The 72089-nt window shown below is 39.8% G+C and overlaps 1 protein-coding gene across 1 annotated transcript; it reads right to left on the bottom strand.

The window, feature by feature from the left end:
• Positions 1 to 19633: 19633 nt before the first annotated feature.
• Positions 19634 to 58607, bottom strand: PPEF2 (protein phosphatase, EF-hand calcium binding domain 2). Its single transcript, XM_008567297.1, has 16 exons — positions 58553 to 58607; positions 49465 to 49592; positions 49255 to 49312; positions 47969 to 48144; positions 46535 to 46649; positions 45347 to 45393; positions 44382 to 44548; positions 43570 to 43606; positions 43330 to 43479; positions 31573 to 31965; positions 29814 to 29999; positions 28114 to 28256; positions 24348 to 24454; positions 23233 to 23396; positions 22412 to 22499; positions 19634 to 20147 (listed from the first exon to the last, which is right to left on the bottom strand). The coding sequence occupies exons 1-16, from the start codon at positions 58605 to 58607 to the stop codon at positions 19927 to 19929; spliced, it is 2235 nt and encodes a 744-aa protein (XP_008565519.1). The 3' UTR covers positions 19634 to 19926.
• Positions 58608 to 72089: the final 13482 nt, after the last annotated feature.

Here is a 72089-nt window from a genome sequence, read left to right as displayed (position 1 = left end):
GGTTCTAGTTACCTCACAGAGTTGTGTGAAGATTGACTGACATTATGTAAAAGTGACTTGAAAACTGTAAAATGTTACAGAAAAGTAGGAGATACAATAAATAATGTAATGTCTGGTTCAAATTATGAGCCAAAGAAATATTTTACTGTAGTAAATATTGTAATTGGGTTTTAAAAGAGAGAAATAAGGATTGAAAGACAACTTACTTCTTTGTATTGCACAGCCCTAGAGGTTCTCAGAGGAACATAGAAAGTGAAGATTTTCAGATGCTTTTCTGGTAAGTGGAGGATAAGCCACAGAGGTAAGAAAACAAGGTAGAAACCACCGAGTGGGCCCTTGCTTTTACTGTCGGCCTTCTTTCCTTCCACCCTCCCCCCCACCCTCCCTTCCGTCCTTTCCTCCTTGCTTCTTTTCTTCTCTCCTTCCTTTAACAAACATTTATTTCAAGCCTACTACATATATGGCCCTAGGAATACAAAAATGGATAAAATATATTTCCTGCCTCTGAGGAAATCAAGAACTAACAGGGGAGACAGACTCATGAATCATTAAAATAAAATGTGGTTAGTGCAATACTACAGATGTACACAGGGCATTGTGGGATGTAGAAGAGAAACGCCTACCTCAGAAGGCTGCCTGGACCATGTGACGACTCCACTGAATCTCGAGTGCGAAGCAGTGATGATCTAGGTTTAGTGGGAAGGACAGTAAAGGCATTCCAGGCAGAGGAAACAGTATGAACAAATACATGGAGTGAGAAATAATCTGGTGGGTTTGTGAAACCACAAATAGTTTGGTCCTATTGAAGGATGGTGAGGCAGGAAGTGGCAGGAAAGTCTGCCCATCAGTGGTGTTCTAGGAATCCTGAGTAGGTGGTGATTTTGAAGCCAGAACATGTAAACAAAAACATCCAAGTAGTAGTTCTCACGACTACCTTAGGGAAGAGGTAACTTCAATAGTTAACAAAGTCACAAGAAAAATGTCAAAATGGGAGGGATCTCAATGTCTATGTCAAATGTCTAATTCACATATAAAAGATTTTTTTAAAATAAGAAAAATATTAATAATAATAGAAAAATAGACAAAGAACATGAATAACCAGTTGGCTAAAGAAGAAATATAAACAGATTGCAAATTGACAACTTTAAAATGCACACACCCTTTGACCCAGCAATTTCACTTCTAGAAATTTGACTTGCCAGTATAATCATACAATGGAGAAAAGACAAATGGACAAGAATGTTTATTGCATGGTCTTTACAATTGCAAAAAATTGGTCTTCTTAATGTCCATCAGTTGGGGAACAAGTTAAATAAATTATGGTAATCCATATAATGAAATATAATAAGCTAGCCATTAAAAAAATGAAATATACTTATGTATAAGAATATTTTAAAAATCACCAAAATTAAAGAAAGCAAGGAAAAGATCATATAAGTTCACATGTGCTTCAAAAAAGATATATACTGATATGCTTATGCATATCTTTAAACAATTCTGGAAGAAAGCACAAACTGTTGACAATGGTTTATTTATGTTGGTAGTGGCCAATGAATTTAGTGGATTTTAAAAGACTATGTTTACCCCCAAATAAGGATAATTTTCTGAGTAATATTAAGGAGACTGCTTCAGAGTGAAGATCTAGAACATTCTGCTGTTACTATTCTATGGATGACTTTGATCCTGAAATATGCCTTTTCTCCCCAGTTCCAAGGTAAGTAATGCCAAACAATTACAATTTCTGTTCTTCAATTCCAGCTCCCTTACTGCCTTTATCTGTGTCTTTATAAAAAATCTGCCTACCTTACATGAGTTAACAAGACTTAGTTCCTTTTAATCAAGACTCAAGTTAAAAAAGATATTTTTTTAAACTGGTAATTTAACTTATTTAGGTTCTTAAACATGTGAACTACTGATATGTTTTCTGAGACTATAGGGCATATACTATTGTATTAATTAGTCTCCAACTGAAATATATCTAAGGAGACATTTATTAATTAGTAAGGAGTTATAACCAATTATTCTCCAAGTAAAATGAGGCAAGTAAAAATAGAGACCCTAAGTAAATGTTTGTGAGAGAATAAATAAAAATCATCTGAAGGTCTTTCTCTTCAATGAGGAGGAGGTGGGGGTAGAAATGACAATGACCATGAAAACAGAGCCAGGAGAGTTTTATTAGAAGGAAATCTAGGCTGGGATTGAGAGATAAAGGATACAGGAGAGAGCCTTTCACATCCCACAATGGTCCCTAAATGAGTTTGTGGACAAGTGCCTCAGATTTATACAGGGAGCTTTAACCATCTATGGAGGGCAGAATAATGGACCTTCCCAAAGGTGTCCAGGCCCTGAATCCTATAACCTGTGACTGTGGCCTTAAATGGCAATATGGACTTTGCAGATGTGATTAAGAACTTTGAGATGGTAAGAGTTCCCTGGATTATCCAGGTGGGCCCAGTGTCATCACAAAGGTCCTAAAAAGTGGAAGAGGGAGGCAGAGGAGGAGATATAAGAAATCAGCTAGGCTTTGCTGGCTTTGAAGGTGGAGGAAGGACAGGACCACAAGCCAAGGAACATGGGGAGCCCAGAAGCTGGAAAGGCAAAGAGATTCTCCCCAGAGCCTGCAGGAGGGAACACTGCCTGCTGACACGTTGATTTAAGCCCAGTGAGACCTGTGTTGGGCTTTTAACCTCCAGAGCTGTAAGATAATAAATTTGTGTTGTTTTAAGCCACTAAGTTTGCGGCAATTTGTTACAGCAGCGATAGTAAATGAACACACCCTATAGAAGTTCTGAGACCTCGTCGTAGGTGATTCTAATTCAGCTGATATTTTTAAAAACCTGATATTTGTCTGGGTTTGGGGAATCCTGCTTAGAATATGGCTTTAAATCTGTTCAGGAGAATAGATTTAAAGAATATAAGTCCTGTAAGAAAACTCTTCATGTTTAGAGATCTCATTTTTCTAAAGCATGTCAAACAAATAATCCCTGTGATGGAGGGGGAGTATAAGTGTGACAAAGTGACCAGGAATTCCAGAAATCCAGTTTTAATCTTTACTCATATTAAGTAAATTTGGCAAATGTGTCATCACTTTGCCAAGTTCTGTTATGCTTTCTCTCTGTTTCATGGAAGAATTAATTCCAAACCTCTTCTCAAGTAAAGAGATTAGCTTATGAAATTCTCTTTTAGAGTTAAAATCCTTTTTATTTCAAAATTCAGTGCATCCATCCAGCATTTGTGAGTGAGGCACACCAAACCCCCTTTCTCTCCAGGTGCTTCCCAGAACCAGTCAGCATTGAGGGATTCCCAACATGGCAGTTGGCCCTCGTTTCTGTCTCTGACATAGGAGTACATTATCCTCTTTCTTGGGGTGAACATGCAACATAATTATAGTGGTTAAAACTGAGGCTTAGCTCAGAAACAAGTGTTTTCATTTTGTAATGAAAACCCTGGAGTCTTATGATGTTATGTGATGATTATACCTACAGCCTCTTGTCTCCAACTATAATTTTTGCTATGATTAAGCAAAAAAAAAAAAACTTTTAAGTAAAGGTTTTTTTAACATGGCCACACATTAGACTTACTTTCAAAAGTAATTGTTGATGCCCAGGTCTCATCCCAGACATTCTGGTTCAGTCGATCTGGGATGGGACCCAGGCATCAACATTTTTAAAAACACTTGCCTCCCCTGACGATTCTAATGTGAACCACTGTCCTACTGGACGTGAATCCTGGAATGCCTTGTCCCGTCTCTTCCATCTTGGAGGCCTGAGACGGCTGAGAACTCCTGCTGCTCGTGGTTGGTAGGTATCCTGTTATTTGTAGGGACCAGCAGCAGGCACTGTGGTCCCAGCAATGGGGTTCCTTCTAAGAACAGGAAAGCTGACAGCACGTCCTATTCTTCTGAGTGGAGTTAAGGATGACCCAGTGATCTTGTACTTGTTGCCCAAAAGCTCTGGGAACTACTCTGAGATGTACAATAATGACAGCCCAAAGTCTAAACTTGCATGAACGTCCAGTACAGGAAACAGCTGTTGGCAGATGCACTAATTAGGGTCCCATATGAAGCTCTCTTGGGAAGGATAATCACTTGCTGGCATAAGGAGGACACAGTCTGAGAACTGTAGTTTTGGGGTGAAGTTAGCCATGCAGCTCACACAGTGCAGTCGGGAGCTCCCAGCTCTGTTTTCTCTTGCCGACAGGTAGCAGTGACATCTACACAAGGAAGATTACTGTCTGCTCCCCACTCACCAGACATGACAGTTAGTTTTTGATGTGCCAGATCAATAAAGATGCTAAATACACAGAAAAATGTTTGAAATAGGTACCCAACCCCCTCCCAAATTGTAAAGGCAAGCATCCAACGGGCAAAGCAAAAACTCCCTATTCTGGCTGAAGAGCTTATTTTTAGCCAGAACCGTAAACATAAAGAAGGAAAGGACTAACTTGATGTGAGAAGCATTTTCTCGGGAGACTTGGCCTAGAAAAAAAGAGCACTCAAAACAGGAAAAGTGAGGGAGCCCTCAACGTCCTATTTGACTATATAAAGAGATGGCCCTGATTTGATGTAAAGGGCTGCTACCCGAGATCAAGGTGTTGATTGCAGGTGAGTAAAATCTGCATTTGGTCTAGACAGAGTACCATGTACTGTTACTATGGGGATCACAGAGACAAGGGATATGGAAACACCTTATGTACACTGTAAAGTGTGATACAAATTTGATGGTGGTGGTTCATAACCTAGAACCTTTAACTTTCCACTTAAAGTGTTGTCTTCTGGCTGGCTGGATAGCTCAGTTGATTAGAGCATGGTGTTATAGCACTGTAGGGAAAATATAGGAAAATGGTCAGGGCCCCTCAGATGTTCAGAATTTGCCAAGCATTTGATGTAAACAGGCATGTGCACCCAGGTGTTCCTTGGTTACTATCTAATATAATTGCGTATAGGCACCCGGGTGTCCTGGGTTATGGACCTAAGTATAAAAGGACAAGTAGCTCTGATCCACACAGCCCCCCCACCCCTGGGATGCCCCTGGGGGGTCACAGGGAGGCCACCACTACCACTGCTCTGCTGAAAGCTGTTGCTGCCAATGCCCCTGGAATGCCCCGAGAGGCCACCGCTGCTGATACTGCTTCTGCTGCTACTGTTGAGTACTGAACTCCTGTCATCTGCCAATGGCTCCTGGAATCTTTCCCAATTACCTAGTGTGGACCTGCGTGTGAGGGGTCTGGTGACCCAGTCTGTACAATGGGTTTGAAAGGTCTGAGCCCTAGCCCTAGCAATACAAACACCAAGGTCAAGGGTTCAGATCCCCATACCCACCAGCCACCAAAAAAAAAAATAAAGTGTGGTCTTTTAACAATATTATTGCTAGAAATATTAAGCTAGGAGCTTGCTAGAAATGCTACTGAATATGCTTTAAAATTTTTCCTATTGTGGTAAAATATACACAATATAAAACTAACCACTTTAACCATTTTTAAGTGTACAGTTCAGTGGCATTAACTCCATTCACATTATTGTGCAACCTCACCACTCCATCTCCAGAACTTTATCATCTTCCCTAAATGTGCTTTTAAACAAGAACTTCAGGTGATCCAATATGCTCATTAAAGTTTGGGAAGCACTGGTCTAGGGGGCTCCTGGCCACGATAAACATAACCACAGCTTACCATGTGGCAGACACTATGGTAAGTATTCTGCATGTCTTATCCTCCCAGCAACCTTGTCAAGTAGGTACTATCATGAACTCTACTGTACAGAAGTGGAGGCATTTAAGCATTTTACTCAAGGCTGCACAGCTGGTAAGGGGTGAAATTGGGATATCACGTGGAGTTTGTGATTCCAAAGTAAATACTTTATTTCTTCCTGACTTCCTCTGAGCCCAGAAAGATCCCATCCAGGTGTCTTGCATTTGAGAATGTACATTGAAGAAGAAAGATTTCTGGATATGCAGAAGGAAGAAATCAATCCCCACTGCAAATAAATCTTTATCTTTGTGGCTTTACACAACTCATGCTTCTAGTAAAGAGATTTGGAGAATCTGGAACTCTGCTTTCACTGTGTTATTTTATTTTGTCTCTCTAAAACTTTACTCTCCTCCCCAAGACTTTTTTCCCTTTCTTAGGCATTTCAACTGATCCTATTTCTCTCTTTTAAGACCCCCTGGAACAAACAGGGAGACCAAACAGCAAGCTACTATGTGGAGTTCTATGCTGGATGGAGTGGTGTGGCCAGGTTCACTCCCATCCTGCGTCAAATCTCAAGGTTTCAGGACTCAGCATGATTCAGGGGTGCAAACTCCGGAAGATCTGACTTGGACTGTGACTCAGGAATTCTTGCCAGTCTTCCTTGCACATATCTGAAACTGGGAAGTTTACAAAACCCACAATCAGAAAAGATAAATCCCCTATAAGGAAGAGAAACACAATGGAAAATTCCACTAGAGATATCTGAAACTGCCTGACTCTTGTGTCAGCAATTGGGAGGTCGGATGTGACCAGATGGCCACAAAGGGTATACAGCTGAACAAGGCCTTCTAGGGAATGAGCACCTAGAAGGTACCTGTGGTCATTTAAAAAGTTGCTTGAACTACATAAACCAAGACCCGGTCTTCTTAATGATTGTTGCAGAACTTCTCATTGATCAAAGGTCAGTTAGATGAATGGTTCTCAACCCTGGCTACACAATAAAATCAGTCACCTGTGCAGATTTATTTAAAACCCCCCATGCTGAGAATCCATGCCCAGAGATTCTGATTTAATAGGTCTGGAGTGACACCAAGACCCTGGTATTTTTCAATGTGTATCCAAGGTAGAGAAATGCTGAATTAGACAAGGTAGGGCCAAAGTCCTATTTATCTTTGTATTTGCACTGCCTAACACAGCATCTGGCACTTAAGTACTCTATAAATATTTATTGGATGTATGTGTGAATGAACTACTGTCATCATATAAACAACTGTTAGCACTTTATAGGTTTCAAAATAGTTTTGCATGTGCTTCTCTCATTTAAGTCTACTAAAAAGGTAAACTGAGGCACAATACAATTGTTTTTTAAAGAGTTTTTGAGCAAATAATGATTCATAAATTGGACAGCTCGAAACCAGAAGTGGTTCAGGGGCTCCATTAAAGAATCATAAGGGACAGGCTTTTATAGAGTGAATATGTAAGTAATACAAAGAAAATATTTCATTGGTTGGGGTTATAAAGTTGCATTTGGTCTATACCATTGGAACATCCCTAGTTATATAATTATAAGTTCATTGGCTGCTTCTGATTGGTTGAGCTTAAGTTCTGTTTTTCTTTAGTATAGACATTTACAAGATATACAAGATATTTATATCTTGTATAAGATAAGTTTTGCTTATGTTTGAAAATCAAACAAGGTTAAGGACTAACTGGCTTTGTTTGCTCAGGCATTTCTTTGGCCTGGTTTCAATTTCAATTTACTTTAACAAGTCTCACGACTTCCCTGGAAAATATCATTGTATGATGCCTGTCTTATGGATGAGGAATCTGAGGCTTAATGAGATTAGATGACTTTCCCTCCAAATCCAATAAAACTAATAAATGGACTCTGTTTAACTCTTGTCCACGCGCAAGTTTAATGACTGGTATGGTTCTCTTCTGACTCTAATTGTGACCTGAAAAGGTTTGCTTGATTGTTTGCTTTGGCAAATACGTCATTTTTCCCCCCACCGTAACACTGAGGTCTAATTTTTTCAAATGCTTATTATAGAAAAATTCAAACAAAAAATGTAAGAGAATAGTATAATTAACCCTCATGTAATTATTGCCCAGCTCCAATAATGATCGTCTCAGGCCAGCCTAGTTTCGTTCATATCCCCCACTGGCCCTTGCTATAAAACACATCCCAGTAAATATTTCAGTATGTATGTCTAGGGACTTAAAAAACCTCAGTATCATTACCATACCTAAAAAATTAACAATAATTCCTTAATATCATCAAATACTTGATATCCATAAATCACTGACTGTCTTTTTTGAAAGTTTCTTTGATTAGGGGTTCAAAGTTTCTTTACATTGCAATTGGCTGATATGTCTCTTAAGCCTCTTTTATTTATATTTATTTTTTATTGTGGTAAAACATAAGAATTTCCATTTTAAGCATTTTTAAACATACAATTTCATGGAATTAATTATATTCACAATGCTGTGTACCCACAACCTTTATTAATTTCTAAAACTTTTTCGTCATCCTAGGCATAAATTCTGTAGCCATTAAGCAATAACTTCTCATTATCTCCCCAAACCCCGCCACGCAGCCTCCCTCCCCTCACTTCCTTATAACCTTAATCTACTTCTATCTTTGAAATTTTTTTCCTTTTATTTTTCTCTTAATAGACCCATGATAATTGTATATATTTATGGAGTACAATATAACTGGGTACATTTATACAGTGTGCAATGATATCAGGGTGTTTAGTATATCCATCATCTCAACATTTGTCACCTTTGTGTTAGGAACATTCGACATCCTCTAGCTACTTGAAATTATAAGCCTCTTTTAATCTATAGGTTTCTTTTTCACTTCCCTTTGTTTATCTTCTTGTAATTTATTTGTTGAAGAAAACAGGTCATTTGTCCTGTAGAGTCCCCATAGTTTTCTTTTTCCACTTCCTTTTGTTTATCTTCTTGCAATTTATTTGTTGAAGAAAACAGGTCATTCGTCCTATAGAGTCCCCACAGTCTGGATTTTGCAGACTGCAGCCTCTCTGGTCATTTGACACATTCCTCTGGGCTATGTAGCTTCTATAATTTAATAATTAGATTCCGAAGCTTAGATCTCGATAATTATATTTTTTTCCAAAACTCCTTTCTAGGTGCTAGAAATGTTAAATATAAAGGTAGAAATTTTAGAAACAAAACCAATTGTTAAGACTAGGCACCTAATATGCATTAATTTATGGCCCAGAATTAAGGAGGTGCCTATGTGACTATGGCCACTATGTGCCCACTTTCTGCTGGGAGGGTCTCTTTTCTGACTCCGGGTCCAGTTTCGGCCCTGTCCCCAGTCAGATGTCCCTGCCTCCACCTCTGTGCATTCCTGCCTCTCCTTTCCTGACTCACACCACCTGGTGCCAGCACAGGCAGGCCTTCTAGGGGGACTCTTCTCCCGAAGTCAGCATTTCCTTGCAACCCGATAACATCGCTATTTCTAGCAGCCAGTTGGTGCTGAGAAATCAGCATTTTCCAGCAGCTACTGTTACAACACAGATCATTTGTTCAGAGCGACATCTAGTGGCTCTTAAAAAATAATTTATTGAGGTGTAGTGGCCCTTTTTTAAAGGGTCATCAAAGTAGTTTCATTTTATAATATGTATTTTATCGTTTTTTTAATTACAAAAGAAACTCACGATCATAAAAACCTCAAAAGACACTGAATAACGATAGCCTTGGTAATTTAGATTTGTTTCCAAAATTTCACTCAAATCTTTCCTGGTGCACCATTTGAATAGAAAATGAAAGTCCCATGTGAACCTGAACCCCAAGAGTAACCACAGCTAAGGTAGATCATTCTCTTTAGTGGCTTCATAGTATTTCATAGAATGGGTGGGGATAATTTAATTCACCCCACCCACCTAATTAATAGACTTTGGGGTAGATTCCAGTTTTTTGCTTTTACAAACAATGCTGCCAGTTTTTTTTCTTTTTGCTGTTACGAACAATGCTGTACTTATCACTCGTGCATTCTTAAGAGTGTTTCTGAAGATAGTCGTCAAAGAGAATGCGCATTTTTGGCACCTATTTACACCTCTACTAACAATGTATGAGGGTGCCTGTTTCTCCATGTGCTCTCATGCCCAGAATATTGTCACTTAAATAAAAATCTTTATGTGGCTTGGCTTTTTGTCCTTTTCTTAAAAAGGGGGGGGGGGAGGAGGCTTTTTGCCATGACTAGGTCGGGTTATGTGTAATATAATTTTTTCTAACCAGAAATCTTCCTAGAGACATTTCATACTGAATTTGTAAACTGGTGGTAGATTCTAGTTTAGAAAAAAATGATATTTTTGCCCTTCACTAATATTATGAACTCACATTTATGGAGTGCCTGTTGTGTGCCTGGGCAGATGCCAGAGACACAATGGTGAATAGGATATGAAACCTGCCCTGTCTTTTAGGGAGTTCACAGACCAGTCGAGGAGGCTGGTTTGCACTGCAGTGAGTGCGTGAGTTGGAATCTACTGGAAGGAACATAAGACAAGTTGGTGGCCGAGAGGAGGCAGTGAAGAGCATTTGTGCTGGGTCATGCTGGTGAAGGCCAGGCCCGCAAGGGCAATTCACGGACGGGAAACCAGAATATGAAAAGCATGGTGTGTTTGGAGGACTGTGGGGAGATCCAAATGGTTAGAAACTGTTTGAGAAGTTGCTCAGATACGAGGCTGCAGATATGGGGATAGGCTGGATCGTAGAATTTGGACTTCATCTGCAAGACTGATGTTTTTCAAATTCTGGACACTTTTATTTTACAAGAAAACATTACCTCAATTCCGTAATTGAAAAACCAATACACTTGCCATAAGTATAAGATAACCAGAAAAATTAATCTAGTTAAAAAAGTGAGTTCATTTAAAACAGCTTAAAAATTAAAGTAAAATGAAATATAATAATGAATCTAATTTATTTATTAAAATTGCACAGCTAAAATTATCTTCATCTGTGAAAAAATAAAACAGTTTATGGTCAGTCAGTAATAAAGAGATTTAGCGATGTATTGCTTAGTTTAAGACTAACATAAGGGTTATGGCAATAAGACAATGCTGTGTTTTTGTTTTTGTGTTAATTAGCCTCTGGACTCAGCTCTAATGTAAGCAGACCTCCTCCCTACTCCTGAAGAGGATTGTTGCAGGAGCCCAGTGCAGCCATCATAGCTCAGATGACCTCCCAGATCTTGAAGTCAGGAATTGAAATCCAAATCTGCTGACACCACATCCTTATGTGAGGCTGATGCTTGATACAAGGAAAATTTTCTAACTCATATATGTCCAAAAACGGAACTAGGCTGCCTCTAGGAGCAGTAACGTGCTCCCTGGAGCACTCCAGCAGAGCCTGGAGGACACTTGCCAGGGAAGTGCCCTTGAGGTTATACTTAATGTCTAAAGTTCCTTATAATTCTTAAGAATCTCTGAGTCTGTGACTGGGAAATATGTCGAGACACTAACCCAGAGATTAAGCTTTATGCTTTTGTTTTAATAATTAAAAATACAGATAATAGGAGGTTTTGAGTTGTACAGAAATAAACACTCAAATTTAAAGCAATGATCTTTCAAGATTTATGGAACCCTCATTATACCTGCATGTGAGTTCTATGTCCAGCATCAGCAGTAATTGTTTTTAAGAAAACAAAACAAAAAAATCCAAAAACATTTCTTTACAATTTGAAGATATGTCAAAAATCCCAAAACAGAGAAAGATTTTCGTGACTATTAGCACATTCTCAGAAAACACTGTTTCTGGAAAGTATGAGTCCTATTTTGATTAATACAGCTAATCTTTAATTCCTTGGATTGTCAGTGTTTTGGGTTATCTATTGCTGTGTAACCAATTGCCCCAACAGTTAGTGGCTTAAAACAACAATAACCATTTATTTATTTTTATTTTTATTTTTTAATTCAAAATATTTTAATGTTTACTTGTACATATTTGTGGGGTACAGTGTGTTGTTTCAGTATAAGCATATACTGCACAATGATTCCCTTAGGGTAGATGGCATAGTTTTGTACTTATTAGACCACCATTTATTATATTTCACAATTTTGTGAATTAACTGGGCTCGGCTGGGTTATTACTCTGCTCCATGTACGACAGCTGAGGCTGCCATGATCTGGGCTGGAACCCAACTTTGTTCAATTACAGGAGTGTTCCTGGTGGCCTTTGGCTGTATGGTATTGACAGTATGAAAAGTTTATTGATATGGTTTCAAATTCTTCATTTCTACTAAACTTTTTAAAAAACTACCACTTGTCGAGTTTTGGTATAATATCAAAGAAATATATCCACAATTATCTGAAAAGCCTACTAAAATACTCCATCCTTTTTCAACTACATATCTATGTGAGGCTAAATTTTTTCATATAGCTCGATCAATGAAATATAGCAGGTTAACCGCTCAGGCAGATCTGAGAATCCAGCTGTCTTCTATCAGGCCAGCCATTATAAAGTAAGGCAAATCATAACTAAAGCCAAAATGTTTCATTATTTTAGTTATACTAAGTTTCCATTTATATTGTCAGAGCTAGGGCTCAGACCCACCCATTGTACAGACTAGGTCACCAGACCCCTCACATGCCAGGCTGGGTCCCTAGACCCTCACACACAGGTCCATGCTAGGTAATTGGGAAAGATTCCAGGAGCTGTTGGCAGATAACATGAGCTCTGTCCTCAGCTTCCTCAGCGGCAGCAGCAGCAGCGGTAGTGGTCTCTCGGGGCATCCTGGGGGCCCTGGCAGCAACAGCTTGCAGCAACAACCTCTAGCAGCAGTAGCGGCCTCCCTGTGCCCCCGTCCCCCCGGGATATCCCGGGAGTGGGGGACCATGTGGATCAGAGCCACTCATCCTTATACTTAAGTCCATGACCCAGGACACCTGGGTGCACATGAGCAATTACACTAGACGCTAACCAAGGAACACCTGAGCGCATATGCCTGTTTACATCAAATGCTCAGCAAGATTCTGAACATCTCAGGGGCCCTGACTGTTTTTCCTATATTTTCACAACAGCCATTAAAAAGATTTACAAAAATGTACGACGATCCCACTCTTTTTTACCAATTTTTTTATGTGGAATATACATATAGTTATTCTTTTTTAAAAATATGTTAACATATAATGAGTATATTATTACGTTTAAATGGTTAATTATTTAAAAATATTTATCAGTTTTAATTTCTAATATTGTAAGCATCAATAGATATAAGTCACATAAGCAAAAGCTCTTTGGGATCTTCAACAATTTTTAAGAGTACAAAAGGACCCTGAGATCAAAACATTTGACAACTACTTCAATAGAGACAAAGAGAGAAGTGGGGACAATGGTAAGACATAATATGGACTACGAAATAATTGGAGTAAGGTTGTAGCAATAGAGGAGTAAAAAGGGGGTTGATTTTGAATGTGTTTTGAAGAGAAAGTCAACAAGATTCGCTGATGTGGGAAATGAGAGAAAGACAAGTTAAGGATTATCCCAAGGGTTTTCTCTATTGCTTTGCATTTGTTTTTGATCTGAGCAAACTGGTAGAATGGAACTGACATTCAATCTGATATGAAAAACCAGGGAGGGACAAATTTTGTAGGGAATATAAGGAGATTATTTTGGAAATGTTAAATGTGAGATGCCCATTAAATATTTAAGTGTTAGTGGAGTGGTCAAGGCTGGAGATACAACTTTCAGAGTCTTAGGCATATGGATTACATTTGAAACCACGAGAGTGGATGAGATCAACAAAGGAGTGAAGGAAGAGAAGAAAAGAAGTTCAAAGTCTGAGCCTGAGGATACTCCAAAATTTAGAGTTCAGGGATGTGCACAAGAGCCATCAAAGGAGACTGAGAAAGAGCTGTCAGGTAGGAAAGAAAGTAGGAGAGAATGGTGTCTTGAACTGTCAATTGCTGCTGGTAGGTCAAGTAAGATAAAGACTGAAATAGATCATTGGGTTTTGAGGGACTGTGTGTCAGGGGCAGGAACAGTGTGAGAAAAAGGCCCAAATCAGAAGGGAGTGCTAGAGTATAAAGTCAGGGATGAGATGGGAGAGTGCGCAGGGTCAGCTTGTAAAGGGCCTGGTAGTCCATGCTAAACAGCTTGTACTTCATGCTATAGGTTTGGATTTAGGCAGAGAAGTGACACAGCCAAATTTGCATTTTAGTTAGGTCATTCTGGATGCTTGGAGAAGATGGAACTAAAGGATCCATACTGGAGCAAGGTACTCAAGGAAGCGGAGGCTCCAGCAGGAAAAGGCCAGAGATGGGGAGGGCATGCATACGGCAGTGGGTGTGGGGATGGAGAAGAGTGGGATATTTGGGAAGTAAAATGCTCAAGACTTGGAAATTGATAAGATTGGAGGAGTGAGAGAGACAAAGGAGTTAAGCTTGGGTGACAGCGCAGACAGTGGGAGCGCCAACCTGAGACAGAGAAATTAGGAGATGGAACAGGTTGGGTGTGAAGTGATGGTCACATTTGGGTATGTTATATTTGAGATACCTGTGGAAGATGTAGGTGGAGATGTCTAGAAAGCAGTTGGATATGTTGGGGCTCACAAACCAATACCCCCAAATTTGGTGCTTTGACGTGCTGGGCTAAACATGCAGCCTCAAGGTCTCTCTGACCGCCCCCCACCCCCCCATGACCCACCCCCCATCCTCTATCTCTCCCAAAGCACAGGACGATACTGTTCCCTTATCTGCCTAAAGTCTGGGCCCACCAAAGAAGAAAACACCTCCAGTCTCTTCCCTAAATTTTCACTAACTGAACTTATATCACAGAAAGAAGGTCACAAACCATTGTCTTCTATTTCGGTCCCATTCAATATTTCAAAGAGTATCATTTGCCAGCCATTGCCTGCTCTGCAGGCACAACAGACTTTGTCCCAGGCCATTGCATGTTCTCCAAGTCCATTCATTTCCCCCTAAAAATCATTTACTCCCATACTTCCCCAACTCTTCTCCTTTGAGGAAGTGTATATAAGCATCTGTACTCATTAAGGTATTGGGCAATCATTCTCCTGTGATTCTCCTGTGTGAGGCATGTTAAAATAAACTTGTATGACCTTTTCTCCTATTAATCTGTCTTTTGTCAGTTCATTTTCAGTGAACCTTCAGAGGATGGAAATGGAAGCTTTCTCTCTTCACTCTTACAGATATACAGTTCTAAAACCAAAGGATAAGATTTGCATATGGAAACTTATGACAACTTGGGTTGGATTCACTTAAATCTTTAAAGAATGGTATTAATGTAAAGTCTTGATTTATATGTCCCAAATTTTTAAAAATACTAATTATAGGAAATTCCTAATTTAAAAAATTAATAATTCTTGGAGAAGTAAGTATGTTTTAGTCCATCTGCATCAGGATTTCTTGGATCTCTTAATACTGTTTGAGGGTATTTGGCAGTTTAGTCATCTCAATCTGAAATTTTTTGGTTTCTGAATTGACTTCTCATACTTACAGTTATACCAGTGCAAACAGTAGTAAGGTCTTACCAAATAATCCCCCTTTACTACTGCAGGGTGTATTAGTCCTTTTCTGTTGCTTATAACAGAATATCTGAAATTGGGTAATTTATAAGGAAATATGATTTATTTCTTACAGTTTTGGAGGCTGGGAAGTCCACAGTCCATGGGGGCACATCTGGTGAGGGCCTTCTTCTTGGTGGGAACTTCACAGAGTCCCCTGGTGACCAGGGCGTCATGTGATGAGAATGGGCTAAGCCAGAGAGCTAACCTGCTCACTTGCTCTCCTTATAAAGCCATCAGAATCAAGCCCACGAGCATTGATTGAACTATCAACCCATTAGTCCATAAATGGATCAATCCATTCACTAGGTCACGGTCATCACAATCTAATCACCTCTTAAAGATCCCGCCTTTCAATTACCATTATAGAGTTTCCCACTCTCTTAACACTGCGTTATAGTGGGGATTGTTTCCAATACATGAACTTTTGCGGAACATGTTTGACCCACAACACAGAGTAACCAATTAGATTAATGGTACTTGAGCCCAACTGCACACCAGCATCACCTGGGGAGCATTTACACAGTACCAAAAAACATCTCCAATCATCAGAGAAATGCAAACTAAAACCACAATGAGATATCAGCTCATACTTGTTGGATTGGCTATTATCAAAAAAATGAAAGATAAGTGTTGACAAGGATGTGGAGAAAAGGGGAACCCTTGCACACTGTTGGTAAGATTGTAAATTAGTACAGCCACCTTGGAAAACAGGATGGAGTTTTCTCAAAAAACTAAAAATAGAACTATCATATGATCCAGCAATCCCACTACTGGATATATATCCAAGGAAATCAAAATCAGTATGTTGAAGAGATGTCTGCATTCCCATATTTATTGCAGCTCTACTCACAATAACCAAGAAATGGGATCAATCTGTCTATTAACAGATGAATGGATAAAGAAAATGTTGTATATATATACAATGGAATACTATTCAGCTTTTAAAAAGCAGGAAATTCTGTCATTTGTGACAACATAAATGAACCTAAAGGCACCATGCTAAGTGGAATAAGCCAAAACGGAGAGGCAAACATCACATGAACTCACTCTTATGTGGAATCTAAAAAAGTGGAACTCATAGACGTTGACAGTAGAATGGTGGTTACCAGAAGCTGGGGGTGGGGTGGTGGGTAAACAGGGAAAGGGGAAATGTTGGTTAAAGAGTATAAAGTATTAGTTACATAGGAGGAATAAGTTCTGGTGTTCTTACCAAGCACAGCATGGCGATTACAGTTAATAATAATGTATATTTCAAAATAGCTAAAAGAGAAGATTTTTCAATGTTCTTACCACAAAGAAATAATAAATATTTGAGACAATAAATATGTTAATTAACCCAATTTGATTATTCCACAAAGATATACATGTAACAAAACATCACACGTAACCCATAGCATGGCCTCTCACCCAGGCATTTTGATCTAATTGATTTATACTAGAGCCACAGACACTGTATGGTTTAAAAGCTCCTCCTCCCCAGATGAATTTCATCAGCAGTTAAGGCTAAATCACTGGATTAGAGGAATGATATTTCTATTTCTTCCTAGCATAAATTTTATCAGCACCACACTCTCCCAAGTGAGCCACACTCTCCCAAGTGTGCTAGGCTGGTCCCCTACCTAGCACAAATTTTTAATTCCTTTCAAATTAAAACTCCCCTGAAGCTAACCCCCTATTAATTCACTGTGCTCATTGATAACAGGAATTTTCTCTGAGCCCCTAGTATGTGCATAGGACCTGCAGGACACTGTACCTGAAGGATATAAGACAGTAAGTGGTGCAGGCCTCTGAAGAAGGAATCAGAGCAACTGCTTCCCAGAAAACTGGTCAGAATGAACAGAACAGCATGATGTGAACTTGTAACTGTGCTATCTAGACTCAAGAAAGGAACTCAGGGTTCAGCAATCATCCCACCAAGCTCTGCTACAACCAACCAATCCTGAATTGACAAGCCAAGGACTTGTTTAAACTGACCAATCACTACCTTTGAAGCATTGTGGCTTTTGTCTTTACAAGCCCATACTTGCCTTTGGTGGAGAGAGATGGTATTTATGGGCTGCTCTCCCTCCTGTATCCATCTACATGAGTAAATCTTCAGGGCTTTACCCCATTGTTTCAGAATTATTTCTTTGATGCCTCAGAGTATTTGTTCACCTTTAATCACAATGATGGGGAAGATATTGTGAAAACAACAAGCACTTTATTTTCTGAATTTGAGCTGTTTGCACAAGATATGTCAGACAGATATAAACAACAATTCACTACCTATACTTGATCTTTCAGTTGCTGAGTCAGGCAAGATAAACTCATAGATCATGTCTCTACTCAAATGCCTTACCAAAAATGACCTTGACTCTTTCTCGAGTGTATCCACTGATGAAAGTCCAGAGTTTTCTGGAATAGTGGGATAAGAAAACAAATTTTCCAGAAAGCAAGGGGAATTTATTTTTTATGCTATGGAACAAATAACCACAAAGTTAGTGGTTTAAAACAATACACAGTTATTGTTTCACAGTTTTCATGGGTCAAGAATCTGGACACGGCTTTTCTGGATCATCCACTAAGGGTTTCACAGGATGTATTCAAGATGTTGTACAGAATGCATTCTCATCTGGGGGATCAACAAGTGGAGAATCTGTTTTCAAGATAATTCAAGTTGTTTGAGAATTTATTTCTTTGTGGCTGTATGTTCAAGGGCCTTGGCTTTTCTGTAGCCTTCCATCAGAGGCTGTCTGCAGATCCTACAGGCCACTCTTGTTCCTTGCCATGTGAATTCTCTTCATAAACTTCTAGCTTCAGCAAACCAGCAAGGAGATGCTCTTGCTTCAGTCTACTAATATGGAATTTTATATACTGTAATATAATCACAGGAGTAACACCCCATCACCTTTGTCATATTCTATTGTTAGAAGCAAGTCACACACATGTCTCATCTGCACTCATGGGGAGGGGATCACACAAAGGCACAAACACCAGGAGATGGGAAATCACTGGGGGTGGGTGTGTCACCTTAGGGTCCATTTGTCATTCAAGAAAAGAAGGCTAAAGAACCAGAGATTGCTTATAGCCAATCCAAACAGATGATATAGTCACAGATAAAACTGGAAAGAACCCTGGACTGAGGCAGGAATCATGGCTTCCAGTCCTGGCTGTGTCATCAACTATACTACATCCCCAGCAAGTTCTGTGGACTTTGGTTTCCTTAGTTTACAAGTAAAATGAGGTAGGGGAGACAGTTTTGGATACTAACCAAAGAAATGCATATTAAAATACCATGGAAGCACTATCATCCATCTTTAGCAAAAATAAGAAATGATCCCACTCAAAGCTTATAAGTTTAAGAATGAGTTTATGTTGAAATTGGTATCTTCAGTCCTAAAAAGCAATCTGGCAATGTATAGCAAACCATAAAACTGTTCACATCTGTGATGGTTAATTTTGTATGTCAACTTGACTGGGCCATGGGTGCCCAGATATTTGGTTAAACATTATTTCTGGGTATGTCTGAGAAGGTGTTTCTAGATGAGATTAATATTTGAATATTTGAATCAGTAAACTGAGTAAAGCAGGTTGCTCTCCCCAAGGTGAGTGGACTTCATCCAATATGTTGAAGGCCTGAACAGAATAAAAGTCTGAGTAATAAAGAATTCTTTCTCTCTACCTGACTGCTTTTCAGCTGGAACATCAGTCACTGCAGGAACTTACACCACTGGCTCTCCTGGTTCTCCAGCTTGCTGACTGCAGATCTCGGGACTTCTCAATCTCCATAATCACCTGAACCAATTCCTTATAGCAAATTATATAATTATAAATTGCATATATATATATATATCCACACATATAATATCCACACATATATATCCTGTTTCTTTGGAGAACCCAGACTAATACACCCTTTGACAAAGTAACCCCATTCTGGGGATTTCAGCCTAAGAAAATGTATAATTGAAAAGATTTTTATAAAACAGACTATACACACAATGTTATTAACCACAGTGTCATTTATAATAAAGAAAAAGTGGAAACAATATGTATGTTTAACAATTGGAGAATGACTAAACAGATCATAGTGCATCTATTTGAAAGAAAATTATGCAGCCATTAAACTAATAATCATGAAGACTATGTAGCAACATGGGAAAGTGTTTATAATTAGATGTGAATTTATTTTAAAAAGCAGAATGTGAAATTATATAAACACTATTATTACAAGTAAGGAAAAGTAAATAATGAGAAAAATCCATATGTTTGGGTCATGGGATTACACATACAATTTTTTGTTAACTTTCCTTCACCAATATGACACTTTAAAAACAATAAATAAAAGTATAAAATGAAAACAATGAGGGGTTGAATTATCAGTGGTTCTTAACTGGAGTAGACTTCAGAATTTAAAAATACTTATATCTGAGTTCTACTTCGTAAAGATTCTAAGATGGGGCTGGGGCACCTATATACTTACACACACTCACACACATACACCCAACCCCATCACTCCACACTCAAATACACAGGTGATTCAGACGCACATCAGTAGGCAGATTCTCAGCATAAAGTTCCACGAATCTATGGAGAATAAGGGAGATACTGCAATGACAAGCTTAGCATTTCCTATGAGGCACGTGGGCGATGAAAGCCAGGCTTCTTAATGTGATCCTGGACTGCTGCAGCCACTGTCTTTAGTGTTTGTGGCTTGCTGGGCAATCTGCGGCATCACCCTCTGAGCAGGATTGCTCTACAAGGCGGAAGGCCTCCAGGAACTCATTAATATCAATTTGGCCATCCTTGTTGAAATCGATGCTCCGGGCAAGGTCATATATGCAGTCATCTGTGACATCAACGTTCATATGAGAGCTGAACAGCTTCCACGTCTGCCTGAACTCGTCCAATGAGATGAACCCTTACCAGAGGAAGGAAGTCACTTCAGTGAGTCAGTCTAGTTTTCAGTGTTCATTTCCTCTAACATTCTTACAAGGAGACCTGCTCCCTATTGTTAAACAGACAAAGACACCCAATGCATAGTATCTAGTTTAAACTTCCAACGGGATCACATAAAGCCACTGAATCTCCAGTGGTTCTCAGCTGAAAGCAATTTCACTTGCCTCCCTTCAGGAGACATTTGGCAATGTCTGGAGACATTTTTGATTGTCATGACTGAGATCGGGGTGGGGTGTTACTGGCATCCAGTAGATAAAAGACAGGGATGCTCTGAACATCCTACAATGCACAAGATGGACCTCAAAACAAATAATTATCCAGCCCACAATGTCAACAGTACCACTGCTGAGAAACTCTGCAATTAATTGTCCCAACCATATACTAATTTATTCTGCTTATAAAGAGCCTTTGGACTCATGCATTTATGGTCAAATTTTTACAAGGATTCCAAGATTATTTGATGGGAAAAAAATAGTTTTTCCAACAAATATAGTGGGATAATTAGATATCCACATGCAAAAGAATAAAGTTAGACTCCAACCTCACACTATATCCAAAAATTAACTCGACATGGATCAAAGACCTAAATGTGAGAGGTAAAACTATAAAACTCAGAGAAGAAAACATAGTTATAAATCTTTGTGACCTTGGATTATGCAACAGTTTCTTAGGACACCAAAAGCATGAACAACAAAAGCAAAAATAAATTAGACTTTTTCAAAATTAAAAACTTTTGTGCATCAAAGGACACTACCAAGGAAGTGAAAAGACAATGTACAAAATCAGAGAAATTATTTGCAAAGCATGTACCTGTTAACATTCTGATATCACCAATATACAAATACCTCTTACAACTCAAATAAAAAGACAAATAACCCAATTTCAAAAATGGACAAAGGATTTGAATAGAATCCAAACAATTCTATTTGTGTATCTTCTATGTGTATATCTTCTATTGTCCATTTGTATCTTCTATTCTCCAAAGAAGGTATACAAATGGACAATAAGCACACAAAAAGATGCTCAACATCATTAGTTGTTAAGGAAATATCAATGAAAATCAGAATGTGATACTTTACACCCAGTAGGATGGCAATAATAAAAATTTAAAAAATAAAAACAGGAAGTATCAAGTGCTGGTGAGGGTGTAGAGAAATCGGAACCCTCATACATTGTGGGGATGTAAAATGATACAGCCACTGTGGAAAACAGTTTGGCAGTTGCTCAAAAAGTTAAACATAGAATTAACACATGACCCAGCAATCCCACCCTTAGGTATATGCTCAGGAGAATTGAAAATATATGTTCACAGAAGGAGTTGTACATGAATGTCCAGACAGCATTATTCAAAATAGCTAAAAAGTGAAAACAATCCAAATGTCTAGCTGATGACTGGATAAACGAAGCTCGTATGTCCATACCATGGAATGTTATTCAGCCATAACAAAGGAATGAAGAACTGATACTGCTACCACATGGATAAACCTTGAAAACATTATGCTAAATGAAAGTATCCAGACACCAGAGTAGGCAAATCCATAGAAACAGAAAGTAGACCAGTGGTTGTCAGGGACAGCTGGAGGAGGGGCAGCGGCTGGGGACTGACTGCTGATGGGTATAGAAATCATTTTCAGGTGATGAAAATGTTCTAAAATCAGATAATGGTGATGGTTACACAAACTCGTGAATACACTAAAAACCACTGAATTGTACACTTTAAATGGGTGCATTATATGGTATGTGAATTATACCTCAAAAAAAACATTGAAGAAAGCCTTTGGACTATTGGGGAAATATTGGGGTGAAGGTGCATAGGCCCTCCCTGCACATCTTTATGTAACTTTCTGTGAATCTATAATCATTTCAAAATAAAAGTTTTGAAAAAAATACTTGGGGAGTGAGACTGCAAAAGTCTTTCTGCTTCATTACTTTGTGGCTATCGTGGATGGAATTATAAGGGATATCACATCTCCTAACAGTTACTCTTCCTCTAAGAAGCTCTCGTTCAGTTTGTCCTCATTCTTCTCTGCCCCATCCGTTGTATATGGGCTGCTTGTATGGTTCAAGTACTTTTCTAGTGTCTGCCACTTGTAAGTACTACTTACTTTGCTCCCCAAATGCGTGCTAGAGTGGAGATGAGTCAGCAGGAATCAGGAAGGGGACTAAAGGGTTCAAGGTAGAACGCTTGCCATGCGTCAAAAGTGGTAGAATAATGAATGCCCTTACCTGAATGATCACTGTCTATGATCCTAAAAATGGTCTCCAGGTCATATCGGTTTCGATACAGTGTTTCCAGCAAACTTGACTGTATGTTCTGCAAGAAAAAACTCATTTTCCTTCTATGTCTTATATTGAGGCTTGTCCTAATATATGAGTAACACACAATCAGCCCCGACAATCGCACACTCTTGAAAAAACCTGAAGATATTTTACCATCCCTCTACTCCCCCAACCCCCTTTACTCCACCAAATAACCTAGTGATTTAAGAAGTACCTAGCCCATGATGAACATGTTCTAAAATTGACCGTGGTGATGTTTGCACATATCTGCAAACATGTACACTAAAACCCATTGAATTGTATACTGTAAAAGTGAATGGATTGCATGATGTGAATTATATTGCAATAAAGCTGTTTTTTAAAGAGTACCTAACCCAAGGTCTCACATACATTACATATTCAATAAATATTTATTAAATAATTACTTTTTTAAATGGAGGAGGCAGCATAGTGTCGAGGAAAGAAAATGGGTCTTGAGGTCAGATGGACGTGGATTTGAGGCACAACTTAGAAGTTCTATGGCTTCAGGTAAGTTACTAACATCTGTGGGCAGCGTCCTCATAAGTATAACAGCACTGATATTACCTACCTCTGGGATTTGAGGATTAACTTAGGCAACATATGTAAATCACTTAACACACAGTCTGACACATAGAAACTCAACTGCCTTTTGGGTTCTCAACAGGTGGTTGTTTCTGATTCAAGGTTCTCTGTGAGAGGCTTCATAGTCCCCAGTGTGCTCTCACCCACCATTGTCACACCATTACCTCACGGCTCAGTTGTTTTTTGGCCAAGTCCTCCAACCAGGACTTGTAATCCAGCACATTATCTGTTGAGTTGTTCACCAGCTGTGGCCTCAGCACTCGCCACGGCAGTCCTAGACGCAACACACACTCCACAGCGGCTGCCCAGTCACTCAGGGAGATTAAACCTACAGGAAAGAGCCAACTTATTGATTTGTACCTCCAAGTCTAGTTTCCTGCCCAAGGGTGTGTACATTTTTACCCTGACATCCTTCTTACTATCTATAGGTAATAGAAATAATGGGCACTGTCACTATTTATGAGAGTTGGCTGGAAACTAGGTTTGCCAGATAAAATATACGATGCCCAGTTAAATTTGAATTTCAGAAAGACAAAAAAGTGTAAGTATGTGCCAAATATTACATAAAAATTATTTGTTGTCTGTCTATATTACGAACTTAATTAGGCACCCTAAATTTTTATTTCTAAATCTGGCAACACTGCTGGAAGCCACACAAGACTCTTGTAAATAATATCATAAAACATTATACATCTACAGCATTAGTTGTTTAAAAAAACATCAAACTTCCTAAGTTCCTTAGAATATATTATTTACTGAAACTCTTGGAAGGCTACAATTTGTGTGTATGAAAAGATATTTCTATACATTTTTTAAATGTTATTGCTATTTTTTAATAGGGCTGTATTTAGTCAATGCCCATTAGACATTCCATTGAGTTGAGCAAAGCCGTCACTTTTAGTTTGGATAACAGACCATGGAACAGATAAGCACACACTCAACAAGAAGTCAAGTCATAGATTTTTGCTGGTCTTACATATACTCTCATAACTTCTCCCACTTGAGTTTTGATTAGTTCAGCTTTGTCACCCTTCCCTTGACTCCAATTTTTTCACCATCTCATTTATACTTGGCCAAGTTCATATTCTGTTAAAAGTTTAGAATTTTTAAAATGTAGAAAAAAATAAATGGGACATTACATTGAATAAAGTGGAAGAAGTAGTCAAAGGGAAATTTTGATCATTTGTTCATTCAACAAATATTTATTTGCTAAGTCCTGTGAGATAGATTGTCTGGCTAGCTTCTATCCTCTGTGGATCTTTTACTTCATTGGTCTTACCGGTTTTATCGACATCATGCTTCTTAAATTCACCAAGAAGATCCGAGGAATGAGCAAATAACTTTTCCCGCAGAGCTCTCAGAGCCGACTCCTCTACTCTGCTAATCCTGCGACAGGAGATGAAAGGAGAATTTTTAATAGTATAGAAGAAATGGTCATGTGTTTTACTACATTTTTCCTCTCTCTTTCCTTACATTTCAACTTCCCAAGAGCTCAGTCACTGCCCCCCTTAGAAATCTCTTAGGGGTTTTTTTGGGCAACTTTACTATTTGTTGTTGTTTTTTTAATTGTACGTGTTTAGGGTACAGTGTACATGCATACATTGTATAATGAAGGAGCTCGGTTTCTGAGGGAAGATCTCCATCTCTTATTTTCTTCACCACCCCCCTCCACTTTTCCCTGAAGGGCACAAGTAGGATCAGTTTGGGGAATGCTGCTGTCCTGTCTAGTACTACAGGACAGTGTTAAAGCAGAAGTTCTGGAGAAAGATCACCTTTGTGGTAAAGTTATCTAACTGTCCTATGCCTCAATTTCCCCATCTGTAAAATAGGGATAAAATGGTACCTACCTCACAGGATTATTGTCAAAACTAAATGAGTAAATTCACCTACAGCACTTAGAAGAAAGCCTGGCACATACAAAGCAGTTAACAAATGGGTATCTGTTTTCATAATCATTATGCTTTCCTTATAATTTATTATTATGTCAAATAGTCAGAAAGCAAGATCTATGAATAACCAAATAATACTAATTTCATTTTCTCATTCTCGCTGGGTCCATAGAGTAATGCTTGGCACAGCACCTGGCCCAAAGTAAGTGCTTAATAAATATCGGTAGTTGAATGAACAAACAAGAATGTAAAAAGAGATAAAAGGTAAATGTACTCTATTTGTAACGTCTCATTGAGGAACAAGCCATTCTTTTTTTTTTTTTCCTTTTTTTTTGTCTTTTTTTTCATGTCCGGCAACAGATAGCAACCCTCAGTGTCGCACCCGTACCGGACCGGGACCGGCAACGGGATCGCAACCCTCGGTGTTGCTCCCACACCTCGCTCAGCCAGTGAGCGGGAACCGGTCTGTATGTGGGATCTGAACCCTCAGCGGGAGCGCCACCGCGCTCCCAAGCGGTGCACTGTAGCAGTGCGCCACCGGGCCGGCCCCGAGGAACAAGCCATTCTACAGATAATGACTAGATTATCTTTTGAAGTGCTAAATTTTTTTAAAAAAACAGTTTAATCATGCTTGATGAAAATCCTTATGGCAGCATAAGGTATTTAACATAACAGTCCTTAAGTAGGTGCCACAGATCCTTTATTTTTTTATTTATTTTTTTTTTTTTTATTTTTGTCTTTTTTCCGTGTCTGGCAACGGATCGCAACCCTCAGTGTCGCCCCCGTACCGGACCGGGACCAGCAACGGGATCGCAACCCTCGGTGTTGCCCCCGCGCCTTGCTCAGCCAGTGAGCAGGAACCGGTCTGTATGTGGGATCCGAACCCTCGGCGGGAGCGCTGCTGCGCTTCCCAAGCGGCACACTAGCACAGTGCACCACCGGGCCGGCCCCTCCACAGATCCTTTAAAAACTGTGAACCACCTGGAACTCATCCCAAATATCATGGATATGTGAGTATATGTGCTTTTTCTAGAGAGAGTTTGTTGTTTTATCAGAGGCTAACAGAAGCACGGGACCCCTTAAAAGTTTAAGAACCACTAGTTAGACAAAGCATTTATGCTGTTTCCTGGCAAATGGCAGTCATGGACAGTTACACAAGGATATAGTATAGCAATGTCCTCGAAGCTATCTGGATGTACAAAGCTCTCTGTCCCTACGTCAAGCAGCACACATTAAGCACTTACTAAATGCAGAGCTCTACACGGATGATCTAATTAATCCCTCAACACCCACTGAAGTAGGTATAATCTATTATGCTCAGTACAGAGGTAAGTAATTAAATCAAGGTCACAGAGCTAACAAGGGATGGGACCAGGAATCCATCCTGACAGCTGAACTGCAGGCTGGCTATACTATTATTGTGAGAAGCAGATTTAAACAAAAGGTAAATGAGTTCTAAATGAGCGTTCCTCTAACAAAAGCATGTGATCCTGTGTTTATGGAAATTGAGACACCAACTATGGCTGCTCAGAGATATTTCTCCCTTGTTCTCCATTCTGCTTCAGATAGTCGAAGTCATTGGACTTCTGGGTGAATGAGGTGATGTTGTACTTATTTAATGCAATCAATGAATATTTCAAAGAGTTGAATGTTCTTTGATTATCTTATTAAAACACACTATTTATGGGATTCTCTACAATGACTCCTTTTGTAATGACAGTACCTAAATCCTATGGAATCATGGTGTTCCAGGTGTCAGGGCTCACCCCTGGAGATTCTAATTTGGTAGAGCTGGGTGAGGCTCAGGTGGGTGGTTTTTTGTAAAGCTTCACAGATGATTTTGCTGCACAGTAGGTTTGACTCTCACTAGATAAGTTTAAATTTTTACATAATACTTCTTTTTGAGTGAGGCTGGCCTGTATTTAATAACTCAATAGTGATTTAAAGTAATTTATTTTTACAGCACTCACACAAGCTAAATGTTAAACATTAAAGTGTTCTCTATTCATCTGATTTATGCTTTGTCTATTTTGATTTCTAATTTAGTTAGGCAAAATAATTAAAGAAACTTGTTAAGTAGCACTAAAACTGTATCTATTAACATCTTATATACTCTGAGGCCATTTTCTATTTGGGAGGCAATGTTGCATAGTCATTAAATGGTGAGTTTTGTGATATATACATGTATACTCAAAACGTGTAGGTAGGCTCATTCCGTATGCGTTGTTTTACACTTGTACTATGTATGTGAGATTTTTGTATTGTCAGAAAATTTGATCCGCCTCTTTCTGGTAATAGTTGCGTATCTTTCCAGGTGATTGTTTCATGGTTTATTTAACCATTCATTTGTTAATTCCCTTATTAATACATAGTTCTATTTTTTAATGTTTTAGCCACTAGTACAATAAAGATCTAAATACATTAAAGAAACAAAACAAAAAAGGATTAACACAGCCCCACCACTGACCAATAAATAAATAAATAAATGGTGAGTTCTGAAATAATACAGCCTGGGTCTACTTTCTACTTATTAGCTGTGTGACCACAGACCAGCTAATTTAACCTCTGTTCCTTAATTATCGCATCTATAAAATTGAAATTAATAATAATACCTACTTCATAAGTTCATTGTAAGACAATATATATACATTCTTTATAATTATACTTAATGTGGGGTAAACTCTCAATTATGGTTAGAGCTCACAATCATCTCAACAGACATCATTTAAATAATATTACATACTTCCTTCTCAGAAAGGGGCATTGTTAACAAATGTGTGAAATCCATCTGCCAAATCTTCAGATAAAGACTTTGGCTGTGGCTTACGGGGATAACACAAGGATGAGAGAAAATAGAAGAATAACCTAGAAAGACTTAGAGGCCTGGGATATGGACTTTACCCAAGATGCATCCCTTGAGAATAATTTCTGCAGAAAACAAATTTGTTGTTCCCATTAATGAGGGGCAGGTAGAGATATTAGAGTGTATGGATAAGGGAGAGACCTTCTTATAATGTCTATTCCAGACCTTAATCCTGACATAGCAAAATTCTGAATTCTCACTTAGAATTTGGATAAAGGTAATGACGTTTGACATTTCAAAGGTTCCACAGACACTATAAGTTTTTCTGGAAATCACTCATTGCAAACTCTTGCCTTTGTCTCATGGTCAGTGTGTGGGTTGCCTTGTTAGTCTGATACTGCACGATGTGTGGCATCAGGGCTGGCCCCAGTTTGACATAGGCTCCTCTGTTGCTGCCAATTTCATAGTAGTTGGAGGCAGAAAAGATGGTTAATACCTGAAGAAAACAGAAAAGAGACAGGCAGTCACGCTCACTGAGGAGCCTTCATCCTCAATCCTACATGACCCACCCCCACTTTAGAGGCTTCTGCTGATCCTCATACTCATCTGCGGATCTTTGTCTTTTCTTCATTTTTTTTTTTTTTCAAGTCATCACTGCTAATAGGCAGGAGTTGTGATTCAAGTCATAGAAACTTGAATTCTGATAGGACATCCACAACACGTATATCCCAAGTAAACACAGCAGGGGTCATAGAAAACACCTCATTTGGTTCAACTTGGAGGCATGCTGGGGCTGATGAACTGGGATGGTCATTACAACTAGCAGGCAAGTCAGTGCTTAAAGCCAGTGCGATGCCTCAGAGCAGAGCTTCCTGCAGAGTGTGGTGCCTCCTGAGATGCTCGGTGAAAAAAGTTTCCACTGTCAATACATTGGGAGTGCTAGATGCTATATCTCTTTCTGTATATAGCAGACTTACAATGTATATAGGAAATTAAAAGTTCTTGGAAGTCCTACAGTAAAGAAACTTGTATTACCATTTACCAAATATTTCTTACATTAGTTGATCTCACTCCTTTTTTTCACATGGGAACCTGTTACTCTCCTGTAGAATTAGTGTTCCTGGGAATACAGAATCCCATCCTAGTGGCATTGGCAAAAATTGTAGGATTTGCCCAAAGATTAGTCAGGACACTCATCATGCTCCTGAGAAGACAAACAATCCTGAATCCCTGCTTGGGAAACAGTGCAGAAATCCAATTACCCTGTAGGGTTGTTTGAGGTACAATAGCTAGCCATGTGTCATGGGTTAAAAGTGTCCCCCGAAGTTCATATATTGGAAACTTGATCATCATTTAACAGTGTTAAGAGGGTGGGAAATCTGATTATGGTACTTGAGAGGTGGGGCCTTTAAGAGGTGATTGGATCATTAGGACTATGCCCTTGTGAATGGATTAATCTATTCATTGGTAATGGGTTAATGGTTTAATGGGTTATCGTGGGCGTAGACTGGTGGCTATATAAGGAGAGCACATGAAAGAGCTCTTGCCATTCTCACCGTGTGATACCCTGCATTGCCATGGGCCTCTGTACAGAGCCCCCACCCAGAAGAAGGCCCTCACCAGATGTGCTCCCTGGACCATGGACTTCCCAGCCTCCATAACTGTAAGAAATAAATTCTGTTTCTTTGTAATTTACCCAGTTTCATGTGTTCCGTTTTAAGCAACAGAAAATGTACTAATACATTGTGTGTCTTAAAGAATAGAGATGTAGCTGGAAAACACTGGCCTCATATTCTCATCCATAAAATGGAACCAAATCTGCCCCTTACTCTTAGGGTACTGGTGAGCAGTGGCTTCAATCAAATTTTGAGTTGTAAAGAGGTTATAATAGTCAAGGATAACTTGACTGTTAAAAACCTAGTTGCTTTGAGCAAGTGGGTAACAGATACAAGGCACAGTTGGTTGTTAGAAACTGAGAGCCTCAGCTCATCCAGGCCTGTGCCCTTTTGACTAGTGACACACAAACCTGTGCTGCTGCGGAAGGTCCACCTACCTTGCGGTTGTGGCAGAACTCATAGCCTTCGGGTTTGCATTCATGGGAACGGATCAGGAATTGCAGGTTGTATTTTTGTAGCAACTGTTCTGTCACATCAGGCCCAAAATAACAGCCTCCTCCTCGAACAGTGTTGGCCTTGCAACCCTCCTGCAACATGGGATCACTCCACAGGATGTCTACCACCTGGAAAGACAGAGAGATGGTTTCTTTCCTAAGAACTAGACAGACATTCATTCATATGAAAAGAGGAAGAGGAGGAGGTGGAGGTGGCAGAGGAGAAAAATATCTGAATAAAAGTAAGTGAGCAAATTTCTAGGCAATCAATATTTGACACAGATTTATATTTTTGGACCCCTACAGAATTTTTTATTACTCACAAAATGAATGTGTGTATGTATATGTTAGTTGACAAGCATATACCCACTTTCTTGAAAATAAATCTTATGTGAAAGCTCAATATGCAAAACAGATAAAGTTGCTCTGGTAGAAGCTTTGATCACAGCCAGCAGTCTTCAGCCAGTGCTCCAGGCTCCTGGACGTTTGCCCCAAAGAGAAGGCAGAAGCCCTGAGACTGGCAAGATAGTCTCTCACACAGCATTCACAAGACCCCAGATGCAGTCGTGGGAAAGTGCAATTGATGTTGTATTTCTTAAAATAATTTAAGAATTTTGAAAAGAATTTTCAGAAGAGCTGAGCAATTTTTCTAGCAATTTAGACTCTATCTTATTATTAATATTCAGGAAAACACTGACTGCCAATCTTTCACAACTCAGATGAAATAACTGAGTATACAAGAGTACTTCAAAAAGTTCATGGAAAGTTTATATTATCTTTTAATCCTATTTTTCCACATACATTTTGAAGTACCTTCATATTTTGGTTGTTGACACCTAATACTTTCTAAATGTACTTCTAAGAAAAAATCTCATTCGATTTGAAAATATCAGCACATTATTATGGAGTCACGTTTTGTAAAAGAAGAGATGTGCACTTGTAAATTTCAATTCTCAGTTGGTGTTGAAGCCCAGATTGACTAAATGTAACCTAAACTCACCCTCTCTCTCTCTCTCTCTCTCTCTCTCTCTCTCTCTCTCTCTCTCTCTCTCTCTCTGGCTTCTAGCCTCAGAGTCAGCTGCTACTCCTCCTTCTCACCACCCTCCATCCAATTGATCAGCAAGTTCTGCTTATTTCAGTTCCTCCTTCTTCTGTATTTACAGAACTCTGATTGTGTTTGGGGTGGCAAAGTGCCAAGCTAAACACTTGCTTTCCAGACTCCCTTGCTACTAGGGGTGGCCATGTGACACAGTTCTAGAGATTCCGGGAAAGCTCTTAGTGGCCTGATAACAGAGGACAGAGCTGCTGATAGCCTCTTGGCCTTGAGCTATCGCAGCCATCCTGCTGACACACATAAAATAGCACCCAATGTAAAAACAGTGTACACCCAGTGTAAAAGCACCCAGTGTAAAAGCACCCAGTAAACCTTCTTACCCCCTTGATGCTAAGTCAGCAAACCAAGTAGTCTCAGGCAAAAGAGCCCATCCACTACATCTTCCCATCCTTTATAAAACTTTAACATGTATGAGTCATTAGGCAACTACTAATGTCCTTCTGGGGTGTTCTAATCTCAGAGAGAGAAAAAGGGGCCCAAAGACATACCCTGAGTTTACATGGAAAGAGGAGATTTAATCTGTTTAAAATCCTTGGTCTCTGCTGATGGCAGCCAGATTTTAGGAAGCAGCACCTGCCCACAACCCACCTGCCTCCACTCCTCCTGGGTGGGCTCCAGCAGCTCCCCAGCTTCCGAGTCCATCTCTGAGGTGAAGGGCGAGAGCTCTTTCTTCTCCCTGACCTCCGCGAGGCCCGCTTGCAGCCGGCACTGCTCCAGCTCCAGGTCCACGGAGCGCCGCACCTGCCGGGAGAGCTCCTTGCGGTCAAGCGGGACGCTGATGGGGATGCTGGACGACCGGCCGGCTTTGTGGGCCTTGTCAGAGCTGAGCCGAAGGGGCGAGGAGGGGAGAGAGCGGCTCTGGGGGAGAAACCATGGGGTGGGTATCTCGGCAGTGCTCGTCTGGTTGTCTTTTCTCTTCTCCTCTGCCTGTTTCTCTTTCTCACTCTCCTTTCTCGTTTTGTACCTCAGGGTAGAAACAACCTACAAATGTCCAAAAAAGATACAGATGCTGGAATGAAACTGTAAGTCCTTTCTGAGTTCAATCCTAAACACTGGGGTCCACAGACAAGTGCTCCTGGCCTGGGACAAGATAAGTGCAGATCATGAAAGTAAGCCTTAGAAATGTTTATAGCAACTTGATATTGCCATGACATTCAAACACATGATCAGTGAGCTTGTAGTTTTTGTCTGCATATCATTTTTCTAATAACTCATATTTATTGTATTTTACAAAAATATTGATCTGCTGGCTTTGAGAAACACTAACCTAGGTCATCATTTCTCTCTAGGAGCCATGGGACAGGAGGCACGGAATGGCATTTTGCAGGACGTGCTATTGTACCCATTATGTTGCCTGTGCAGGAGGGACAGAGAGGGGAAGGAGCACCTCTTTTCAGCCTGCACCTAATTGGGAAGATACTCTTCTTGCCAAAAGAAACCAAACGTATTCCCTTTCACTGACTCACAGTCGGCATGGTGCTGGAACCGGATGGAGAATGAAGAGGACACAAATGGGATGACTTCTAATCACGGGAAAGAGAGGGTCAGGCCATGAGCAGGGCCACGGCATTGAGCATAAAGAGAGAGCAATCCTTCCTGGCGTGCCTGACCACTGCAGCGAAAACTGAAGCAAACAACTTCCAAAAAGGATATCCATGACCAAGACCTGGTTCATAAAGGGAACTCTGTGGAGGCGCATAATCAGAGAACTAGAACTTTCTGCAAATAGATCTAAGGAATGTGATACAAGAAAGCCGTGTCCCAGTGTGGACTGGCTTAGGGCAAGAACAAAGAGGGACACCCAGAGAGGGTCAGCAGAACCGAGAGTCCAGACTGAATAGAATAGAACAGAAGTATTCTTACACTGGACAAGTCCTAATCAGTTTCTCGGCAGTTCCTGTCTTGGGCACAGAGAGTGAGAGGCCAAAAAACACAAACTCACTCATAACCACCTCCTCTCTACTCGTTGCCAGCTCATAGTGAAGGCCAGTCCACCGATCTCACCCCTTCTGACTCTCAGGTAACTTTATTTTTTTTTTTTTTTCCTTTTTTTTGTCTTTTTTCATGTCCGGCAATGGATTGCAACCCTCAGTGTCACGCCCGTACCGGACCGGGACCGGCAACGGGATCGCAACCCTCGGTGTTGCACCCACACCTCACTCAGCCAGTGAGTGGGAACTGGTCTGTATGTGGAATCCGAACCCTCGGCGGGAGCGCCGCCACACTCCCAAGCAGCGCACTGTAGCAGTGCGCCACCGGGCCGGCCCTCAGGTAACTTTATTTTAAGGACGTTATTATTTGCTCCAAGAAGCATCCCTAACTTCAATTCTTAAGGAGACTAATAGTGTTAGTACATATTGATCCCTTTCCAGATGGGTGCTATTCTGTGCACTTGGCATAAATTAATTGATTAACCCTCATACCACCCCTATGAAATAGCATTATCACTCATAGCATGGATAAGAAAATTGAGGCACTAAGATACTAAGACCCTTCCAGGACTGAATCCCAATAGTTTGATTCTGGAGCCCACACTTCCCTGTCTTCTCTCCCAAGTGGTCCCCAGACTATACAAATCGATACATCACCCCCTCTCCAGAGCTTTACAAACCAAATATTGGGAAGTTTGATTTTTGTTAAGCTACAGAAAACACACTGTTCTTTAGCAATTTTTCCCAAAGTTCCTACTTCTATGTTTATATAATTAAACATGATTTTTCCCATGAGATAATCTGCTCTACTGCAACTTACTAACTGTGCTTCCAGATGTAGATGCAGCTGAATAGAATGTTTGAATTGAAAGTTTGTGAGAAACACCAAGATACAATAGATGTGAAAGTGACACAAAATGAAACGAAAAATGAGGTGCAAACAACATGCAGAATTGACAGAGGCAATACTAAGAACTGGTTTTAGGTTCCTTGGGCTCCTCATTATCTTCAATTATAGGGAAGGGCTGAGACTGCATAGAAGTAGAGAGGAGATTTTGTAATGAGGAGTTTTGGAGGGAGCCATTGAGATGTTGCGGACCTCCCCTCCTCTGCCTCTGCCAAGGAATTATCCTTTTCCTCTTCCAACATTGAGTTTGGGTGTACAGGGACACATAACTTGTCATTTAGTGACCAAACCACAAGGAGGCAAATCCAGACCTGATAGAACCTAAGTTAAGAAACCGTGGACTCTGAGTTACATGGAATTACTGGATGAGCCTTGAGAGGATTCTCCACTGGGGACGGGATGAGCATGATTCTATATGTGGGAAGGAATGTGCATTGAAATTTGGGGAACCAAAGGGACAAATCAAGTTAGAGTGTCAGTACCCTAATATTTGTCTAAACGTCTTCCTTAGTAATAAAACCCTTGATTCTTATTTGGACAAGTGACAACCCAAAATGAAGACTATACAGTCATCCTTTGATATCCATGGAGGAATTGGTTCCAGACCTCCTGCGGATAGCAAAATCCACAGATGCTCAAGCCCCTGGTATAAAATGGTGTAGTATTTACATATATCCTACACACACCCTCCCATATACTTTGAATCATCTCTAGATTACTTAAGGTACCTACTATAATGTAAATGGTATGCAAATAGTTATTATAACATCTTGTTTAGGGAATAATGATAAGAAAAAAAGTCTGTACATGCTCAGTATAGACAAAAAACTTTTTCCCAAATATTTTCTATCTGCAGTTGATTGAATCAACAGATGTTGGATACAAGGACTGCAAACTTCCCTTTCAGCTAAATGTAGACATATGACTATGTTCTGGTCAATTAGATACGAAGAGAAATTTTTTGTATGACTGGATGCCCATAAAGGGAAAGAGCATGTCTTCTTCTCTCTTTAATTTTTGCTAACTAAATGTGGTTAGATGGCTGGAACTCAAGCACCCATCTTGGGCCATGATGCAACAGGGCAGATCAACAAGATGGGAGTCAGAGTCACTGATGACTTTGTGGCATCACTGTACTACCACTGGACTGCTTGCCTCCAGCCTTTATTTACATGAGAAAGACATAAACATTGATCCACTGTTATCTGGAGTTTTCTGTGACTTCAGCCAAATTTAATTAATATAATTTCCACTTATGAAGTACAAATTTTGTAAGGCACAGCACATATATTTTCACTTAATTCTCACAACACCTATGATAGAGTTATTCATATCCCTACTATGTAGATTTAGAAACTGAAGTTATGATAAGTTAGATAACTTGTCCAAGGTCATGCAACTGTAAGTAGCAGAACCATAATGTTTATCTGACTTCATAGACCATGGGTTAACCACTCACCATACCTACTCAGGAAAAAAAAGAAATACTTCCATACTTGAATATCTTTGTGGCAAAGACCATCATTCCTCCCAAATCTGTTTCCTCCTTCTCTCTCATAGAAATGGAAACCCCAAAGTTTTTTGCTGGACACTTGGCCAACCATAAAACAAGACTTCATTTCCAGCCTCCCTTCTAGTGAGGGGTAGCCATGCCACATCACCACATTCTGACCAATGGAATGAGAGCAGAGACATGTTCAAGTACTACATTGTGTCCTTAAAGGGCAGGAGTACTCTTCTTCCCTTCCTTCCTCTCCCCTACTGCTTGGAACACAGATGTGATGGCAAGCCATCTTGGGTGATGCGGCTGAAGCCATGGGGCTGACACCCTAGGGATGACAGTGTAACAAGACACAAGAAGCCTTGGTCTCTGGACAACTGCATAGAACAAAACTGCCATATCAGCCAATAACTGCACATTCCAAGATTCATACCCACATTTGTCTGACTCAAAAGCCATGGTCTTTCATGCACATCATATCTACATAGATTTTCATATTTATTAGAGTTTTCAAGTTGAAGTAGACTGGCTTGTGTGGTGATGAGTTCCCTGTCTTTGGAACTTCTCAGGAAAATGTTGTCAAATATGTTATAGCAGGAGTTCCTGTGTGGGATGGGCAGTTGGAGTATAGGAGCCGTAAGGTACCACTCAAGTGTGAGAGTCTATTATTACAGAACCTTTGCTGTCTAGATTTCCACTTCCAAAATGAAACAGAAAATAGGAACTTATTGGGATATAGTTGTAATACATTCTAACATCCTACCCCCTTTCCCCCAACACATGCTGGTTACTGTGAGTTCCTTAAGGGCAGGCACCATCTCAGGTTCATCTTTGTATCTCTGCTAATGCTTTCTTTGCACATAGTAAGCACTCAAAACAGACAAGGGTACTACAATAAGTTTGTGGAAAAATAGAATTAAGAGATAATACGAATCTTTCCATGAAATTTTTCAAGTACCCTCATATTTGTTGAGTTTAACTGAAATTGAGAGGACTTCTGGGACTATGGCAGACAAGAGGTGCCCAGGGGAAATTCCTCCTGCAGAAGATCAAAATGGGCTCACTGCCACCACTGCCACAGTCACCAGAGCCATCGTCCAGTCCCAGAGCCATTGCCCATTGCAGAAGAGCTCCCTGCAGAGCAGAGGCCCTGTGGGTTGCCCATCACTACAGCCACAGACTCCACAGACACAGAGAGGCAGTGCAAACACTGCCACTGTGAGTTAAGCCCAGTGCCACCAAGAACACTGCAGATGCGAGGGAGGCAGTTGCAGCCGCTAGCACCACTGCTGCCCCCACAAGGTAACCAACTGCCACCAAGGATACCAAAGATAAGAGGTAGGCAGTTACAGGCACCAGCACTGCTACCACCCCTACAAAGTAACCCCACTGCCACCAAGGACTCTGCAGATGCCAGGGAGGTACTTGAGCTGGCAATGCCACTGCCACCACTGCAAGGTAAAGCCACTGCCACTGCAGACACCCATGCGAAGCTGTGCAGGCCACAACTGCAGATAGTGCAGCCAAGCAGGGGGCTTCTCAACCACCACTGCTGCAGTCACTGCCACCACTGGTGCCACAAGGCAGCCACCATTGTTGTGTGAGCAGTCCACTGCCACTGGAGCCACCACCGCCATGTGGGCAGCCCACCAAAGCCACTGCCATAGCCACCACCACCACAAGGGCAGCCTGCTACCACAGCAGTAGCCCCAGCAGCCACTGCATCTGTGCAGGCAGACCACCAACCACTCAACTGCCTTGACACAAGGAAGGTCACCAGTGGAGTATAGGGAAAGAGAGTAATAGAAGAAGCAACTGTTCTACAAGATGATCAGATATCAATGAAGAGATACTAGAAATACAAAAAAAAAAAAAATGAGAAAATATGAGTTCACCAAAAGAATATAATACCTCTCAAGTACCAGACCCCAAATGGCAGGAAATCTTTGAAATAACTGTAAAGGAACTCTGAGTAAAAATCTTGAGGAAACTCAATGAGATACAAGAAGATGCAGTTAAATGGCATGATGAACTGAGTAAAACCACCCAGGATGTGAAGGAAGAAATTTACAAAGAGATTAATACCTTATAAAAGGGTGTAGCAGAACTCATGCAACTGAAGGAGTCATTCAATGAAATAAAGACCACCACTGAGAGCTTAAGCAGCAGGCTAGAGCAAGCAGAGAAAGAATTTCTGCTTGAAACAGACAGTCTCTTTGAAATAACTCAGGCAGACCAAAAAAAAAAAAAAAAAAAATTAAAAAAATGAAAATCTAAGATAACAGATAACTTTAAGCACACAAACATCTGAACCATGGGAGTTCCTGAAGGGGAGGAAGAAGGAAAAGGCATTGAAAACATATACAATGAAATAATAATGGAAAACTTCCCAGGTATAGGGAGAGACATGGACCTTCAGATTCAGGAGGATCAAAGATCTCCAAAAGATTCAATCCCAAAAGATCCTCCCCAAGACACATTATAGTCAAACTGGCAAAGCTCAAACAAAGAGAGAATCCAAAAAAACAGCACAGAAAAGTATCATCTATAAGGGAACCTGCATTAGTCTAACAGCAGATTTCTCAATGGAAACTCTATAAGCCAGAAAAGAATGGGATGATATATTCAAAATACTAAAAGAAAAAAACTGACAGCCAATGACAGATATATTGAAGTTATTAGACTGGGAGTTTATTTTTCAATATTGTTTGGGGTGTTTAGTTACCTCTGTATTTCTTTTTTTTTAAATTAAAGCATGATTTATTATACATATTTTGGGGATACAACTTTGATGACCATCACCTGCGTACAACATGTGTTGATCAAATCAATATTATTAGCATGTTCATCATTACACATTGTAATTATTCTTTTTGTACCTTACCCAATCTCTCTCTACCCCCTCTCCCTCCCCCCCTGCACCTCTAGTAACAATAGATTTTGTTCTCTACTTCTGAAAGACAAAAAAAAAAAAAAAAAAAAAAAAAGAGAATACTATACCCAGCAACGTTATCCTTCAGAAATGAAGGAGAAATAGTATATTTCCCAGACAAACAAAAACTGCAGGAGCTCACCACCACATGACCAGCCTTACAAGAAATCCTCAAGAGAGTCCTGCATCTGGAATCCAAAAAATGATAATCACTATCATGAATACATAAGAAAGAACAAAACTCACTGGTAAAACAAAAATGCAAATAAAAAGGAGAAAAAAACTGTATCTTACCACCTCCAAAAAACAACAAATGCCAAAGACAAACAATAAAAGGGAAGGAAAAAAACAAAAGATATTTAAAACACCCAAATAAAAATTGATAAATGCCAGGAGTAAGACAATACCTTTTAGTAACAACCCATAAATGTAAATGAACTAAATTCTCCACTCAAAAGACACATACTGGCTGACTGGATTAAAAAGCTAGACCCAACTATATGCTGAGACTCACCTCAGCTGTAAAGACACGCACAGACTAATAGCTAAGGGAAGGAAAAAGATATCCCACACAAATGGAAATAAAAAATGAGCCAGTGTAGGCATTCTTATGTTGGATAAAATAGACTTTAAACCAAAAACTATAAAAAGAGACAAAGAAGGCCACTATATAATGATGGAGGGATCTATCCAGCAAGAAGGCATAACAATCACAAATACATATTCACCCAACACCAGAGCACTCAGATATATAAAGCAAATAATATTAGACCTAAAGAAAAAGATAGACCCCAATATGATAATTGTTGGGGACCTGAACACCCCTCTCTCAGCATTGGATATATCATCTAGGCAACAAATCAACAGAGAAACACAGGATTTAAATTACACTTTAGACCAATTTATTCGGCAAATATCTACAAAATATTTCATGCAATGACTTCAGAATATACATTCTTCTTATCAGCATATGCAACCTCTCTAGGATAGATCATATGTTAGGTCACAAATCAAGTCTCAACAAATTTTTAAAAATTGAAATCATTTAAAATATCTTTTCAGACCACAATGGATTAAAATTGGAAATCAATAACAAGCAAAACAACTCTGGAAACTATACAAATACATAGAAATTAAACAATATGCTCCCAAACGACCTATGGATCCAAAAAGAAATTAAACAGGAAATCAAAAAATTTCTATAAACTAATAAAAATAAAAACACATCATACCAAAACCTGTGGGATACAACAAGAGCAGTACTGAGGGAAGTTTGTTGCAATAAAAACATCAAAAGAATAGAAAGATGTCAAATAAACAACCTAACACTATGTACCTCCAAGAACTTGAAAAACAAGAACAATCCAATCCCAGACTAGTAGATAAAGGAAAGAAATAATTAAGATCAGAGCAGAACTAAATGAAATAGAGACCCCAAAAACAATAGAAAAGATCAAAAACCAAAAAGTTTGTTTTTTGAGAAGATAAACAAAATAGACAAACCATTAGCTATGCTAACTAAAAAAAGAAGAGAGAAAACCTAAATAACAAAAATCAGAAATGAAAAAGGAAACTTTACAACTGACCTCACAGAAATACAAAGAATCATTAGAGGCTATTATAAACAACTCTACGTCAACAAATTCAAAACCCTGGAGGAAAGGGATAAATTTCTGGACACATACAAACTACCAAGACTGAACCAAGAACAAACAGAAAACCTGAACAGACCAATAACAAGCAATGAGATTGAAGCAGTAATCAGTAGTCCCTCAACAAAGAAAAGCCCAGAACCAATGGCTTCACTGCTGAATTCTACCAAACGTTTAAAGAAGAATTAATACCAATTATTTTCAAACTACTCCAAAAAATTGAAACAGAGGCCATTCTCCCAAACTGGTTCTATGAGGCCAGCATCACCTTGATAGATAACAAACCAGTCAAAGATACAACAAGAAAAGAAAACTATGGGCCAATATCTTTGATGAACATAGACACAAAAATCCTCAATAAAATATTAGCAAATAGAATACAGCAACACTTCAAAAAAACTTATACACCATGATCAAATGGGATTGATACCAGTGATGCAAGAATTGTTCAACGTATGCAAGTCAATAAATGTGATACACCACATCAACAAAATCAAGGACAAAAACCATGATTATCTCAATAGACACAGAAAAAGCATTTGAAAAAATTCAACATTTCTTCATGATGAAGACTCTAAGCAGATTAAGTATAGAAGGAAAGTATCTCAACACAATAAAAGCCGTATACAGCAAACCCACTGCCAATATCATCCTGAATGGAATGAGACAAGAATGCCCACTCTCACCACTCCTATTTAATATAGTATTGGAAGTACTACCAAGAGCAATCAAGAAAGAGAAAGAAATAAAGGGCATCTGAATTGGAAAAGACAATGTCAGATTGTCTCTGTTTGCAGATGACATGGTCCTATTTAGAGAAAAGCGTAGAGACTCTACAAAAAAACTTTTAGAGTTGATAAACAATTTTGGTAAAGTTGCAGGATACAAAATCAACATGCAAAAATCAGTAGCATTTTTATACTCTAACAATGAACTAGCAGACAAAGAAATCAAGAAAGCTATCCCATTTTCAATAGTCACCAAAAAAACACAAGAAACAAAAACCAAAAATACCTAGGAATAAATTTAACCAAGAAGGTGAAAGCTCTCTACAAAGAGAACAACAAATCAATACTGAAAGAAACTAAAGAAGACAAAAAAAAGGTCAAAATACATTCCATGCTCTTGGATCAGAAGAACCAACACTGTGAAAATGTCCATACTACCCAAAGCAATCTACAGATTCAATACAATCCCCATCAAAATACCAAGGACATTCTTCACAGAAATAGAAAAAACAATCCTAATATTCACATGAAACAACAAAAGACCCCGAGTAGCCAAAGCAATCCTGAGCAAAAAAATAAAGCCAGAGGCATTATGCTACTTGACTTCAAATTATACTACAAAGCTATAGTAACCCAAACAGCATGGTACTGGCATAAAAACAGACACTTGGACCAATGGAACAGAATAGAGAACACTGAAATCAACCCACATGCTTACAGCCAACTGATCTTCAACAAAGGTACCAAGAACATACATTGGGGAAAAAATTGCCTCTTCAATAAATGTTGCTGGAAAAACTGGACATCCATATGTGAAAGAATGAAAGTAGACCCATACCTCTCATCATATACCAAAATCAACTCAAAATAAAGACTTAAATATAAGACCTGAAACTATAAAACTACTAAAAGAAAATATAGGGGAAACACTTCAGGAAGTAGGACTGGGCAAAGACTTTATGAATAAAAACCCAAAAGCACAGGCAACAAAAGGAAAAATAAACTGATGGTATTATATCTAACTAAAAAGTTTCTACACAGCAAAAGAAACAATTAACAGAATTAAAAGACAACCAACAGAGTGGGGAAGATATTTGCAAAATATGCATCTGACAAAGGATTAATATCCAGAGTATACAAGGAACTGAAACAATTTAATGGTAAAAAACAAATAAGTTCATTAAAAATGGGCAAAGGAACTGAATAGGCATTTCTCAAAAGGAGACATACAAATGACCAACAGACACATGAGAAAATGCTCAACATCACTCAGCATCAGGTAAATGCAAATCAAAACCACATTGAGATATCATCACACTCCAGTTAGACTGGCTGTTATCAAAATGACAGAGAACAACAAATGCTGACAAGGATGGGGAGAAATGGGAACCCTCCTACACTGCTGTTGGGACTGTAAATTAGTGCAGCCATTTTGAAAAACAGTACGGAGGTTCCTCAAGCAACTACAAATAGAACTGCCATAGGATCCAACAATTCCACTGCTGGGTATATACCCAGAGGTTGGAAATCATCATGTTAAAGGGATACCTGCACTGCCATGTTTATTGCAGCTCTACTTACAATAGCCCAGAGTTGGAACCAATCTAAATGTCCATTGACAGATGACTAGATAAAGAAAATGTGGTATATATACACAATGGAATACTACTCTGCCACAAAAAGAATGAAATACTGTCATTCACAGCAACATGGATGAACTTAGAGAAAATTATGTTAAGTGAAATAACCCAGGCACAGAAGAGACATTCTGTATATCCTCCCTCATAAGTGAGAGCTAAAAAATAAACAAATAAATAAAAAGAAGAAAGAAAGAAAGAAACAACAATCACGATAATATGTTGAACTTTCAAAAGGAGAGAATAGAACTGAAGTTACCAGAGGTAGGAAAAGGGGAAGGGGAAATTGGTAAAGGGCCACAAGAAAATTATATTGTATAATGTTGAATATACTAATTATCCTGATTTGACCATCATATATTGCACACAGGTATTGATATCCAACTCTGCACCCCGCAGATATGTAAAATCAACTATGTTTCACAAAAGAATAAATTAGCAAAAAATTTTTTTTAATTGACACATATTGTTTGTGCATGTTTATGGGCTACAAAGTTATATTTCGATACATGTATAGAATGTGTGATGATCAAATCAGAGTAATTAGCATGTTCATCATGGTAAATATTTATCATTTCTTTGTAATGAGAGCATTTGAGCTTCTCTGTTCTAGCCATTTGAGAACATGCAATAAATTATTGTCAATTATGTAAAAAAAAATTGATTTTCATCTTTATATCTGCAAATAGCACCCTCCCTGCTTGTCATAGGCACTAAATACACATTTGTTGAGTTTAATTGAAGATGATATGGATTATTTTGGAAATGGATGTTCTCAGATGACAGTGATTGAGGGATAGATTAGAATCATCTAGATCAAGGATGGGAAATATATGGCACTAGCTGCCACTCCACACTAGCATGTCCATGCCAGACATTACTAATTGATTACAGCACATTTGCCCCTCTGAGCCCAGCCATGGATTCTCCACCCCTCTCCACACTTGTAATAACCATTATCAGTTGAGTGGAGTCAGCATGCAAGATGACATTTATTTTACATTGGCAGTGAAACTGGGCATTATGGTGAAATGCATATTATTTCGTTAGTCAGTACCTTGTGTCTGTCTAGTTTAGCCAAAAGCTCCAGGTCAGTCGTGTCTGACACCCCACCATGAAGAATTAGTACTTTCTCATCAACCAGAGTAGCCAGTGGAAGCCAACGGAAGACATCTCGCAGTGTTCTTAGTATTTTCTTGCCATGTATCTGAAAAAAATGATATTAACAAGATGTCATTTCAAATAATCCATTCAACTTATGTGAACTGAGAGAAACTTGCTTTCAAAGGTCACACACCTTGTATTTATGCATCACTTCCTTGGTGAAGCCATATCTAGATTTAGAAGCAAAAATAAGTATTAAAATAAATTTAGTGACAGTAGTTTTGACAATCACATTTTTATAAAAATGCATGTTCTAGGTATATGTACTTAAATATATAGAAAAGAGACAGGAATAATCACCAAAATGTTTACAATTATAACATTCATCTCTGGGTAGAGAAATTATGGGATATTTTAATTTTCTTCCTTTTGCTTCTCTGTATTTCCTACTTTATCTGTCATGAACCCTTATTGTTCATATGATAAAGAGTATGGATATGTGGGGCCGGCCCGGTGCAATAAATTATTGTCAATTATGGGAAGAAAATGTAGTATATATACACAATGGAATACACAATGGAATATATACACTTGGGAAGTGCGGCGGCGCTCCCGCCGAGGGTTCGGATCCCACATACAGACCGGCGACTCACTGGCTGAGCGAGGAGCGGGGGCAACACCGAGGGTTGCGATCCCGTGGCCGGTCCCGGTCCGGTACGGGCGCGACACTGAGGGTTGCGATCCGTTGCCGGTCACGAAAAAAGACAAAAAGACAAAAAAAAAAAAAAAAGAGTATGGATATGTGGGGAAAAAAGTAATGGTTTTATTAGAATAATAATGTGTAAATTTAAAGAAAAATCTTTTTAAATGTTATGTATTGTGTATTCTACTTTTCTAGAAATAGGAAAACTTCTTTAAAAGGCATCTAACAAATAAGCAGCTCTGGTGAAATAACTTTTTACAATCACAAAAACATGGAACACTCAAGCATGTTTTGGCTTGTACCGTAAGTTCACCATGTGGTCCTCATGATTTCCTCGGTTAAGATGGAACTCTTTTGGGTAAACCAACATGAAGGCAAAAAGAACCATCAGGATCTCTACTGAATCCTGGCCTCTATCCACGAAGTCACCGTTAAACACGTACGCCCTCTCTGGCGATGGGAGGCCATTCTTCCCAACAAGGAGACAACCAGAGTTAGCAGAAGGAGCAGAATAGGAAATCAGGTTAAAGCCAATGGGCAGTTGACAATCACATCAAGTCTAACACCAGTTCTATGCTTTCCTGGTCTCCTCCAAATGTGAAATGTCAGTAAAAGATGGAAATATTTTCTATTGGTCTTTTATTTCCTTTCCAGTGAGGATGAGGATATGAAATGCTGGTCAGAATAAACACTTTACACAAAGCCAGAGTGTTGCCATGTGGTGTGGAGCAAAGGGCAATGAACTTGTGATCAAAAGGTCAGTTTTAAGTTCTGGCCAGACTATCTTTAACTAGCAATAAAAAAAAGCTGCTATAGATTCCTCATGATTAAACAAGGTAATACATGAGAAAATGAATAGGCAAGCACAGTATATGTATAAGGTAATATTATATTAATAAAATATTGTTATATTCATATACTTTATTATATGTTCTACATTTTATAACTAAGAATGGATATGAAAATAGCTTTTGGTTGCTTTGTTAATAATCAATTTTTCTTTATTTGGAAAAATAAAATCAATTGCTAAATAATGATACCTTCCATTTATTAACCTAACATTTTGTATTTGTTAAACAGTTTACAAAAATGTGTTTGAATATAATGCAGTACTGACTTTTATATTAAGTATTTGCTGCATAGCAGAAAACATTAAAAATATTTGTTAAATTCAAACAATATTTAAGTATTTATTTAATAGATACTGTATTTTAACTTCTAAATTAAGCCTTAGAGCATGAAAGGAACTTAATTTAAACACTCATACCTTATAAAATATAAATATTAAGTCATCCAACTGGCCATGTAAATCTCCTAACAAAGATAGGAAAAGAATATCAGTTCTGATTAGTCCTTACCATCATTTCCGATTTTTACTATAAAAAGAAAAATACCCAGAAAAATCTGATAAAGTTAAGAAATTTATGGTTACTAATTTTTCCATAGGTAAGATAGAGATAAATAATAATTTCCCTTATTACAGGGGTAGTTAATATTGAAAGCAGAAAGCACAATATTTTTTTCTGCATGATTATCATAAATAGCAAATGACATATTTTTATTGATGCAAAGATGGGACAGAATAATGCAGGATTGCAGACACAGTTGAGAACTGGAAAGATTTTGCCCCATGTAAAGTAGGAAGCTGCTGCTCATTTATGGGCCAATGTTATGAGATTTTTCAAGTTGGAAATATGGATTTTTTTTTTTTTTTTTTGTCCTTTTTTGTGACCGGTAAGGGGATCGCACCGGCCATCCCCATATAGGATCCGAACCCGCAGCGGGAGTGCTGCTGCGCTCCCAGCACCGCACTCTCCCGAGTGCGCCACGGGGCCGGCTGGAAATATGGATTTTAATATGAAATCCTCCAACTTTCAAATGCTGTAATACCAATTTTAAAGGTTTAAGAACATTGTACAGCAAGCAAGCCACATCTGTAGGCTGCCTGTGGCCTGAGCAGTGCCAGTTTATGGTCTCTGATGTACTGTGGTCTCCCTCCCCTAAGTTAAGGTGTGGGGCGTCAGTCTGTAACGAATGTTAAACATCACTGCAAACATGAGGAGATGGAGAATACTGTCCTCAATAGCACTTCTGTCTGGGAGAGGAATGTATATGGTTGGAAGGAATAATTCACCAGGCATTGAGGCTTGCTCAAGTACCAATAAATAAACTGTCTTCTAACAAGGAGGGTCTGGTTATTTACAGGGATTTTGTTCTGAATGGAGAACATGAGTTTGGGGGTCAATATGAATTGCTTGGAAAAATGACGCAGAGGCTGGGCCCTCAGCTCAATGGTTCCCCTTCATTGCACCATGTCTCCTTTAAGTAAATGTGGAGCAAATACGTAGGTGCTCAGCTTGAAGGAGGGAAAGGGCTCTGGGCAGCCTCCTCCCGCCACAGACAGAATTTTCTTGTTTGTGTCTGCCATGGAAATTGGTTCCTGACTGACTCTTACCACACACTGTGATCTCCTCGTTGTAACAGGTCGAAACCCGGATGATGTTTGGCAGTTGTACCAGATGCTTCTTGGTTTCATACAAAAGATTCAAGACATAGCGAGCATGGAGCTGCTACTAGGAGGAAGAGGAGGGGGGGAACAAAGCAACACTGATATCCAGGAGGGAAGACAGCCCTCGCCTCTGCTACTTAATGACCCCAATCACCAAGTCCTCAAAAGAAACCCTAGTACAGTGCTCCTGGGCCTCTGTGCATGGGTCCTTTCTTTTCCACCCATCTTCTGCCCTCATTTCTGCTTTTCATTGTCCCCATTTGTCCCTTCTGCAAATATTGAACTAATTTCCTCTTTCCTATCTATTCTATAAAACCCTTCCTTGCCTTTAGCTTGGGAGGAACACATGATTGTCTCAGCAAAGTATGAATGAGTGCATGTATATATGTTGATGATACTGAGCGATCTTGTCATTACTGGAAAATGTCATCCCATCTCTTCTTGCAGTGAGTCATCTTCACGTGAAAGGGGGAAGGACTGCAATCTCACACACAGCCAGAATCTGACCTCTTCTTACCACCCCTGCCTCTGCAGACAAGGTTTAGAGCCACTGTCCTCTTTTGCCTGGACCATTGCAATGGTCTGCTGACTGGTCTCCCTGCTTTGGCCCTTGCCCCTTACACTCTATTCTTAATACAGCAACCAGAATGATTATTTTAAAAAGCAAGTCAGATGTATCATTCCTGTACCCATCTCTTTCAGAAAATAAAAGTCCACCCCCCCCGTTCACCTCTACCATACCTCCCCTGGCTCCCTCCTCCCCAGACACAATGGCCATCCTGCTGTCCCTGAACAGTCCAGGCAATTTGCCACCTCAGGGCCTTTCTATTTGTTCCCTCTGCCTGGAATGTTCTTTCCCTGGATATCCACAGGGCACATTTCTCACCACCTTGGACCTTTGCTCAGAAATCACCTACCCAGACCACTGTATAAAATTGTCATCTCTCCCACCCACTAATTAGTTTATTCTTTTCCATAGCTCTTATGACCTTCTAATATACTATGTAATTGACTGGTTGTTAGGCATTATTTGTTGTCTGTCCCCTACTAGAATGTCAGCCCGCTGAGGGCAGTGGTTGGAGTCTGTCGTGTTCACTGCTGTATCCCCAGTACCCAGAACAGTGTGGGGTACGTAGCAGTGCTCAGTAATTATCTGTGGGATGAATGAAGCAAGAGAGGTTACGTGATTTAGAGAAGCTTTCAAGTATAAAACCTGGCCGATCAACCACAGGTCCTTCCTGAGCAAAGGGAGTGGAGTCTGTCTAGCTGACACATGACATGAGCACTCTAAATCCGGGCCATTATTTCTATGCTGGGTTTGGTCTCCCTCTGCACCTTACACAGAGTTGGTGGTGACCCATGTTCCCCACGTAAGCTTACTTGTTTCAGTCTGAAAGCTTCCACCAGGGCAGTTGCATGGTCAGGAAGGAGCGGGAAGGAGAGGCGCGGCCCCGTGTAGCTGGCTGGTACCTCTATGGATTCATAGTCACCACATTCCTCCAGCTGAGAGTCCTGGGGGACTCTCTCCTCGGTGAACATGCGGTTCAGGAAGTCTCCTAGTACAGATAGAAAAGGGGGCCGGCTTATGATCAGACATGGAGCCCACAGACCAAACAGAATAGCCTTCCCTGGACCCGATTTGAAGGGGCCTGGCCAATCTGGCCTCAGCTCCAGCACAAGAGATGAGAAAGGAAAGGGGAAAGTGATGATAGACTAGGATGGGCAGGAGGAAGAGGATAGGGTTTCATGTCAATAAAACCAGCAGCTGGTATCTATTCTACTTTTATTTTATTTTACTATTTTTTATTTTTTTAAAAGATGACTGTTAAGGGGATCTTAACCCTTGACTTGGTGTTGTCAGTACCACGCTCTCCCAAGTGAGCTAACCGGCCATCCCAATATAGGGATTCGAACCCATGGCCTTGGTGTTATCAGCACCTCACTCTCCCAAGTGAGCCACGGGCCAGCCCTTCTACTTTTATTTTAAAAGATCAAGATTTGTCAGACTTAGAAAGTATAGAAATTTAGAGGTCTAGATTTTTAAGCAAGAGGGAAGGGAAAAGCCAAGGTGGACAACCACTTCACAGGCATCTAGGGTGCACTTAGTGAGTGCAGCAGATGCGGCAGGCCTTTCTGTGCCCTTCAAACCCTCCACTGGCCAACCTCTGTGTCTCTAGCCTAGAATCGCAGAGGGCCATGTGGTGCAGGCCAGAAATGCTGTGGAATGCACAACCCTCCCGTCCTTTCCTGCCAGCAGCCTTCAACCAATACCTCTCAGGAGTCGGCGGATAAAGACTCCTGTTCCCTCTTCCCGCAGGTGGGATAATTCTGAGACTGGTGTTTGGCATTATCTCCCAGTCACACTGGCTTGGTAGCCCACCCCTACTGGCAACCTTCCCTTTCCCAAATCCCCTCCCTGCTCCCTCCCACCTGCAGTGTTTCCTGCACTGAACAAGTAAGCTCCTTGCACGCAAACTCTTGTCTCCAGGTGAGTTTTTGGGAGATCTCAGGATAAAATTCCACTCTGCCGTTCATCTGTCAGCACCATTGCACATTCCCCAGCTGTCACCAGATTCATGGTCTGGCTCCCTGTGCATCTCCCCACCTCACCCTAACATCTATGACCTTGGGACAGGAGGACATGCCATGTGGCACTTCATACTCACTCTCACTGTGGCTGCTGGGGGTGAAGTGATCCACCAGGTAGGTGAAGAAATCATGGAGCTGCAGAAGAACCCAAAGAGACTTGGCTTTAGAGATGAGGAAAAGAGAATCCAGGAGTGGTCCAGTCAGCTGCCCCTCTGAGCACCTGGGTCTTGCTGCCCCAGGACTAGAAGGCAGAGCTGGAGGCGACTCCATCCCACATCCCACCGCACCTTGACCTGGTCTTGCTGCCCAGCGTACTCTATAGACTGGAAGATGCTCCAGGTGCAACGCCGCCTCATCTCCAGGCGGGCCATGTAGCGACGGTACCAACGCTGGATCAGAGCAGCTGCCTTGAAGGCTGTGACACAGAAGGAGAAGCAAGCCTGTGAGCTGGGACTCCCTGGGCCAGGGGTGAGGAGCGGAGAGAGGGGGAAGAAGGTGCCTGCTCCCTCTCCCACTGTACATGCAGGGACAGGTGGTGGGGAAAAATCTATCCATGGATGTCCAAAAGAAGTGTCTGCTTTGCTGCTGGCCATAGTGCTTTCTCCCCATTCCCATCCCTCCACCACCCACCTCCATTCTTGCCAAATGGCTATACTAATATTGCTGGAAGTTTATTGACATTCCTATTGACTGATGAAAACATTTATATGTGCAGAGATGGAAAGTTGGATTGCCAGGATTCTGAGAAGGAGATATAAACTGGAGAGATTGCGAGGAGGCAGCATCTTCTATGAGTCAGATAATAGCCTGGATGTCAGGAATCCTGGCTTCTCCCTGGATCTGCCCTGACAAGCAAGTGGCTTCAGGCAAGTCACCTTGGGCCTCAGTGTCCTCATCTGGAAAATAGGCTGAAACCAGATGAAATCTGGAGAAAACAAATGATAAGTACTGAATACATCATACAACATCAGGGATGATAAATGTTTCCTAGGTCCTGTGCTTGCTGTTCCCAGTTCCCTGATGTCCCTGCAGGCTTTAAGCATCCCCGTCTCAAATGTCCATAACTGCATGGACAATGCAGTTTCTCAGACAGCCTTTGGGCTGCTCCTTTTTACCAGGACTTATGCTAGGTGACCGTGTAGGGCAGGTTGGGTGTGTAGATTTTGTTCTTTGTAGGAGATTTAGGACCTGTGGTCAAGCATTGTTTCCAGAGAAGGGAACAGCTGTCCACACAAATAACTAGATTCTTCTTAAGCTTCTGGGCCTGGATATGCTGCTGGTGATGAATGGACTATTTATGGATAAAGCTGGATTAAAAAGGAAACCTTGCGGGTTCACTCAGGCAGGTCAACCTCGTGAACAGTAGACAGATTAATTTAATACATTTAGCTTTCATTAGAGAGCTAATAGAATCCTTGCTGATTTCCCTAAAAGGAAAGCTGATGGTGAAGTGGGAAGAGAGAAGCTGGGAGGAATTAAAGCAAAGCCAAATTTGTTTTCCTATGGAAAAAAGTCATACTGTAAGTATTTCTAAAAAGGCACTCTCACTAAATAATAACTGTTGAGGTTGATGCTTTACCCATTGAATTCTGTAAAATCGTGTTCAGAATAGTGAATGAAATGTCCAGGGCAGGCGCTCCAGATGTTTTAGGAACTCCTGGTGAACTCACAGACTTCCGGACGTTGCCCTAGACCCTCAGCATGAGAATCTCTACAGGTGGAACCCAGGAAGGCATCTGCAGGTTTAACATGCTCTACACATAATTCTTACTTGCGCTGAAGTTTAAGAACCACTGAGGAAGACATGAACATCAGTGCTGTTGTTTGTTAATGCCTTGCCCCATGCATTTTTTGTTGTTGTTGTTGTTGTCCTTTTTTGAGACCGGCCGCACCGCGCTCAGCCAGTGAGCGCTGTGAGTGCACCGGTCATCCCTATATAGGATCCGAACCCGCGATGGGAGCGCTGCTGCGCTCCCAGCGCCGCACTCTCCCGAGTGCCCCATGAATTTTAAAGCAAGTGCTGCCAACAACTAACTAGACATACTTATATCCTCAGTCCTGCTTTAGCTTCTTAGAGCTGGGGGAGTGGTAACACCTCTCTTTCTCCCTCTTTTCCTCTTCCTCCCAGTCATCTATCTGGGGCTTGGGTTACCTTTAATTGAGATGGGTGCTGCGAGGTGCAGGATAGTTTAAAATCCTTTATCCCATCATCCCTTTACACCAGCACAATGCAAAATGCTTGGGGACTAAATCCTAGGGTGCGAGTTACACATGCACCTGGCCGTAAAAACTCCATGTGTAAGAACACTGTGAGAAAATTGTGAACCAAGGTGATGCCCAGTAGAGTGGAGGAGAACAAATCAATTATTTAAGAAAAGTATAACAGAGACTTTTTTATGGTTCCTCTCTTATTTCCATTATTTTTGTCAAGAATACTGTACTTATCTCTCTACACAACACAGATTTGAAGAAAAAATAATAATGGCTCTAGAAAGAAGTGCCTTTCTCTAAAGGAAGTATAAGCTTGACAAAAGGTAAGCAATAAAAACTTAGTGAATTATGACACCTCTTTAGGGAAAATAGAGAGTCTGATTTTTTTTTTTTTTTTTGGCAGCAGGCCGGTTTCGGGATCTGAACCCTTGACCTTGATGTAATCAGCACCATGCTCTAACCAAATGAGCTAACCGGCCAGACCTTTAGGGTTTAATATTGACTTCTAATCAGACATGGTATGCTTAAGTAGATGTAGGAATCCCCCACACTCTAACACATTTTTTTTTAAAGCTGCATAAAATGATTTGAAAAAAATTTTTTACTGATTGCTGAAGTCAAAATCATGGAAGGGAAATTTCCATGTGTCAGAAAGGTAGAACCTGCAGCCAACTTATTAGCAAGCACTGAAGTCAGGCAGCCCCAGGGGAAGCTGGACCAGACACATGTCTAGGCAGCTGGGGGTTTAACACCCTTATAGGATGGGAGATAGTCTTCAGGATCTGTGCGTGGCAGGGAGGTATAATTGGGCTGTCTGTGAAAAGGCAGGACCTGGGGAAGTTTCTGTACTTAGGGGAAACCAATCTCTGCCTCCTAGCCCCAGCAGCAGCAGGGTGAGCTGACCTAGAACACAGAGTCCCCTGTGAGATAGGAAGTCTCAGCCTGAGCTGAAACTAACTCAAAAACGATCTGTATAAAGGACAAACTGAGAAAAAATCTTTGCAATTTGTATCACAAAGAGTTGATCTTCCTACTATATTAAGAATTTCTAAAAATAGAGAAGAAAAAGAACAAAGATTCTGTAGAAAATGGGCAGAAGATATGAACAGACAGTTCTGAGGGGAGAAAAAGCACAAGATTTAAACATGTGAACAGATGTTCAACCTCACTTATAGTAAGAGAGAGAGACAAACTAAAAGTACTGTGAGATATCCTTTCTTACCTATTAGATTTATTAGTCATAAATCTAAAATTAGGCAATGCACTCTGTTAACGAGGTTGTAAGGAAAGATATTCATACATTTGTTATGAGCTAAATCATATCTGCACCAACAGCCCCCCCCCATTCATACATGGAAGCCCTAACCCCCAGTACATCAGAATGTGACTGTATTTGAACAGACGGCCTTCAAAGAGGTGATTAAGTTAAAATGAGGTCATTAGGGTGCGTCTTAATCCAATGTGACTGGTGTTCTTATAAGAAGAGGAAACTTGGACACACAGAGAGACACCTGGGATGTACATGCACAAAGGAGACACATGAAGACACAGTGAGAAGGCTAATCTGAAAGCCCAGGAGACAGGCCTCAGGAGAAACCCAAACCTGCTGACACCTTGATCTTGGACTTCTAGCCTCCAGAACTGTGAGCAAATAAATTTCTATTGTTTAAGCCTTCCAGTCTGTGGGACTTTGTTATGGCAGCCCTGGTGTGCTAATACAGCATTGCTGGTGGAGATGCAATTAGAAAAAAATTTGGTAAAATCTAACAAAATTACAAATGCATTTACCTTTTGACCCAACAATCCCACTACACCAAAAAATAAATCTATGACAAAAAAAAAACTGGCAAAGATATGAAAAGATGTATGCCCAAGACTATTTAAGCACTATTTGTAATAGAAAAAGACTGGAAACAATCCAAATATTTGTCAATAGGGGAACTGGCTGAGTAAACAATGCTACTACCATCATGCAATGGAGTACACAGAGGTATAAAAGGAATGAGGAATATTTCTATATTCTGCCTATGGCATAATCTACTGAATATATTATTAAGTGAGATGAGCAAGGTACAGAACAGGGTGTATTGGATATTGAAATTTATCTAAGAAAAGAGGAAAACATGAATACACACACAAACTATTTGCTTATATTTTTTAAGAAAATGGAAAAATTGGGCCGGCCCGTGGCTCACTCGGGAGAGTGCGGTGCTGATAGCACCAGGGCCACGGGTTCGGATCCCATATAGGGAAGGCCGGTTGGCTCACTGGGTGAGCATGGTGCTGACAACACCAGGTCAAGGGTTAAGATCCCCTTACCGGTCATCTTTTTAAAAAAAAAGAAAAAAGGAAAATGGAAAAATAAACCAAAAACTAACGTAGTTACTTACAGGTGGAGGGAAGAAGCAACGTGGAAAGGACAGAGATGAAAACAATACTTCTATGAAAGTACCTTTTGTAGATTTGACTTTGGAACTGTGGCAAAATTACAGATGATTGCAAATTCTTTGATACTTCTCTCCTCAAGAGGTGGGGTCTATGTTCCTTCCCCTTGAATCTAGATGGGTTCCCTGACCACTTTGACCAATAGAATACAGTCAAAATGATGCTGTGCCAGTTTCCAGGCTCAGATCTTAAGAACCTAACAGCTTCTGCTTCTTGCTTCTTGTAATGTTTGCTCTTAGAATGCTCACTCTGGGGGAAGCCAGCTGCCGGTTAAGGAGTTTGACTAGTCTGAGACCAAGTGCCATGCAATGAGAAGCCCAAGACACACAGCGAGGCCCTGGAAAATAAGCTATTACGTGGGGAAAAAGAAAGGCCAAGGCACACTAAGGCACCAGATACTAAGAGAGGAGCCATCTTAGAAGCAGATCTTCCAGGGCTGGCCTGTTGCTGAGTGGGTTAAGACCATAATGTTGTAACACCAAGGTCAAGGGTTTGGATCCCCCTACCGGTCAGCTGCCAAAAGTAATAACAAAATAAGAATTTTTTTAAAAAAGAAGAGCCTTGGGCCGGCCCGGTGGCGCACTGGATAAGTGCGCCGCTTGGGAAGCGCGGCGGCGCTCCCGCCCGAGGGTTCGGATCCCACGTACAGACCGGTTCCCGCTCACTGGCTGAGCAAGGCGCGGGGACAACACCGAGGGTTGCGATCCCGTTGCCGGTCCCCAGTCCGGTACGGGGGCAACACTGAGGGTTGCGATCCGTTGCCGGACATGGAAAAAGACAAAAGACAAAATAATTAAAATAAATAAATAAATAAATAAAAAATAAAAATAAAAAAAGAAGAGCCTCTAAGCCCCAGCTGCCCTAGGGATCACAAACAAACCACCAAGCTGGGCTCTTTGCAAAGTCCAGACCCACAAAATCATGAACAGAATAAAATGATTGTTTTAAGCCACTAACTTTTCAGATAGTTTGTTTCATAGTAATAGATAACTGAAACAGAAATTGTACAAATGTTTTATAAAATACATTTAAATCAAAATTTATGGTTTTTTTTTTTTTTTTTTTTTCTTTTTTCGTGTCTGGCAATGGATCGCAACCCTCAGTGTCGCGCCCGTACCGGACCGGGACCGGCAATGGAATCGCAACCCTCGGTGTCGCGCCCGCACCTCACTCAGCCAGTGAGTGGGAACCGGTCTGTATGTGGGATCCGAACCCTCGGCGGGAGCGCCGCCGCACTCCCAAGCGGTGCACTGTAGCAGTGCGCCACCGGGCCGGCCCTAAATCAAAATTTAAAAAATCAATTTCTGAAAAGCAAAAGTAAAAATTAAACAACTGAACCTAGCCTTGCATAACTTAGTGGCGTAACCACACAGAAAGGAGTTATTTCAAACAACTAGAAAATTTGGAGATTTGTACATACTTAGTGGATATATCCAAAGGCCAAACACAACTATGAAGAAATCTTAGAGTTTTCAGTAATCATATTGCTTATAATACTATTGATATTGTTATTCTAAAACTAGTTTTTATATATTGTAGGGTAAATACTTCTATATTAATGTCATTACTGAAAAAAGAATTTTTAATAAAGGAAAAATGGAATACAAATATAATATCAAATATAAATTGGTCATAATGTTCTTTTCCCTTTAAATATTTTCTGAATCCATTCACTGATAAGCTCTGGAAACAATGACCAAGCTGCTAGCTGTTAACTCCCCAGCACCCTAAAGAAATAGCTATTCCTGGTCTTGGGCAAAAAATGTGCAAGAGGAGCCTGGGACAGACGGAAGCCATGGAAGCCATGGGCTAATGGGGACGCTTAGGTCCATGTGAACAAGGTGCTGCCAGTGTTTCCCCACATAACACAAGGGCCTTCTCCGCAGGCTCATGCGTCCTGACTCACTCACTGTTCTCTGTGTTAGGGCCACCTATGTGAGGGCTGCGTTAGGGCTATGATTTGGTGCTCCACACTCTAAGGACATTAAATGCTATTCCTTTTCCACGTCCCCCTCACTCATATTGACAGGTCAGGCTTTTCAAAGATAGATTAATCAAAGGCTCTTTATCTTTTTCCGATGTACTAATTTTTCCCATGTCTTCATCATGGGGGGCCCGTAGGCCCACATATCAGACTTGGTTGTGTGGCCACAAAATAAAGGAATCGTATGAATGCCCAGGAGGAATAGAGGGGGAGAGTCCCCCTCAGGGTTTCAGCGTGCCCACAGACCTACGTGTCCCTTGCAGCACGAGGCTTACTTTCAAACTGCTGTTCACTAAAAATAACTCATGTTTTTACTGGCATGTCGCAGTTTAAAGTCCACATACAACTATTTCATGTAAGACTCACAATATCAAAAGGAGGACAAATAATAACTGCATCTTTAGAATGGAGATTAGGCCTGCCTGGTTAGCTCAGTTGTTCAGAGTGCCAACTTGCAACACCAAGGTCAAAGGTTCAGATCCCTGTACTGGCCAAATGCCAAAAAACAAAAGAAATAAATATATAATGGAAATTAATAAAATTTCTGTTGGGAAAATAAAATAATGAGTGTAAAGCATTTACCACAGTTCCAGGCATGTCATAAATACTTAGTAGAGAATAATTATCTTGGTTTATTACCTGCATTTTACCGATGGCACACAGAGTCCTTCAATGGTGTCATGCAGCTGGGGCCCAGGTCTTCTGACTCAAACGCCTACCCTCTTTTCACTTCACTCCAAGCCTCTGACCATTGTATTTTACACCTTAGATCTTTCCCTCAGTACTTGGCCAGTCAGTCCTTACTTTTTGAGAATATCTGCAGCTTATTCTGTCCATTTTATTTCTAAAAGGTCAAAGCCACTTAGAATTTTATTTTATCTTTTGTTTGTTCACTTTGACTTTTAGAACAGTTCTCCAAAGGGTATAAAAGCCCCCACCCTACTCACCTCCCTTCGTACACCCTATCTTGGTAGGATCACCACCGTCTGAATGCATCCTCTATCCCATCATTCAGACACTAAATAGCTAACCTTGGATTATTTCCAAACCACCCACAAATTTTGGTAATAAAGGTAACTAATACTTATTGGAATGCTTACTATGAGCCAGATACTGTTCTAAGCATTTTATATTAACTCATTCATTTAATACTCATAACAAATATATGAGGGGAGGTATTATTATTTTTATCCCTGGTTTAAAAGTAAAGAAACTGAGACCAAAAGAGGTTAAGAGGATCTCACAGCTGGTAAATGGTGCAGTCAGGATTTGAACCCAGGCCATCTGGCTCTTAACCATATGTTGCATGATACTGATAAGTGTTTGATACAAAAACCTTTCCACCTTGACTTTTCAAAGGGTTAGCTTTCCCCATTTTCTTTTCTTCATCAATCCTCATCCCACGCTATAATTTGGTTTTTATCCCCAGCTTGAATTGGTTCTATTAATGTACCCATGACATTCCCATTACTAAATCTAAAGGGTATATTTAGTTGTCATTTATTTGATATCTCACCTGTGTTGAGGTTGACCATGCTCTTGAAACACTCTTCTTGTAGCTTCTAAGATATCACATGCTCCTGACTTTCCTCCTACATCTCTGGCTGTCTCTCCTTGGCCTCCTTTGCTGGCTCATCCTTGTCTACCTGATGCTTAAGTATGGAGTCCCTCATGGCTCTGTCCTGGGCCTTAGTCTCTACTCTGTCTTTACTCTCACTCTAGGCTAACTTCAGTGACCCCCATGGCTTCAACAACTGCCTATACTCTGATGCCTTCTAAATGCATGTATCTCCTGCCTAACCTCTTCCAAAATCCAGATCTGAATATGCAACTGCCTGTCCACACTTTCACTTGCATGCCTCATGGGCACCTCAAACCCAGTGTGTAAACATTTCTTATCTTCCCTGTAGTCACACCTAGTTCTCCTCTGTTATCTTTATGTCAGTAATTGGCAACATCATCTGTCCAGTTTTGCTGGACAGAAACCTGGAAGTCATTCTTGATTCATTCTTCTCTCTCACTCCATACTCTGATCAGTTGGATCCTGTCAATGCCACCTCCAGAATATTGCTGGAATCTACCCTCGTCTCTCCATCTCTACTGCCACCGACTCTGGACCAAAGCATTACCTCTCTTGGTCAAATGACTTTCGTTACTTCTAAACCGTTCTTCTCTCTTCTACTCTTACCCCTCCAATCCCTTCTTCACAGAAGCCAGAAGAACGTTTAAAATATGTAAATTTTATTATAAAACTCCTAATTTTGAATTCTTCAATGGTTCTTCATGACTTTAGGATAAAGTTTAAATCTCGGCAAGATGCTGAGTGATCTGGACTCTGCCTCATCTCATGGCATCCTCCATCACATTTACTTTAAACCATTCAGTTCCTTGAATATCCCAACTTCTTCCTACCTCAGGACCTTTGCACATGCTGTACCCTCTGCCTGAAATGCATTTCATCCCATCTTTTCCCAATCATATTTTATTCTCTAGTACATGCATAGTTTGGGATAAACCCCAATGGATGACATTAACTCTGTGAACAAATTTTAACTCTATCAAATACAGTTCAGCTGAGTATTCTGGTGGTCACATCACAAAGAGGAGAAGCTCATTTCTAAGAATTGGCTTGAGAAGAAATTAATGCTTTTCTGCTTCTACCCCGAAGAGCCCCTCCCTATGCAACACAGATTTGGGGTTACCCACAGTTGGTTTTGAAGGCAGGAAACACATACCTTTCTCTGCATTCTGAAAAGCAAAATGGTGTTGGGTGGAGGTTCCGCTTCCCATAGTTTAAGTGCAATGCTCCTTCAGGAGGCAGATAGCAGATCCAAGGGGACAGCAAGCTGTTTGCTGACAAAAGGAAGAGGGAATCTGTGATAGGGAGAACCAGGTAGGGTATTGTTCAGGTGGACCAAATTGTCTATGGCTCATGTGAGAGCATCCTCCCCAGTCTCCAGTCTCAGTGCACAAGGTATTCCTCTCCTGAGAATCCCCTGCATTTGTCATTCCACATCTCTCCTGTTTTCAACCTTCCTACCTGCTTTACCCTTGCAGTCTAGAAACATACTGAAGTTTCTTCTCTTGCATTCTCAAAGCAATTCATCATCGTTATCATCATTATCATCATAATTATCACCATCTTCTTTTGACTTCCTAAATCCCTCTAGCTTCCAACCAACCTCTCTTCTCTTCTCATTCAGATTTCTCTCGAGTAGACTACATATTTTCTCCTTAATTCCTATAAAAAACACCTCTTTCGTTCTTACTTTTAATCAAAACATTTCCAGCTGATGTCTCCGATACCTTTGTCTTTTCAGTCCTTACCTTTTCAGAACAACAAGGCCGTCTATCTCCATAGGCCACACCTCAACTTCAATTCTATGCCATGGGCTTCTGAAATGCCAGACTCTCTGTTTGTCTCTCTCTCTCTCTCTCTGATTATTAATTCTCCTTGAGCTCATTTCTATTATATTCGTCTCTTAAGTGCCTTTTTAAAAATGTGTATTCTAATCTCAAATGTTTCCTTTCCTTACTCTGCATATGCTCCCACCTCTCAAATCTATATTTCCATCCCAGCTGATCCCTAAACGTCAGCCCCATCTGTCCAGCTTCCTGCTAAACACTTTCACTGGGGTGCTTCAGACTCCATGTATCCCAAACAGAACCCATTTTCCCAAAAGCCTCATCTCTCCTCTACCCTTTGTTCAAACTCTGCCTTTTTACCATGACCTTTGTGTTTTTGCTCTTACCTGGAAGGGTCTTCCCTTCCCACTTCTCTTCATCTGGCTCACTTGACTCATTCCTTAAGGCTCACTTTAGGCATCACCTGACTTAAAGAGTTTGACATGTCCCTCCTCAGAGCTCCTGCACATCTACTCGCATCTCCCTCACTGCAATACCATATTATAGTTTTCTACCTTGTCTCTCTACCGTCAGACATGCGTTCCTTCAGAGCAAAGACCATGTGTAAGAAAATTCATTATGTTATCCCCAGGATTTATCACAGTGCTGACACATACTAGGAATTCCATAAATATTCATTGAATAAACTTTATGCCATATTTATTTTTACACAACAAAGACGACTCTTTCTCTAGCTTCCTTCAGGAAGCAATGTGAGATGATCTGACAACAGAGAGAGTGAATTCAACTTATTTTTTCTCTCCCTCACTTCTATTCCTTCCTCTATTTTTGAAGGTTATGGTATTGGGGATTGTCAAAGAGTTGTATTTTCCTTCGCAAGTCAAAACTAAAGACTCACCTCACTAATGTTGGTTAGCTTGTTCTGAATAAATAACCAAAGAAAAAAGACTATGATCTTTGTGTGTGTGTGTGCAAAATGGTTCCCAGTTGTATGAGATGTCATGAAACCAGAATCTCAATATGGGGTAAAGCGAGGTGCCGTCATGACCAAACCAATCAAACTCCTCCCGGCTACCCGCACAGTTTTAGAGCTGGAAGGGACTTCAGCAACGATTGGGACCATCATTGACTCACAGCTTCTTTGACACATTGGTAACTTGCCTGCAGAGACATGTTGTGTATTGAAAAGTGTTTGGGTTTTGGAAGTGCACAGATTTGGGTGGGAACTCCAGCGCAGTTTCTCACTAGATCTTGGGCATTTAAACACTCTGAGACTCAGTTTTCTCATCTATCTTCAAGGATAATAAATAATATGTTTAAAGTGCTTAGTATACTGTAATACCTCAATAAATGTTGATGGATTCACTCTAAAATAATATTTATTTTAAAATATCAACAACTGAAAACATGTCGCTGGATCAAACTTAGGAGGCAGTAAAAGACATACTATTTCAATGCAGCATGAACCAACAGGATGGATACTGATTATTGCGGGGTCAAGAGTTGTTATTGAATAAATCCTCTTTTGCCCTCAGGTACCTGGTTTCTTATGAGTTTATTAACCCCAAAATGGTGGCAGAATAAGATGACTTTATTAGTCATCTACCCTATAAAAAAGTCATTGGAGATAGAAATATGACACTGTTCTAGAGTGAGGGAGTGATAACTATCACAGGCTAATAAACTATTTGAAACAACCACTAGAGGTGAAAGAAGTGAAGTCTCGCATTAAGCAGCACACTCAATTGTAACTAACCCTGGATTACCAAGTACAAAAAGGATGCGCTTTCGTGTATGTTGTGGAAGGGGACGGGGTGATCCAGCTATCATTATAAAGGCAAAGGTGCCTGTGATCCCTGCCTTGGATTCCATGGCTTCATCTGTTTCTTTGTTCATAATGATAGTAACTCCATTACGGGGTTGTTACGAGGGTGATGTGAGGAGTACTCTGCAAATGTTTGTCATTGTCATGAAAAGCACAGACTGTCTTAAAGTCTCAAAAAGCTCCCAAATAACTCTCCCCACAAAATAAAAAGCACCTGATATAGTTATCATACAGAATTAACTAAATGTATCATGGTACAGTAAAAACAATGGAAAAGTATTCAGCCATGACAAAGAACAAGGCAAGTCCATATGTAATCCTGTGAAAAGTTCCCCAAGATAAGTTACATGAAGAAAAGCAGGTTGTAGAATAGTATGCTTACTGTGCTCTCATCTGCATTAAGAAAAATCTGCTAGCAAGTGCATAAGAATCACAGTATGCACCAAACTATTAACAGTATTACCTCTAGAGAATGGGGTTGAGTGACAGCCAATCCCATTCATTTTAAAATTATATAGTTCTATTATAAATTTTATAATTAAAAATCAATAAATAATATTTTGCCAAAATTTTTACACATAAGAAAAAAATTAGAAAGTAGCTCTGACTAAATGGGTATTATATATGGCTACTTAAGAGAAGAAAGTGAAGTCATCTACAGACTAGCAGAGAACATTCCAGATGTCACTAGAAAAATAAATAGAAAGGGAAAGGAAAATAATTCTTAAGAGAAAAACTGAAAAAGTAAAAACTTCATAAGGTCAGGCATGGAAAATGAGCTTGACACAGCCTCACGCTGTTGAATCAGCACTTTTTGGCAATAACTGCTTCTGCTGGTGATTTCCCCAGCTGAGCTATCTTTTCGGCTGAAAAGCACATATACACCACATGGGTGAGACTTCTCCTTCTAGGATCTGACTTAGCATCATCCCTTCCTGGCACTGTCATTAAAAAAACGTAGGTACGTGTTTATCCACCCGCTAAGGGAGCCCAAGAAATGGAAGGAAGATTGATTACGCAGGACTTGAAGAACGTGAAACATACATAGCAAAGACACTCTCTGGGGGGATTGATGAGATAACAAAGGCGCTTTCTCTGACCTCTGTCCCCAAATCAAATCCATATTTATTTCCTGTGTAAAGCCTAAGTTTTTTGCCCTCATGTTCTCACCCATTTCTGTAATTCTTAGAAAATTCTTACCTTCTTTGGTGTTTTTTTGCTATAAGACACAAGGCGGAAACTTCTTTAATACACAGGCATGATCCCCATCCTGTCTTAAGAGTTGGCTGAAGGGTCCTGGCCTGACCTGATTTCTTCCAGACCTACAGGTCCAGTAAATAAGGTGCAGCCCTAGTCTGGCAGATCTTCTCTCTGAAAGGCAGTGACGATATACACAGCCCTGACCAAGCGTTCACAGTGACAGGGAGAAACCTCGCAGCACTAGGCACCCCCTGACTCAGTCAGATCAGGCCCCCGAGGAGGATCTGAAGGGAGAGATTGCATCGTTGGGGTTTCTCCACACACCCAAGTCCAACTCCTGAAGTTGGTTTCTCTACTGCTCTCTCCCGCCCCACTCCAGTTCTAAGTCTGCCTACTCTCCTGGATTAGGAGGCTGTGTTTCCTAAGCCACGTCTGAGAAGCCTGAGCTCCTTAGCCTAGAAATAGAAAAGTGCTGACAAGACAAAGAGGCCTGGAGGCCCCAGAGTTCAAGGGGTCCTCGGCACAAGCCACACAGGAGGCTCAAGGCACTTCTCCTCGTGGCTGGCTTTTCTCTGCTTGCAAATCTGATTGAAATATCCTGCCCTTTCTATGAACACTCTTCTTAGGATATAATCTAAGCTGTTGTTAATCAGTACTCTCAGACAATTTAATTGTTTAATTAATCTAAATGCTTATGTGTGTGCTGGTAAGTACTAAATACTCCACAGTTATTTGCAAAGAAATTTATACTCTGTTTATTTACATGTATCTAGTAGGTCCATCTTGTTAATTGTTAGTCAAATCCTCTTTATCCTTACTTATTCTTCCTGATCTACCCATTTTGAAAGAAGGGTTTTGAAGATTTCTATGATTAGTACAGATTTAGCAATTTCTCCTTGTATGAGTCTTTGCATGATACGTTTTGAAGCTATGTAATTAGATATTACATTAAACCGCATAAAATTGCCATTGGCAATTATATAACTATACCTGAAGGCTAATGGTTGTTTTACTTTCTTGGTAGAGGGTGACTTATCAAAATTAAATATCACTCTGCCCTTTTAAATCTTTTTTGCCTTGAATTCTCTACAGGTTATAGACACTCCTTTTATTTTACATACTCTATGTTAACAGATCTAAAAATTGTGGTTTTTAAAGAACATATCCCATGTTTTTGTTTTTCATAAAACAGGTGTTTTATTTTATTTTATTAAAAAAAATAGAACAAGGTCGTGTGTATTTTCATTTTGGAGATTTTGTTTTAAATATCTTTCTTTTTTTTGAAATAGAAAAATATTGACTTCAAAAATTTTAGGTACTGTTCAAATAATAGTCTTCACATAGTTCATATGGGTTTCTAAAATATAGCAGGATCTTAAAAATAAAGACCGCTGATCCACTAAATGTTTTTACAGAAATAGAAAAATCTTTTTTTTTTTTTGTCTTTTTCCGTGTCCGGCAACGGATCGCAACCCTCAGTGTTGCCCCCGTACCGGACCGGGGACCGGCAACGGGATTGCAACCCTCGGCATTGCCCCCGTGCCTCGCTCAGCCAGTGAGCGGGAACCGGTCTGTATGTGGGATCCGAACCCTCGGGCGGGAGCACCGCCGCGCTTCCCAAGCGGCGCACTTATCCAGTGCGCCACCGGGCCGGCCCGCCACATTGGCTTACTTTTTGTAGTGGTTGACTGCTAATGTTCTTTCCCCAAATTGACTAAAAGACTGATAAAATCCTATATTATTGAGAGTATGAGAAAAAGAATCCTCTCCATACACTATTGGTAGGGATGGAGATGGTTTCACCTTTTTGGAATTAAATTAGATTAAGTTTTAATTGTAGTTTATTAAATTATATATTTGAAATATATAAATCCTTTGATCCAGAAATTCTACTTTTAAGTATCTTATAAAACTATACACAAAAATGTATTTAAGGATCTTCATTACCATACTGTTTGTGATCATAAAAAATTGGAAAACAGCCCAAAACAATTTTTTTATATTATATTAACCACATTTTCTAGTTTCTATATTGGTGCTTTGACATCTTGGGGCCTTGCTGACCCGGGAGGGACTATTCCTCCCAGGGTTGGCTCATTGCTATAGAGAGCAAAGGACTCACTGTGAGCATGTCTTTCATATGCAAACTAATCAATCCAGGGCCTGACCCCTAACACCTTGTTTATTGGGCTTTTACACTCAGGGCCACTTTTTCCCTGCCCTAATCACCTCAAGGCCAGGTATCAGACTACTAGGGACAGTCCCTTCACCCCAAGAGTCTGCTGAGACTGTTCCAACTAGCCAGTCCTAAACCTACTTAACCTCCTTACCCCACCTCACAATTCCTTCCCTCGAAAACCACAAAAAAGAATCTTGCCCACAGTTCTCCTCTCTTTGTCTGCCTGTGACCAACCTCAGTATTCTCTCCTGGGGCTGTGAGGTGTGCCCCTCTCCTCTTGGGAACTATGAGTAATAAACCATCTTTTCAATGGCAATTGTCTCCTGATCTGTTAGCCTCACCATATCTGAATAAAAATAAATTCTACATTTAAAAATACATATGCATTTTTAAATAGTCTTGATGAATACAGATAGCAGTTATCTCAAGGGAGTACTATTGGGGAGAGTGTCATCTGTGAGGGTACTTCAAAAAGTTCACAGAAAGATTCATATTATCTTTTTTAATTTAATTTAATTTTTCTCCTTTTTAATTTTTTTTATTGGAACAGTTGATTGTACATATCTCTGGGGTACAGTGTTGAATTTCAATAACTGTGAAATATATGATGTTCAATCAGGATAATTAGTATATTTAACATTACACACAATGTAATCATTTTTTGTGGACCTCTACCAATTTCTTGCTAACTCCACCCCTATCTCCATCCCCCTTTCCCAGCTCTGGTGGCCTCAGTTCTCTTCTATCCTTTTGATAGTTCAACAGAGTATTGTGATTGTTGTGTATTTTTCTTTCTTTTTTAAATTTATTTTAAAAAAATTTTTAGCTCCTCCTTATAAGTGAGGACATACAGTATTTCTCTTTCTGTGCCCGTCTTAGTTCATTTAACACAATTTTCTTTAGCATATCCATGTTGCTGAGAATGGCAGTATTTCATTCTTTTTTATGGTGAAGTAGTATACCATTGTGTATATATACCACATTTTCCTTATCCAGTTATCTGTTAATGGACACTTATGTAGGTTTCAACTCTGGGCTATTGCAAATAGAGCTGCAATATACATGGGAGTGCAGGTGTCCCTTTGACATGATGATCTGCATTCCTTTGGGTATATACCCAGCAGTGGGATGGCAGTTCTATCGGTAGTTGTTTGAGGAATCTCCATACTGTTTTCCATAATGACTGCACTAATTTACAGTCCCACCAACAGTGTAGGAGGGTTCCCCTTTCTCTCCATTCCTGCTAGCATTTATTGTCTTTTTGATAATAGCTAGTCTAACTGGGATGAGGTAATATCTCAATCTGATTTTGATTGCAATTCCCTGATGCTTAGTGACACTGAGCATTTTTTCATGTGTCTGTTAGCATTTGTATATCTTCCTTTGGGAGATGACTATTCAGCTCCTTTGTCTTTTTTTTTAATTGGATTATTTGGTTTTTTACTGTTAAGTTGTTTGAGATCCTTGTATATTAATCTTTGATGGATGCATAGTTTGCAAATATTTTCTCCCACTCTGCAGGTTGTCTTTTTGCTCTCTTAATTGTTTCTTTTGCTGTGCAGAAGCTTTTTAGTTTGATATAATCCCATTGGTATATTTTTCTTTTTGTTGCCTATGTTCTTAGGGTCATAGTCATAAAGTCTCTGCCGAGTCCTACTTCCTGAGGTGTTTCTCAGGTTTTCTTTTAGGAGTTTTATAATTTCAGGTCTTATATCTAAGTCCTTAATCCATTTGAGTTGATTTTGGTATATGGTGAGAGGTATGGGTCTAGTTTCGTTCTTCTACATATGGATGTCCAGTTTTCCCAACACTATTTATTGAAGAGGCAGTCTTTTCCCCAATGTATATTTTTGGTGCCTTTGTCAAAGGTCAATTGGCTATAAGCATGTGGGTTCATTTCTGGGTTTCTATTCTGTTCTATTAGTCTGAGTGTCTGTTTTTATGCCAGCACCATGATGTTTTGGTTACCATAGCTTTGTAGTATAATTTGAAGTCAGGTAGTGTAATGCCTTCAGCTTTTTTGTTGTTATTGTTCAGGATTGCTTTGGCTATTCCAGGTCTTGTGTTGTTCCATATGATGTTAGCTTTTTTTTTTCTTTTCCATGAAGAACATCATTGGTATTCTGATGGGGATTACATTGAATTTGTAGATCACTTTGGGTAGTATGGACATTTCCACAATGTTAATTCTTCCAATCCAATAGCATGGACTGTCTTTTTGTGCCCTCTTTAATTTCTTTCAGCATTGATTTGTAATTCTTGTTGTAGAGATCTTTCACCTTCTTGGTTAAATTTATTCCTAGGTATTTTTGCTTTTATTGTTGACTATTGTAAATGGGCTTGCTTTCTTGATTTCTTTTTCTGACAGTTCATTTTTGGAGTATAAAAATGCTACTGATTTTTTCATGTTGATTTTGTATCCTGCATCTTTACTGAAATAATTTATAACCTCTAAGAGTTTTTTTTGTAGCATCTTTAGGTTTTTCTCTATATAGGATCATGTCATCTGCAAAAAGGGACAGTTTGACTTTGTCTTTTCCAATCTGGATGCCCTTTATTTCTTTCTCTTTCCCGAATGGTCTGGCTAGTACTTTTCAATACTGTGTTAAATAGAAGTGGTGAGAGTTGGCATTCTTGTCTTGTTCCTCTTCTTAAGTGAAAAACTTGTTTTTTCCCCCAGCTTTTCCTCATTCGGAATGATATTGCTGATGGGTATGCCATGTATACTTTTTCTTGTGTTGGGATTCTTTCCTTCTATACCTACTTTCCTGAGAGCCTTTATCATGAAGAGATGTTGAATTTTGTCAAGTACTTTTTCTGCATCTATTGAGATAATCATACAGTTTTTGTCCCTGATTTTGTTGATGCAATATATCACATTTATTCACTTGCATATGTTGAATCATTCTTGTATCCCAGGGATGAATCCCACTTGGTCATAGTGTATAATTTTTCTGATGTGTTGCTGTATTCTGTTTGCTAATATTTTGTTGAGGATTTTTGCATGTATGTTCATTAGAGATGTTGCCTACAGTTTTCTTTTTTTGTTGTATCTTTGTCTGGTTTTAGTATCAGGGTGATGCTACTCCCATAGAATGAGTTTGGGAGAATGGCCTCTGCTTCAATTTTTTGGAATAGTTTAAAGAGAATTGGTAGTAATTCCTCATTAAAGATTTTGTAGAATTCAGCTGTAAAGCCATCCAGTCCTGGGCTTTTCTTTGTTGGGACACTGATGATAACTGCTTCAATCTCATTGCTTGTTATTGGTCTGTTCAGATATATAAAGCAAACACTATTAAACCTACAGAAAGAGATAGACCCTAATACAATCATTGTTGGGGACCTGAATACCCCTCTCTCAGCATTGGACAGATTATCTGGACAACAAATCAACAAAGAAACAGGATTTCAGCTAAACTTTAGGTCAATTGGACTTCGCAGACATCTACAAAACATTTCATCCAACAACAACAGAATATACATTCTTCTCATCAGCACATGAAACATTCTCTAGGATCGACCACATGTCTCAACACATTTTAGAAAATTGAAATCATTTCAAGTATCTTTTAAGACCACAACAGAGTAAAACTAGAGATCAGTAACAAGTGAAACTGGAAATTATACAAATACATGGAAATTAAACAACATGCTTTTGAACAACCTATGGGTCCAAGAAGAAATTAAACAGGAAATCAAAAAATTTCTCTAAACTAATGAAAATAAATATACATCATACCAAAACCTGTGGGATACTGGAAAAGCAGTGCCAAGAGGGAAATTGATTGCAATAAATGCTTACATCAAAAGAACAGAAAGATTTCAAATAAGCAACCTAACCCTACACCTCAAAAACCTAGGAAAATAAGAATAATCCAGTCCCAAAATTAGTAGACAGAAATAATTAAGGTCAGATTAATGAAATAGAAACCCCAAAAATTATACCAAAAAAATCAATGAGACAAAAAGTTGGTTTTTGAAGGAGATAAACCAAATAGACAAACCATTAGCTAGGCTAACTAAAAAAAGGAGAGAGAAGACTCAAATAACAAAAATCAGAAATGAAAAAGGAGACATTATAACCAATACCACAGAAATACAAAGAATCATTAAAGACTATTATAAACAACTATTTTATTTTATCTTACACATTGTAATTGTACATAATTATGGGGTACATCTGATGTTTTGATACATATATAGGTTGTATAATAATCGGGTCAGGGTAGTTAATGTATCAATCACTTCATGCATCTATCATTTCTTTGTGGAAAAAACATTCAAAGCCTCTCCTCTAACTATTACGTAATATACAAAACTTAACTGTTAACCATAATCACCCTACTGTGCAATAGAATATCAGAACTTATTCCTCCTACCCAACTGTAATTTTGTATTAGTCCATTTCTGTTGCTTATTACAAAATACCTGGAACTTTGCGAAACACAATATAAGCTTCAATGAGGTTGGGGGGGACCTTCAATCCATAGCACTCCACCCTTGGCCCCTCAAACTCACATCCTTTTCACATACAAATACATTCATTTTGTCTCCAAAGTCTTAACTTGTCTCAACTCAAAAGTCCAAAGTTCAAAGTCCCATCTGTGAAATCAAAACAAGTTATCCACTTCCAACTTACAATGGTGGGACAAGCACAGGGTAAATATTCGCATTCAAAAAGAGAGAAATAAGCCAAAAGAAAGGAGTAACAGGTCCTAAGCAAGTCTGAAACCCACCAGGGCAGGCATCAAATCTTACAGCTGTTGAATCATGTACATTGACTCCATGCTCAACATCTTCTGCATGTTGGTGTGGGAGTTGGATCCCCAATTCCTCAGGCAGTTCTGCTTCTATGACTTTCCTGGTCTGAGGCCATGATTTAGCTCTCTTAGGCTGGCATTGCATGCTGGTAGCTCTACAATTCTGGGGTCTCCCTGGCAGTCCCACTCCCACAGCACCACTAGGCATTGCACTGATGGGGTTTCTCTGCTGCAAATCCAATCCCACGTTTTCCCTCGGCATTGCTCTAGTGAAGGCTGTCTGCAGTGACTCCACACCTATGACAGATCTCTTCCTGGGCCCCCATGCTTTTCCATACATCCTTTGAAATCTGGATGGAGACTCTCAAACCTTCACAGGATGGGCACTCTATGAGCCTGCAGACTTAACACCACATGGACACCATCAAGGTTTCCAGCTTGTGTTTTACAAAGCTGTGGGTCCAACCACACCTGGGGCCAGTTTAACCACAACTGGAGCAGCCAAAGCAGCTGAGATGCTGGTGTGAAGAGCAGCATCCTGAGGAGGCCCTGGGCAGCAAGTTCATGGAGGGCACCTCAGGCCTGTTTCCTGAGACCATTCTGTCTCCCTAGACCTCTGGGCCTATTAATGGAAGATGCAGCCTCCAATATCTCTGAAATGCTTTCAAGATCTTTTATCTCCTTCTCTTGGTAATCCCTTTCTTCTGTACTTATCTCCCCAGCAAAGGGTCACTGGGATGCCCCATTGTATTTTTCTCCTGAAAATGTTTCTGTACACATGGCCAGGCTACAAGTTTTCCAAATCTTTACATGCTGCTTCCCTTTTAATTATATATTCTGGCTTTACATCATGCCTTTTCTGCCATAACTCAGTGTAGGCTGTTGCAAATGGCCATATAGTTGCCTGAATATTTTGCTGCTTAGAAATTTCTTCTGCCAAATACCCTGGTTCAGCATCTTTAAGTTCCACATTCCATATAACTTTTGGGCATGAACAGAAGGCAACCAAGTTCCTTGCCATTTCACAGCAAGGGTGATCTTTGTCCCAGTTTCCAATAAGTCCCTTCTCATTTACATCTGAGATCTTCTCAGGATGGCCTTTACTGTCCATATTTCTATCAGCATTCTGCTCACCACCATTTAACCCAGCTCTAAAACATGTTAAACCTTCCCTGGTTTTCTTGTCTTCTAAACTTTCATCAGCATTTAGGCTTTTTCTAGCCTGTTCCTCCAAATTCCTCCAGCCTCTCCTGAACATCCAGTTCCAAAGCTGCTTCTACATTTTCAAGTATTTTTTATAAGCAACACCCCACTTCTCTGGTACCAATTTTCTGTATTAGTCCATTTTCGTTATTTATAATAAAATACTTGGAACTTTGGAGGATACAATTTGACCTTCGATGAGTTTGGGGGGACATTCAATACCCTACAAATTTTGTACCCATTGGCCAGGTTCTCCCTGTTTTCCCTCCCCCTCCATCCCCAGTCTCCAGTAACCACTGTTCTATTGTCTGCCTCTGTAATGTCAACTTTTTTTCTTAGATTCCACATATGAGTGAGGTCATCTGGTATGTTTCTTTCCTTGCCTAGCTTATGTCACTGAACATAATGTCCTCCAAGTCTATCCATGTTGCTGCTCTTTTTTATGGCTGAATAGTACTCCATTGTGTGTATATACCACATTCTAAAAATCCACTCATCTGTTGTTGGACACTTAGGTTGATTCCATATCTTGGCTATTGCAAATTGTGCTGCAATAAACACAGGAGTGCAGATATCTCTTTGATATACTGACTTTATTTCTTTTGGGTATATACCCAGCAGTGGGATTGCTGGATTAAATAGTTTTATTTTTAATTTTTTTAAGAACCTACATACTGTTTTCCATAATGGTTGTACTAGTTTACACTCTCACCAACAGTGTGTAAGTATTGCCCTTTCTCTACATCCTTGGCAACATTTGTCTTTTTTTGTCTTTTTGGTAATAGCCATTCTAACTGGGGTGAGGTTGTATCTCGTTGTTGTTTTGCTTTGCATTTCCCTAATGCTCAGTGATGATGAGCATTGTTTTTATATACCTGCTGGCCATTTGTATGCTTTCTTTTGAGAAGTGTCCATTAAAATCCTTCACTCTTTTCTCAACTGAGTTGTTTTCCTGTTGGATTGTTTAAATTCCTTATATGTTCTTGATATTAACCTCTTGTCAGATGTATAGTTTGTAAATATTTTTTCCCATTCTGTTGACTCTTCACTCAGTTTCCTTTAAGGTGCAAAAGCTTTTTAGTCTAATGTAATCCCACTAGTCTATTTTTGCTTTTATTGCTTGTGCTTTTAAAGTTTGATTTTAAAAATACTTGCCCAGGCCCATGTTGTGGATCATTTCTCCTATGTTTTCTTCTGGTAGTTTCACAGTTTCAGGTTTTACATTTAAATCTTTAATCCATTTTGAGTTGATTTTTGTGTGAGAAGTAGGTGTCTAGTCTCATTTTTCTGCCTTTGGATATCCAGTCTTCCCAGCACCATTTACTGTAGAGATTGTCTTTTCCCCAATATGTATTCTTAGCACCTTTATCAAAGATCAGTTGGCTGTAGATGTGTTAATTTATTTCTGGGCTCTCTATTCTGTTCCATTGGACTATGTGTCTGTTTTTATGCCACTACCATGTAGTTTTGGTTACTATAGCTTTGTAGTATAATTTGATGTCAGGTAGTGTGATGCCTCCAGGTTTGTTCTTTTTTTTTTTTTCTTCAGGATTTCTTTGGCTATTCAGGGTCATTTTTGGTTCCATATGAATTTTAGGATTTTTTTTTCTGTGAAAAATGTCATTAGTATTAGGATTGCATTAAATCTGTAGATTGCTTTGGGTAGAACAGCCATTTTAACTATACTAATTCTTCCAATCCATTAATGTGGAATATCTTCTCATTTATTTATGTCCTCT

Source organism: Galeopterus variegatus, unplaced genomic scaffold (assembly GCF_000696425.1).
Source record: "Galeopterus variegatus unplaced genomic scaffold, G_variegatus-3.0.2 Scaffold309, whole genome shotgun sequence".
NCBI classification, from domain to species: Eukaryota; Metazoa; Chordata; class Mammalia; order Dermoptera; family Cynocephalidae; genus Galeopterus; species Galeopterus variegatus.
Note: the sequence above shows the minus strand (reverse complement) of the source record. Positions and strands in the feature narration are given on the sequence as shown.

Bases quoted from the DNA above. Each gene is read 5' to 3' on its own strand.
- PPEF2 (XM_008567297.1), bottom strand. From the start codon at position 58,607: ATGGGAAGCGGAACCTCCACCCAACACCATTTTGCTTTTCAGAATGCA. The intron at 46,650-47,968 runs GTAAGCTTACGT...TCCTCCTAGTAG, and splicing joins AAGCTTTCAGACTGAAACAA to CAGCTCCATGCTCGCTATGT. The intron at 28,257-29,813 runs GTAGGTGGACCT...TGTTTTCTTCAG, and splicing joins AGTTCTGCCACAACCGCAAG to GTATTAACCATCTTTTCTGC.